The sequence below is a fragment of the Triticum urartu genome, chromosome 4 (assembly GCF_003073215.2).
Source record: "Triticum urartu cultivar G1812 chromosome 4, Tu2.1, whole genome shotgun sequence".
In the NCBI taxonomy this organism is placed as follows: domain Eukaryota; kingdom Viridiplantae; phylum Streptophyta; class Magnoliopsida; order Poales; family Poaceae; genus Triticum; species Triticum urartu.
In genome coordinates, this window is record NC_053025.1 from 142,047,721 (window position 1) to 142,119,809 (window position 72,089).

A 72,089-nucleotide genomic window follows, 5' to 3' on the forward strand; every position below is an offset into this window, starting at 1 on the left:
TGGGGTGTTCGGGATAAACCTGAGCACTCTTGTTCCCATTTTTGGGTCCTTCGAGGGAGGTGCTCAGCACAGCGAACAAGGCAACCGGACTAATAATGCTTTATCACTCTCAGTTAGCCATAGAATTCTATAATTTTAAATTTCGGCGAAGCCCCTGGTATTCGGAAGGCCGAATTCGGGGCGCGATACACGCCTTTAAGCCAGACAGGACCGACTCCTCGCTCTAAGCGGCATAAGTCTTTAGGGACTCGAAACCTCGCCGAACAGCGACTAGTCTCTCGCCTTATCATGACAGTCAGTTTTAACTTTCTCTACTGAGGTGCTTAGCCCAGCAGAACCGGGGCACAATCGCAGTAGTTCTCCTAGCGCTACCTTAGCCGATAGAGCGGAACATAAGGAACCAAAACATAGGAGCCGGGCAAACCCAACATTTGACCAAAGACATGATTCGGAGCTAATGCATATAATGCTATAAGTTCGGGGTGCCGCACTTGTGAAAGTGTTTGGACTTCTCACTCCGTATTGTGGGGTAATTAAGCCCCTAGTGTATTGGTCGTACCAAAGTGTATGGTTGCAAGGCGTAATTAATGAACACATATATATAGAAAGAAGAATGAAATAATAGTCTTAGTGTTATGCATTGTTTATTCAAAAAGATGCGTTAAGGCAGAATGATACAGATAGTGCGATAAGCAAAACGTAGGACTATGTCCCTTCCAAGGGCAAGCTGAGGAATAGTATTAAACAAATATTTCACCCGTTATCGTAATCCACCTGGGAGTTCCGTGGAGTGATGTAGCTTTCTGCCTCCTTGGTTGCTGCATCGTGTGTTCGGCAATCATGCTGCCAGACCGGGTTTCCAGAGATTAAAGTCCTGAAAGAGAAAAATAACAAAGCGGGAAGCCCCTAGTGCGGTTTAAGCCGCGTATTGGGGCGTGCCGTAGTTGTGTCCCCCTCCCCGCCTGTGCCCATGGTATTTTTAGTGCGTAATTATGTATGCGTGGCACCAATTTCGCCATTTGGCTGGGACTGGGGTGGGGGCCGCATTGCTACGCGAGCTCAGATCATGCCAGGCGGTCTAGTTGTCGATTACTCCGAGCGCGCTTGAGGGTGTCCGGGTCTTGAAACGCCGAACTGGTGGATTGCCTTGAGAGGCTTCTTTGCGCTTCTGCTGCGAAGGCCGCAGTGTGCTCCTCCGTACAGAGAGAGCGCTCTGTGTTTCCATTAACTGTGATGACCCCCCGAGGTCCTGGCATCTTGAGCTTGAGGTATGCATAATGCAGTACCGCATTGAATCTTGCAAATGCGGTTTGCCCGAGCAGTGCATGATAGCCACTGCGGAACGGCACTATATCGAAGATTAATTCTTCGCTTTGGAAGTTATCCGGGGATCCGAAGACCACTTCCAGTGTAATTGAGCCTGTGCAATGGGCCTCTACACCTGGAATGACGCCTTTAAAGGTCGTTTTTGTGGGTTTGATCCTTGAGGGGTCTATACCCATTTTGCGCACTGTGTCATGATAAAGCAGGTTCAGGCTGCTGCCGCCATCCATAAGGACTCGAGTGAGGTGAATTCCGTCAATGATTGGGTCTAGGACCAGTGCGGCAAATCCGCCATGACGGATACTAGTGGGGTGGTCCCTGCGATCGAACAATATCAGACAGGAGGACCATGGGTTGAACTTTGGGGCAACTGGCTCCAACGCATATACGTCCCTGAGCGCACGCTTCCACTCCCTCTTGGGGATGTGGGTTGCGTATATCATGTTCACCGTCCGCACTTGTGGGGGGAACCTCTTCTGTCCTCCGGTGTTCGGCTGCCGGGGCTCTTCCTCGTCATCGCTATGTGGCCCCTTATCTTTGTCTTCGGCAATTAACTTGCCGGCCTGCTTGAACACCCAACAATCCCTGTTGGTGTGGTTGGCTGGCTTGTCGGGGGTGCCGTGTATTTAACATGAGCGATCGAGTATACGGTCCAAACTGGACGGGCCCGGAGTGCTTCTTTTGAATGGCATTTTCCGCTGACCGGGTTTAGAGCCTTTGAATCCGGCATTGACTGCCGTATCTTCAGTATTATCGCTGTTAATGCGGCGCTTATGCTTGTTGCGACGTGACCTGCTATTGCCGTCCTTGGTATCCGAAGTACCATGGTTCTTTGACATATTGTTACTGCGAGCCAGCCAACTGTCTTCTCCCACACAAAAGCGGGTCATGAGTGTCGTGAGGGCTACCATAGATTTCGGCTTTTGCTGACCAAGGTGCCGGGCTAGCCACTCGTCGCGAATGTTATGTTTGAAAGTTGCTAAGGCCTCTGCATCCGGACAATCGACGATTTGATTTTTCTTTGTTAGGAACCGAGTCCAGAATTGCCTAGCCGATTCTTCTGGCTGCTGAATTATGTGGCTCAAGTCATCGGCATCTGGTGGTCGCACATAAGTGCCCTGAAAGTTGTCGAGGAATGCGGCTTCCAGATCTTCCCAACAGCTAATGGACTCTGCTGGCAAGCTATTAAGCCAATGCCGTGCTGGTCCTTTGAGCTTTAGTGGGAGGTATTTGATGGCATGTAAGTCATCGCCGCGGGCCATGTGGATGTGGAGGAGGAAATCCTCGATCCATACCGCAGGATCTGTTGTGCCGTCGTATGATTCAATATTTACGGGCTTGAAACCCTCTGGGATTTGATGATCCATTACTTTGTCTGTGAAGCATAGGGGGTGTGTGGAGCATCTGTATTGGGCTATATCGCGACGCAGCTCGAATGGGTCTTGCGCGCTGTGTTCGGCCCGGACGGATTTACTTTTACTGTATCTGGCGTGACGTTTATCGTCTCGCATACTGGCGCGCCCCCGTGATCCGTAGATCGATCTTGCATGTTTTTCTTTGTCCTCCAATACGTCTCGCAGGTCTGATGTATTTCCCCATGCTTTTTTATTTGAATGGCGTTGGGGTGCGGGCTGAGTTTTTGGCTGGAATGCCTCTCTATCACGGCCACGACGTGGCCGATCAGCCGCGTCATACGCTTCTTCCTCCAGTCAAGGTAGCAACCTGCATTTTGGGTAACTCTTGGAGGGGCGCTCGAGTTTATATTCCTCGGCCGCGAGAACTTCAGTCCATCTGTCAGCTAGCAGATCTTGATCAGCTTGAAGTTGCTGCCGCTTTTTCTTAAGGCTATTTGCCGTGGCCATAAGCCAGCGTTTGAAGCGCTCTTGTTCGACGGGATCCTCTTGCACGGCGAATTCGTCATCGCCGAGGCTTGCCTCGTCTTCGAAGGGGGGTATGTAATTATCATCCTCCGCTTCTCCATCTGCCGCTCTCTCAGGAGGGCTGGCTCTTCTATCCTCCTGCTCTAACTCTTGCTGGAGGGGGTTATTGTTGTCTTCGGCACTATCCGGAGTGTTATTACCTCCTGTGCCGGTATCACCACTTTTGCTTTGGCGGGACATCGAGCGGCGCCGCTGACGTCGGCGTTTGGGTTGCTTCTTGGAGGGGTTATCCTCTGCTGTCTAGTCGACATTGCCTTCTTTGGGTGTATCCACCATGTATATATCGTATGATGAGGTGGCTGTCCAGTGCCATGTGGGCAATGGTTCCTCTTCGTCTCCCGCATCGTCATCCATACCGCCGATGTCTTCAGAGTCGAAGTCGAGCATGTCAGTTAAGTCATCGACAGTGGCTACTAAGTGGTTGGTGGGCGGGCCATGAATTTCTTCGTCGTCCGCATCCCAATCCTGCCGGACATAGTTCGGCCAGGATCCTCCTGACAAGGCGAGAGACCTTAACGAGTTCAGTATGTCACCAGAGGGCGAGTGCTGAAAAATATCCGTGGAGGTAAACTCCATGATCGGAGCCCAATCGGATTCGCTAGGAACGGGGGCCGGCGGTTCGGAGTCTGTGGCCGGAGAGAGATTCGGTAGTTTGTCAACACGGCTCTCGTGTAGAGTAAGGTTGATGTTCGGCTCAATCGCCGATGAGGGTAAGGCCTCCGTGACGGGGTCCATCAACCCTTCCATGGACGGCGCAACTGGCTCCAAATTGAGGGTCAGAGCGGCTGCCGGTGCGATCTCCTGAACTCTGTCGGATGGTAGAGCTAAATCGTACTCATCATGACCGCGTGATGCACAAGGCAGAGGCTCGAATCCGTTGAAGATCAAGTCTCCGCGGACATCGGCCGTGTAGTTTAAGCTTCCAAACCTGACCTGATGGCCAGGGGCGTAGCTTTCAATCTGCTCCAGATGGCCAAGCAAATTGGCCCGCAGTGCAAATCCGCCGAATACAAAAATCTGTCTGGGGAGAAAAGTCTCACCCTGGACTGCATCTCTAACGATGATAGAAGGAGCCATCAAGCCTAACGGCGACGACACAGAGGAACTCTCAATGAAAGCACCAATGTCGGTGTCAAAACCGGCGGATCTCGGCCGGGTAGGGGGTCCCGAACTATGCGTCTAGGCGGATGGTAACAGGAGGCAGGGGACACGAAGTTTTACCCAGGTTCGGGCCCTCTTGATGGAGGTAAAACCCTACGTCCTGCTTGATTAATATTGATGATACGGGTAGTACAAGAGTAGATCTACCACGAGATCAGAGAGGCTAAACCCTAGAAGCTAGCCTATGGTATGATTGTATGTTGTAGTTGTTGTGTCCTATGGACTAAAACCCTCTGGTTTATATAGACATCGGAGAGGGTTAGGGTTACACAAGGTCGGTTACAAAGGAGGAAATATACATATCCGTATTGCCTAGCTTGCCTTCCACGCCAAGTAGAGTCCCATCCGAACACGAGACGAAGTCTTCAATCTTGTATCTTCATAGTCCAACAATCCGGCCAAAGGATATAATCCGGCTATCCGGAGACCCCCTAAACCAGGACTCCCTCAGTCGTACTCCCCTCCGTGTGGGAAACAACTGCCGAGTCTTCCCTGCCTCTGTGTCGTTCCCTTCCTAGGCCTCGCCGTCGTCCACCGCCCTAGTGCTCTCGGCGCGGCCTGGTCAACGTGGTCAACGACCGACATGCATCTGAAGTGGATTGTACATGGAGAGGCCGACAGCTGGGTACATGGCCGCACGCAAGGAAATGCCTCCTTATTACGAGCAAAATAATGATTCCTCCACCTGACATCAGGGACCCACCGAAAGGGCCTTTGTATTTCACGAAAAAACGTTACCGCCGCTGACAGCTCGGACCCACCAGCTATATCTTCGCACACAAGGAAGTGCCTCCTTATTACGCTCAAAAAAATGAATACCCCCTGCTAGCTGGGACCCACCTTGGTGGGAGGCTGACTTGTGGGCCTACTAAGTTGACGGGGACGGAGGGCTTTGTCAACTTAGTCAATATGCACAATTCTAGCTCCAGTGACCGTACGATGTCCATCCAACGGCCGTAGTGCTTCTTCAACCTCTGGTCTTCTTGCTCCAGCCGCCCAAACCAGCGCTGGTCGTGCCTCGTGCTCCTGCCTGCCGTGGCCGGCTGCGATGTGGCGGAGGCCTCACCGCCCCCTACTACTCCCACCGCTGGCCAGGCCATCCCTCTACTCACCCACACCCCCTGTTATTCTGCGGCGACGGTAGCCTCACACCGTAGCGAACAAGTGAACCCTCATACTCCTCTACGCGTGGGCATCCACTACAGCGTCTTCCCCGGCTCCGCGTCGTCCCCTTCCTAGGCCTCGCCGTCGTCCACCGCCCTGGTGCTCTCGGCGCGGCGTGGTCAAGGAACGGCTTCCATCGGACGTGGACTGTACGTGGAGAGGCTGACAGCTGGGTCCACGGCCGCAGCAAGCAAGTGCCTCCTTATTACGTGCAAAATAATTATTCCTCCACCTGACAGTGAGGACCCACCGGACGGACCATCGTATTTCGCCCCCCTGACTGCTAGGACCCACTAGCTACATCTTCGCACGCAAGGAAGTGCCTGACAGTCGGGACCCACCTGGTCGAAGCGTACGTAGCGTTGTCATTCTGGTCGCGAACGTGTACGTACATATATACTAGTCGATGTAGATGCGCGCATGTGTCATAGTAGAGGCGTGCACGTAGCATGTACACGTACGTACAGCGGCCAGGGTGCAAGAAAGAAAATACGGCCACGTATGTGTACATACGGGCGGGGTCTCAAACGCCTACTCGCGCATACGTACGGCCAGGGCTCATGTACATGGCTGGGTCGAAACGGAGAAACAGCATCGTCGTCGTGTTCATGGGGAGGCAACGGAATGCGTCGTGTTCATGGGGAGGCAACGGAATGCATCGTGTTCATGGGGAGGCAACGGAATGCGTCGTGTTCATCGGGAGGGCTTGGACGGAACAAGCGATGGAAACGAGGCCTGGCGTACCACAGAACGGAGGAAACGGCCTTGTGTTCGACCGGCCACGTTCGAAATGGGATCCTGTTCATCGGGAGAGGTCTGGCTTACCGCAAGACGGAGGAAACGGACCTCCTACGGTCGAAGCGGGGGTCTTGTTGATCGGGAGGGGTGTGGCGTACCGCAAAACGGATGAAACGGACTTGTGTTGGAGCACTACGGTCGAAACGGGGGTCCTGCTCATCGGGAGGGGTGTGGCGTACCCCAAAATGGGACTCCACGGGATACTGTTCATCTCCACCATCGACCCCCTCCAGCCTCCACGAGCTACTGTTCATCCACCGTCGACCTCCTCCAGCCTCCACCTGCGACTGTTCATCCACGGGCTCCTGTTCATCCAGCCTCCACCGCGCGCTACTCCACCGGCTACTGTTCAACCAGCCCTCTCCATGGGCTCCTGTTCAACCACCCCTCCACGGGCTACTGTTCATCCTGCCCTCCACCGTCTACTGTTTATCCTGCCCTCCACGGGGTGGTCATGTTCATCCAGCCCTCCACGGGGTCCTGTTCATCCAGCCCCAACCGGCTCGATCGATCGGGGTCCTGTTCATCTAGAGGCAACACCACGGGGTCCTGTTCATCCACCCCCACCGGGAACTTTTCACCCCCCCCCCCCCCCCCAACGCTCACTGTTCATCCAGAGGCAGCATCGATCGGCTTCAGTTAGCAGCAGTAGCAAAGGAATCGCTCGATCGGGTTCAGTTAACAGCCATCGATCGATCGATCGGGTTCAGTAATGCGTAGCCTGCAGTGCAATCGCTCGGGTTTAGTTAGAGCCCAACGCCTCGCTCGGGTTCAGTTAAAGCCAATGCCTCGCACACACGCGCATATGTGTACGAGAGAAGCGCGCATCGCTCAGCCCCCGACCTCCCACCGTAAACGGAACTCCCCGAAATTTTCCTCCCCCTCGCTTCTACCACGGTTTTTTCCGTCATGGACGACCCAAAGAATGTCATGCAGCTGCGTCTCCGGCCCGCCCAGGACGAAAAGCCCATTTTCTGTCATGATTTTTTGTCATAGAAGTAGGAGCCCACCACATCTATGATGATACCGGGTTTTGTCTCAATTATCATCATAGATGTGTCATATGTATGACAGAAAAAAAAATCGTTCGGCCCAAAATGTCACGGATGTGTCTTTTTTTTGTAGTGTCCTTTCCTAGTAGGAGTGGGAGAAGGGAAGGAAGGGAGAGAGGAAGAAAAGGAAAGGGGGTCGCCACCCCTCCCTCCTATTCCAATTTGGACTAGAAGGGGAGGGGGACTGCCCTTGGCCGCCCCTCCTCTTCTCCCACTAGGGCCCATTAGGCCCAATATACTCCCCGGGGGGTTTCGGTAACCCCCCGGTACTCCGATATATGCTCGAAACCTCCCGAAACACTTCCGGTGTCCGAACATAGTCGTCCGATATATCAATCTTTACATCTCGACCATTTCGAGACTCCTCGTCATGTCCGTGATCATATCCGGGACTCCGAACTACCTTCGGTACATCAAAACAAAAAACTCATAATACCAATCGTCACAGAACTTTAAGCGTGCGGACCCTACGGGTTTGAGAACTATGTAGACATGACCGAGACACGTCTCCGGTCAATAACCAATAGCGGAACCTGGATGCTCATATTGGTTCCTACATATTCTACAAAGATCTTTATCGGACAAACCGCATAACAATATACGTTGTTCCCTTTGTCATTGGTAAGTTACTTGCCTGAGATTCGATCGTTGGTATCTTAATACCTAGCTCAATCTCGTTACCGGCAAGTATCTTTACTCATTCCGTAGTGCATCATCCCATAACTAACTCATTAGTCACATTGCTTGCAAGGCTTATGGTGATGTGCATTACCGAGAGGGCCCAGAGATACCTCTCCGACAATCAGAGTGACAAATCCTATTCTTGATCTATGCCAACTCAACAAGCACCATCGGAGACACCTGTAGAGCACCTTTATAATCACCCAGTTACGTTGTGACATTTGGTAGCACACAAAGTGTTCTTCTAGTATTCAGGAGTTTCATAATCTCATAGTCATAGGAACATGTATAAGTCATGGAGAAAGCAATAGTAGTAAACTAAAACGATCAAGTGCTAAGCTAACGAAATGGGTCAAGTCAATCACATCATTCTCCTAATGATGTGATCCCATTAATCAAATGACTACTCATGTCTATGGCTAGGAAACTCAACCATCTTTGATCAACGAGCTAGTCAAGTAGAGGCATACTAGTGACACTGTGTTTGTCTATGTATTCACACATGTATTATGTTTCCGGTTAATACAATTCTAGCCTGAATAATAAACATTTATCATGATATGTGGAAATAAATAATAACTTTATTATTGCCTCTAGGGCATATTTCCTTCAGTCTCCCACTTGCACTAGAGTCAATAATCTAGATTACACAGTAATGATTCTAACACCCATGGAGTCTTGGTGTTGATCATGTTTTGCTCATGGAAGAGGCTTAGTCAGCGGGTCTGCAACATTCAGATCCGTATGTATCTTGCAAATATCAATGTCTCCCACCTGGACTTGATCCCGGATGGAATTGAAGCATCTCTTGATGTGCTTGGTTCTCTTGTGAAATCTGGATTCCTTTGCCAAGGCAATTGCACTAGTATTGTCACAAAAGATTTTCATTGGACCCGATGCACTAGGTATGACACCTAGATCGGATATGAACTCCTTCATCCAGACTCCTTCATTTGCTGCTTCCGAAGAAGCTATGTACTCCGCTTCACACGTAGATCCCACCATGACGCATTGTTTAGAACTGCACCAACTGACAGCGCCACCGTTCAATATAAACACGTATCCGGTTTGCGATTTAGAATCGTCCGGATCAGTGTCAAAGCTTGCATCGACGTAACCATTTACGACGAGCTCTTTGTCACCTCCATAAACAAGAAACATATCCTTAGTCCTCTTTAGGTACTTCAGGATGTTCTTGACCGCTGTCCAGTGATCCACTCCAGGATTACTTTGGTACCTCCCTGCTAAACTAATAGCAAGGCACACATCAGGTCTGGTACACAGCATTGCATACATGATAGAGCCTATGGCTGAAGCATAGGGAACACTTTTCATTTTATCTCTATCTTCTGCAGTGGTTGGGCATTGAGTCTGACTCAACTTCACACCTTGTGACACAGGCAAGAACCCATTCTTTGCTTGATCCATTTTGAACTTTTTCAAAACTTTGTCAAAGTATGTGCTTTGTGAAAGTCCAATTAAGCGTCTTGATCTATCTCTATAGATCTTGATGCCCAATATGTAAGCAGCTTCACCGAGGTCTTTCATTGAAAAACTCTTATTCAAGTATCCTTTTATGCTATCCAGAAATTCTATATCATTTCCAATCAACAATATGTCATCCACATATAATATTAGAAATGCTACAGAGCTCCCACTCACTTTCTTGTAAATACAGGCTTCTCCAAAAGTCTGTAAAAAACCATATGCTTTGATCACACTATCAAAATGTTTATTCCAACTCCGAGAGGCTTGCACCAGTCCATAAATGGATTGTTGGACATTGCACACTTTGTTAGCTCCCTTTGGATCGACAAAACCTTCTGGTTGCATCATATACAACTCTTCTTCCAGAAATCCATTCAGGAATGCAGTTTTGACATCCATTTGCCAAATTTCATAATCATAAAATGCGGCAATTGCTAACATGATTCAGACAGACTTAAGCATCGCTATGGGTGAGAAAGTCTCATCATAGTCAACCCCTTAAACTTGTCGAAATCCCTTCGCAACAAGTCGAGCTTTGTAGACAATAGCATTACCGTTAGCGTCAGTCTTCTTCTTGAAGATCCATTTATTTTCTATGGCTTGCCGATCATCGGGCAAGTCAACCAAAGTCCACACTTTGTTCTCATACATGGATCCCATCTCAGATTTCATGGCTTCAAGCCATTTTGCGGAATCTGGGCTCACCATCGCTTCTTCATAGTTCGTAGGTTCGCCTTGGTCAAGTAACATGACCTCCAGAATACGATTATTGTACCACTCTGGTGCGGATCTTACTCTGGTTAACCTATGAGGTTCAGTAGTAACTTGATCTGAAGTTTCATGATCAATATCATTAGCTTCCTCACTAATTGGTGTAGGCATCACAGGAACCGGTTTCTGTGATGAACTACTTTCCAATAAGGGAGCAGGTACAGTTACCTCATCAAGTTCTAATTTCCTTCCACTCACTTCCTTCGGAAGAAACTCCTTCTCTAGAAAGGATCAAGTATTAGCAACAAATGTCTTGCCTTCGGATCTGTGATAGAAGGTGTACCCAACAGTTTCCTTTGGGTATCCTATGAAGACACATTTATTCGATTTGGGTTCGAGCTTATCAGGTTGAAGCCTTTTCACATAAGCATCACAGCCCCAAACTTTAAGAAACGACAACTTTCGTTTCTTGCCAAACCATAGTTCATAAGGCGTCATCTCAACGGATTTCGGTGGTGCCCTATTTAACGTGAATGCAGCCGTCTCTAAAGCATAACCCCAAAACGATAGCGGTAAACCAGTAAGAGACATCATAGATCGCACCATATCTAGTAAAGTACGATTACGATGTCCGGATACACCATTACGATGTGGTGTTCCGGGTGGCGTGAGTTGCGAAACTATTCCGCATTGTTTCAAATGTAGACCAAACTCATAACTCAAATATTCTCCTCCATGATCGGGTCGTAGAAACTTTATTTTCTTGTTATGATGATTTCCCACTTCACTCTAAAATTCTTTGAACTTTTCAAATGTTTCAGATTTATGCTTCATTAAGTAGATATACCCATATCTGCTCAAATCATCTATGAAGGTGAGAAAATAATGATACCTGTCGCGAGCCTCAATATTCATTGGACCACATACATCAGTATGTATGATTTCCAATAAAGCTGTTGCTCGCTCCATTGTTCCGGAGAACGGCGTTTTAGTCATCTTGCCCATGAGGCATGGTTCGTAAGTACCAAGTGATTCATAATCAAGTGATTCCAGAAGTCCATCAGTATGGAGTTTCTTCATGCGCTTTACACCAATATGACCCAAACGGTAGTGCCACAAATAAGTTGCACTATCATTATCAACTCTTCATATTTTGGCTTCAACATTATGAATATGTGTATCACTACTATCGAGATTCAACACAAATAGACCACTCTTCAAGGGTGCATGACCATAAAAGATATTACTCATATAAATAGAACAACCATTATTCTCAGATTTAAATGAATAACCGTCTCGCATCAAACAAGATCCAGATATAATGTTCATGCTTAACGCTGGCACCAAATAACAATTATTCAGGTCTAAAACTAATCCCAAAGGTAGATGTAGAGGTAGCGTGCCGACGACGATCACATCGACTTTGGAACCATTTCCCAAGCGCATCGTCACCTCGTCCTTAGCCAGTCTTCGCTTAATCCATAGTCCCTGTTTCGAGTTGCAAATATTAGCAACAGAACCAGTATCAAATACCAAGGTGCTACTGCGTGCTCTAGTAAGGTATACATCAATAACATGTAAATCATATATACCTTTGTTCACCTTGCCATCCTTCTTATCGGCCAAATACTTGGGGCAGTTCCGCTTCCAGTGACCAGTATGTTTGCAGTAGAAGCACTCAGTCTCAGTCTTAGGTCCAGACTTAGGTTTCCTCTCTTGAGCAGCAACTTGTTTGTCGTTATTCTCGAAGTTCCCCTTCTTCTTCCCTTTACCCTTTTTCTTGAAACTGGTGGTCTTGTTGGCCATCAACACTTGATGATCCTTCTTGATTTCTACCTCCGCGGCCTTTAGCATTGCGAAGAGCTCGGGAATTGTCTTATCCATCCCTTGCATATTATAGTTCATCACGAAACTCTTGTAGCTTGGTGGCAGTGATTGAAGAATTCTGTCAATGACACTATCATCCGGAAAATTAACTCCTAGTTGAATCAAGTGATTTTATACCCAGACATTTTGAGTATATGTTCACTGACAGAACTATTCTCCTCCATCTTGCGGCTGTAGAACTTACTGGAAACTTCATATCTCTCAATCCGGGCATTTGCTTGAAATATTAACTTCAACTCTTGGAACATCTCATATGCTCCATGACGTTCAAAACATCGTTGAAGTCCCGGTTCTAAGTCATAGAGCATGGCACACTAAACTATCGAGTAGTCATCAGCTTTGCTCTGCCAGACGTTCTTAACGTCGTTAGTAGCATCTGCAGCGGGCCCGGCACCCAGTGGTGCTTCCGGGACATAATTCTTTTGTGCGGCAATGAGGATAATCCTCAAGTTACGGACCCAGTCCGTGTAATTGCTACCATCATCTTTCAACTTTGCTTTCTCAAGGAACGCATTAAAATTCAACGGAACAACAGCACGAGCCATCTATCTACAATAACATAGACAAGCAAAATACTACCAGGTACTAAGTTCATGATAAATTTAAGTTCAATTAATCATATTACATAAAAACTCCCACTTAGATAGACATCCCTCTAATCATCTAAGGGATCACGTGATCCATATCAACTAAACCATAACCGATCATCACGTGAGATGGAGTAGTTTTCAATGGTGAACATCTCTGTGTTGATCATATCTACTATATGATTCACACTCGACCTTTCAGTCTTAGTGTTCCAAGGCCATATCTACATATGCTAGGCTCGTCAAGTTTAACCCGAGTATTCTGCATGTGCAAAACTGTCTTACACCCATTGTAGATGAACGTTGAGCTTATCACACCCGATCATCACGTGGTGTCTCGACACGACGAACTTTGGCAACGGTGCATACTTAGGGAGAACACTTTTACCTTGAAATTTAGTGAGAGATCATCTTATAATGCTACCGTCAAACAAAGCAAAATAAGATGCATAAAGGGTAAACATCACATGCAATCAATATAAGTGATATGATATGGCCATCATCATCTTGTGCCTTTGATCTCCATCTCCAAAGCACCGTCATGATCACCATCGTTACCAGTGCGACACCTTGATCTCCATCGTAGCATCGTTGTCATCTCGCCAACTATTGCTTCTACGACTATCGCTACCGCTTAGTGATAAAGTAAAGCAATTACAGGGCGATTGCATTGCATACAATAAAGCGACAACCATATGGCTCCTGCTAGTTGTCGATAACTCTGTTACAAAACATGATCATCTCATACAATAAATATAGCATCATGTCTTGACCACATCACATCACAACATGCCTTGCAAAAACAAGTTAGACATCCTCTACTTTGTTGTTGCAAGTTTTACGTGGCTGCTACGGGCTAAGCAAGAACCGATCTTACCTACGCATAAAAACCACAACGATATTTCATCAAGTTAGTGTTGTTTTAACCTTCACAAGGATCGGGCGTAGCCACACTCGGTTCAACTAAAGTTGGAGAAACCGACACCCGACAGCCACCTGTGTGCAAAGCACGTCGGTAGAACCAGACTCGCGTAAGCGTACGCGTAATGTCGGTCCGGGCCGCTTCATCCAACAATACCGCCAAACCAAAGTATGACATGCTGGTAAGCAGTATGACTTGTATCACCCACAACTCACTTGTGTTCTACTCGTGCATATAACATTTACGCATAAACCTGGCTCAGATGCCACTTTTGGAGAACGTAGTAATTTCAAAAAAAATCCTACGCACACGCAAGATCATGGTGATGCATAGCAATGAGAGGGGAGAGTGTTGTCTACGTACCCTCGTAGACCGTAAGCGAAAGCGTTATAACAACGCGGTTGATGTAGTCGTACGTCTTCACGATCGATCGATCCTCAGCACCGAACGTACGGCACCTCCGCGTTCAGCACACGTTCAGCCCGGTGATGTCCCGCGAGCTCACGATCCAGTAGAGCTCCCGGAAGAGCTTCATCAGCACGACGGCGTGGTGACGGTGATGATGATGCTACCGATGCAGGGCTTTGCCTAAGCACCGCTACGATATGACCAAGGTGGATTATGGTGGAGGGGGGCACCGCACACGGCTAAGAGATCAATGATCAATTGTTGTGTCCATGGGGTGCCCCCTGCCCCCGTATATAAAGGAGCTAGGGGGAGGCGGCCGGCCAAGGAGGAGGGCGCGCCAAGGGGGGAGTCCTACTCTTAGGAGTGGGAGAAGGGAAGGAAGGGAGAGAGGAAGAGAAGGAAAGGGGGGCGTCGCCCCTCCCTCCTTGTCCAATTCAGACTAGAGGGGGAGGGGGGTGCGGCTGCCCTTGGACGCCCCTCCTCTTCTCCCACTAGGGCCCATTAGGCCCAATATACTCCCCGTGGGGTTCCGGTAACCCCCGGTACTCCGGTATATGCCCAAAACCTCCCGAAACACTTCTGTTGTTCGAACATAGTCGTCCGATATATCAATCTTTACGTCTCGGCCATTTCGAGACTCCTCGTCATGTCCGTGATCATATCCGGGACTCCGAACTGTAGATCACCTTTATAATCACCCAGTTACGTTGTGACATTTGGTGGCACACAAAGTGTTCTTCTGGTATTCGGGATTTGCATAATCTCATAGTCATAGGAACATGTATAAGTCATGGAGAAAGCAATAACAGTAAACTAAAACGATCAAGTGCTAAGCTAACGAAATGGGTCAAGTCAATCACATCATTCTCCTAATGATGTGATCCCATTAATCAAATGACAACTCATGTCTATGGCTAGGAAACTCAACCATCTTTGATCAATGAGCTAGTCAAGTAGAGGCATACTAGTGACACTATGTTTGTCTATGTGTTCACACATGTATTATGTTTCCGGTTAATACAATTCTAGCATGAATAATAAACATTTATCATGATATGAGGAAATAAATAATAACTTTATTATTGCCTCTAGGGCATATTTCCTTCAAACTTGAGGGTTGGTTTTACTCGTAGCTTGACCTATCCAGTGTGCCTTGAGAACAAGATATGTGTTGCTCCTATAGGGATTTGTTGGCACAGTCGGGTGGCTTTGCTGCTCTTGTTTTACCATTGTCGAAATGTCTTGTAACCGGGATTCCGAGACTGATCGGGTCTTTCCGGGAGAAGGAATATCCTTCGTTGACCATGAGAGCTTGTGATGGGCTAAGTTGGGACACCCCTGCAGGGTATAAACTTTCGAGAGTCATGCCCGCGGTTATGTGGCAGATGGGAATTTTTTAATATCCGGTTGTAGAGAACTTGACATTTGACTTAACTAAAATGAATCAACCACGTGTGTAGCCGTGATGGTCTCTCTTCGGCGGAGTCCGGGAAGTGAACACGGTCTTGGGTTATGTTCGAATGTCAGTAGTTTCAGGGTCACTTCTTGATCACTTATAGCTTTTCGACCGTTGTGTAGCTTCTCATCTTACTCTTATTTGTGTATGTTAGCCACCGTATTTGCTTAGTGCTTGCTACAGCTCCACCTCATTGCCTTATCCTACTCATAAGCTTAAATAGTCTTGATCTCGCGGGTGTGAGATTGCTGAGTCCTCATGACTCACAGATACTTCCAAACAGTTGCAGGTGTCGATGATACCAGTGCAGGTGACGCAACCAAGCTCAAGTGGGAGCTCGATGAATATCTTGATCATTGTTCTGTGTCTTTTCCGGTTGATCGGTAGTGGTGCCCAGTTGGGACGATCAGCGATCTAGCATTTGGGGTTGTCTTCTTTTATTTTGGTTCCGTAGTCGGACCTTGATTGTACTCTGGATGATGTATGTTTAACTTGTTATATGTGTGAAGTGGCGATTGTAAGCCAACCCTTTATCCCTTTCTTATTCAGTACATTGGATTGTGTGAAGATTACCCCTCTTGCGACAAAACCACCATGCGATTATGCTTCTAAGTCGTGCCTCAACACGTGGGAGATATAGCCGCATCATGGGTGTTACAATCACACATAAACCTTATTATATATTCCTCAAAACAGCCACCATACCTACCTATTATGGCTTTTCCATGGCCATTCCGAGATATATTGCCATGCAACTTCCACCGCTCCCGTTTGATGACATGAGCATTCGTTGTCATATTGCTTTGCATGATCATATAACTGACATAATAGTTGTGGCTCAGCCACCATTTATCATTTTTCATACATGTTACGCTAGATCGTTGCACATCCTGGTACATGCCAGAGGCATTCATATAGAGTCATACTTTGTCATAGGTATCGAGTTGTAATTTTTATTTCTTTTGAGTTATAAGTAAATAGAAATGTGATGATCATCATTATTCATTTTTAGAGCAGTGCCCCAGTGAAGAAAGGTTGATGGAGACTATGATTCCCCCACAAGTCGGGATGAAACTCCGGACAATAAAAGAAAAGGAAAAAGGAAAAAAGAAAGAAAAAGAAAAGAAAGAAAAAAGAAAAAAAAAGAAAAAAGAAAAAAGAAAAAAAGAAAAACAAAGAGAGAAGGGGCATTGTTGGTATCCTTTACCACACTTGTGCTTCAAAGTAGCACCATGTTTTTCATATGGAGAGTCTCCTATGTTGTCACTTTCATATACTAGTGGGAATTTTTCATCATAGGATTAGATGCACACCCACTTAGTTTTCATATTGAGCTTTCATACACTTATAGTTCTTAGTGCATTCGTTGCATGGCAATCCCTACTCCTCGCATTGATATCAATTGATGGGCATCTCCATAGCCCCGTTGGTTAGCCGCGTCGATGCGAGACTTTCTTACTTTTTGTCTTCTCTATATTTACCCCTATCATTATACTCTATTCCACCCATAGTGCTATATCCATGGCTTGTGCTCATGTATAGCGTGAGGGTTGAAAAAGCTGAAGCACGTTAAAAAGTATGAACCAATTGCTCGGCTTATCATCGGGGTTGTGCATGATAAATACTTTGTGTTAAGAAGACAGAGCATGACAAGATTATATGATTTTGTAGGGATAGCTTTCTTTAGTGTTGATATTTTGAAAGACATGATTGTTTGTTGGGATGCCTGAGTATTGATGTCTTTATGTTAAATTATAGACTATTGCTTTGAATCACTTATGTCTTAATATTCATGCCATGATTAGATATATGATCAAGTTTATGCTAGGTAGCATTCCACATCAAAAATTATCTTTTTTATCATTTACCTACTCGAGGACGAGCAGGAATTAAGCTTGGGGATGTTGATACGTCTCCGTCATATCTATAATTTTTTATAGTTTCATGCCAATATTATACAACTTTCACATATTTTTGGCAACTTTTTATATGATTTATTGGACTAACCTATTGATCCAGTGCCTAGTGCCAGTTCCTGTTTTTTGCATGTTTTTGTATCGCAGAAAATCCATATCAAACGAAGTCCAAATGCAATAAAATTTTACGGATAATTATTTTGGAATATATGTGATTTTTGGGAGTTGGAATCACCGCAAACAGAGGCCCACACAGCCCACAAGACACCAGGGCGCGCCAGAGGCCTCTGGCGCATGGTGGTGGGTTGTGCCCTCCTCGAACGTCGGTTCGAGCTCTACTTCAGGCGCAAGGAAGCTTATATCCGGAAAACTATCGTGTTAAAATCTCAGCGCAATCAGAGTTATGGATCTCCCGGAATATAAGAAATAGTTTTCAGCTAGATCTAGGGAACGCAAAACAGAAGAGAACAGAGAGGGAGATCCAATCTCGAAGGGGCTCCCGCCCCTCTGCTGCCATGGAGACCATGGACCAAAGGGGGAACTCTCCTCCCATCTAGGGGGAGGCCAATGAAGAAGAAGGAGGGGGGCTCTCTCCCAGTGGCGCCAGAGTGCCGCCGGGGCAAGGATCGTGACGACGATCTACATCTACAATCTTGCTACCGTTAACACCAACTTTCTCCCCCTCTATGCAGTAGTGTAACACCACTTCTCCCCGCTTTAATCTCTACTTAAACATGGTGCTCAACTCCATATATTATTTCCCAATGATCTATGGTTATCCTATGATGTTTGAGTAGATCTGTTTTGTCCTGTGGGTAAATCATGATCTTGGTTGGTATGATTGTATATTTTATTTATGGTGCTGCCCTACGGTGCTCTCCGTCTCGCGCAAACTTGAGGGGCCCCTGCTATAGGGTGTTGCAATATGTTCATGGTTTGCTTATTGTCGGTGTTGCGGGGGTGACAACAGCCTAAACGCAGATAAGTGGGTTATGGCGTATGGGAGTAAATAGGACTTGATACTTAATGCTATTGTTGGGTTTCACGGCCTTAATGATCTTTAGTAGTTGCGGATGGTTGCTAGGGGTCCAAGCATAAGTGCATATGTTCCAAGTAGAGAAAGTATGCTAGCACATGCCTCTCCCTAATATAAAACTACAAGAGTGATTACCGGTACTTGTTATTGATTACCTAGGGACAAATGACTTTCTTGTTGAAAAAAGCTATCCACTTTTATTACCTTGCAATTTATTCGTAGTTTTATTCTCGCAAAGTATTCATAGTTTTATTCTTGCCAAACAGTTTCATACTTGTTTTAGTTAAAGCAAATGTCAAGTGCGCGTAGAGTTGTATCGGTGGTCGATAGAACTTGAGGGAATATTTGTTCTGCCTTTAGCTCCTCGTTAGGTTCGACACTCTTATTTATCGAAGAAGGCTACAAACGATCCCCTACACTTGTGGGTTATTAGGTAACTAAGGATAACTTTGACCGTTGTCCAATGATCCACTCCTGGATCACTATCGTACCCTTGCCGAACTCATTGCAAGGTACACAATAGGTCTGGTATACAGCATAACATACTTTATAGAACCTATGGCTGAGGCATAGGGAATGACTTTCATTCTCTTTCTATTTTGTGTCGTGGTCGGGTTTTGAGTCCTACTCAAATTTACACCTTGCAACACAGGCAAGAACTCCTTCTTTGACTGTTCCATTTTGAACTACTTCAAAATCTTGTCAAGGTATGTACTCATTGAAAAATCTTATCAAGCGTCTTGATCTATCTCTATAGATCTTGATGCCCAATATGTAAGCAGCTTCACCGAGGTTTTTCATTGAAAAATTCTTATTCAAGTATCCTTTTATGCTATCCAGAAATTCTATATCATTCCAATCAGCAATATGTCATCCACATATAATATCAGAAATGCTACAGAGCTCCAACTCACTTTCTTGTAAATACATGCTTCACCATAAGTCTGCATAAAACCATATGCTTTGATCACCTCATCAAAGCATATATTCCTACTCCGAGATGCTTGCACCAGTCCATAGAAGGATTGTTGGAGCTTGCACACTTTGTTAGCACCTTTAGGATTGACAAAACCTTCTGGTTGTATCATATATAACTCTTCTTTGAGATATCCATTAAGGAATGCAGTTTTGACATCCATTTGCCAGAATTCATAAAATATGGCAATTGCTAACATGATTTGGACAGACTTAAGCACCGCTACGAGTGAGAAAATCTCATCGTAGTCAACACCTTGAACTTGTCGAAAAACCTTTTGCGACAAGTCGAGCTTTGTAGATAGTAACACTACCATCAGCGTCCATCTTCCTCTTGAAGATCCATTTATTCTCAATGGCTTGCCGATCATCAGGCAAGTCCACCAAAGTCCACACTTTGTTCTCATACATGGATCATATCTCAGATTTTATGGCTTTAAGCTATCTGCCGGAATCTGGGATCATCATAGCTTCTTCATAGTTCGTAGGTTCGTCATGGTCTAGTAACATGACTTCCAGAACAGGATTACCATACCACTCTGGTGCGGAACGTGCTTTGTTCGACCTACGAGGTCTAGTAGTTACTCGATATGAAGTTTCATGATCATCATCATTAGCTTCCTCTGTAGTTGGTGTAGACATCACGGGAACGGATTTCTCTGGTGAGCTACTTCCCAATTCGAGAAAAGGTACAATTACCTCATCAAGTTCTACTTTCCTCCCACTCACTTCTTTTGAGAGAAACTCCTTCTCTAGAAAGGATCCATTCTAAGAAACTAAGATCTTGCCTTTGGATCTGTGGTAGAAGGTGTACCCAATTGTTTCTTTAGGGTATCCTATGAAGACGCACTTCTCCGATTTGGATTCGAGCTTATCAGGCTGAAGCCTTTTGACATAAGTGTCGCAACCCCAAACTTTAAGAAACGACAGCTTAGGTTTCTTGCCAAACCATAGTTCATACTGTGTTGTCTCAACGGATTTAGACGGTGCCCTATTTAACGTGAATGCAGCTATCTCTAGTGCATAACCCCAAAACGATAGTGGTAAATCGGTAAGAGACATCATAGATCGCACCATATCTAATAAAGAACGGTACGACATTCGGAAACACCATTATGCTATGGTGTTCTAGGTGGCGTGAGTTGTGAAACTATTCCACGTTGTTATAAATAAAGGCAAAACTCGTAACTCAAATTTTCGCCTCTGTGATCAGATCGTATAAACTTTATTTTCTTGTTACGATGATTCTCCACTTCACTCTGTAATTCTTTGAACTTTTCAAATGTTTCAGACTTGTGTTTTATTAAGTAGATATACCTATATCTGCTCAAATCATCTGTGAAGGTCAAAAAATAACGATACCTGCCGCGAGCCTCAACACTCATCGGACTGCATACATCGGCATGTATTATTTCCAATAAGTCATTAGCTCATCCCATTGTTCCGGAGAACGGAGTTTTAGTCATCTTGCCCATGAGGCATGGTTCGCAAGTATCAAATGATTCATAATCAAGTGACTCCAAAAGTCCATCTGCATGAAGTTTCTTCATGCGCTTTACACCAATATGACCTAAACGGCAGTGCCACAAATATGTTGCACTATCATTATCAACTTTGCATCTTTTGGCATCAATATTAAATTTGTCTATCACTACGATCGAGATTCAATAAACCTTGGAATCACTTGAATGAATAAACAGAACAACAATTATTCATATAAATAGAACAACAATTATTCTCTGACTTAAATGAATAACTGTATTGCAATAAACATGATCTAATCATATTATGCTCAACGCAAACACCAAATAACATTTATTTAGGTTCAATACTAATCCCAAAGGTAGAGGGAGTGTGCGATGGTGATCGTCTCAACCTTGGAATTACTTCCAACACACATCGTCACCTCATCCGTAACTAGTCTTTGTTTATTTTGCAACTCCTGTTTCGAGTTACTACTCTCAGCAATTGAACCAGTATCAAATACCGAGGGGTTGATATAAACACTAGTAAAGTACACATCAATAACATGTATATCAAATATACCTTTGTTCACTTTGCCATCCTTATTATCCGCCAAGTATCTAGGGCAGTTCCACTTCTAGTGACCATTTCCTTTGCAGTAGAAGCACTCAATTTCAAGCTTGGGTCTAGCTTTGCGCTTCTTCATGGGAGTGGCAACTTTCTTTCCATTCCTTTTTGAAGTTTCCCTTTCTTTCCCTTGCCCTTTTTCTTGAAAATATGGTCTTGTTAATCATCAACACTTGATGCTATTTCTTAATTTCTACCTTTGCTGATTTCAGCATCGCAAAGATCTTGGGAATCATTTTTGTCATCCCTTGCATATTATAGTTCATCACGAAGTTCTAGTAACTTGGTGATAGTGACTAGAGAACTCTGTCAATCACTATCTTATCTAGAAGATTAACTCCCACTTGATTCAAGCGATTGTAGTACCCAGACATTCTGAGCACATGCTCACTAGCTGAGCTATTCTCCTCCATCTCGTTAGGCAAAGTACTTGTCAGAGATCTCATACCTCTTAACACGGGCATGAGTCTGGAATATCATTTTCAGCTTCTTGGAACATCTCATATGCTCTATGGCATTCAAAACATTTTTGAAGTCCCGGTTCTAAGCTATAAAGCATGGTGCACTAAACTATCAAGTAGTCATCATACCAAGCTTGCAAAACGTTCATAATGTCTGCATCTGCTCCTGCAACAGGTTCGTCACCTAGTCGTCCATCAAGGACATAATTCTTCTGTGCAGCAATGAGGATAATCCTCGGATCACAGACCCAGTCTGCATCATTGTTAGTATCATCTATCAACTTAGTTTTCTCTAGGAACATATCAAAAACAACTGGGAGCTACACGCAAGCTATTGATCTACAACATAATTTTAAAATACTATCAGGACTAAGTTCATGATAAATTAAGTTCAATTAAAAAAATTACTTAAGAACTTCCACTTAAATAGACATCCCTCAAGTCATCTAAGTGATACGTGATCCAAATCAACTAAACCTTGTCCGATCGTCACGTGAGATGGAGTAGTCATCAATGGTGAACATATCTATGTTGATCATATCTACTATATGATTCATGTTCGACCTTTCGGTCTCCAGTGTCCTGAGGAAATGTCTCTACATGCCAGGCTCGTTAAGTTTAACCCGAGTATTCCACATGTGCAAAATTTTCTTGCACTCGTTGTATATGAACGTAGAGTCTATCACACCTGATCATCACGTGGTGTCTCAACATGACAAACTGTCGCAACGGTGCATACTCGGGGAGAACACTTATACCTTGTAATTTTGTTAAGGGATCATCTTATAATGCTACTGCCGTACTAAGCAAAATAAGATGCATAAAAGATAAACATCACATGCAATCAAAATATGTGACATGATATGGCCATCATCTCTTGTGCTTTTGATCTCAATCTCCAAAGCATCGTCATGATCTCCATCGTCACCGGCTCGACACCTTGATCTCCATCATAGTGTCGCGGTCGTCTCGCCAACTATTGCTTCGACAACTATTGCTAACGCATAGTGATAAAGTAAAGCAATTACATGTCGTTTGCATTTCATAATAAAGAGACAACCATAAGGCTCCTACCGGTTGTCAGATATCTTACAAAATATGATCATCTCATGCAATAAAGTTTATCACATCATGTCTTGACCATATCACATCACAACATTCCCTGCAAAAACAAGTTAGACGTTCTCTACTTTGTTGTTGCAAGTTTTATGTGGCTGCTACGGGCTTCTAGCAAGAACCGTTCTTGCCTACGCATCAAAACCACAATGGTGATCTATCAAGTTTGCTATTTTAACCTTCAACAAGGGCGGGCCGCAGTCAAATTTGATTCAACTAAAGTAGGAGAAACAGACACCCACCAGCCACCTTTATGCAAAACTAGTTGATGTCTGTCGGTGGAACCGATCTCATGAACATAGTCATGTAAGGTTGGTACGGGCCGCTTCATCCAACAATACCGCCGAATCAAAATAATACATTGGTGGTAAGCAGTATGACAATCACCGCCCACAACTCTTTGTGTTCTACTCATGCATATCATCTATGCATAGACCTAGCTCTGATACTACTGTTGGGAAACATAGCATGTAATTTCAAAAAAATAATCCTACGCCCATGCAAGATCTATCTAGGAGATGCATAGCAAAGAGAGGGGGAGAGTGTGTCCATGTACCCTCGTAGACCGAAAGCGGAAGCATTTGACAATGTGGTTGATGTAGTCAAACTTTTTCTCGTTTCGACCGATCAAGCATCGAACGTACGACACCTCCGAGTTCAGCACACGTTCAGCTCGATGACGTCCCTCGAACTCTTGATCTAGCAAAGTGTCGAGGGAGAGTTCCATCAGCATGACAGCGTGGTGGCGGTGATGGTGAAGTAATCTGTGTAGGGCTTCACCTAAGCACTACGTGAATATGACCGAAGGCGTAAACTGTGGAGGGGGGCGCCGCACACGGCTAACAACTGTTGATGTGTGTTCTAGCAGTGCCCCAACCCATATATATATAGGTTGGAGGGGAGGAGAGGCAGCTAAGGGGGCGCCCCAAGTAGGAGGAATCCTACTTGGGCGGCTCCCAATTCGGCCTCCCCCTTTCATATTTTTTTTGAACCTTTCCCCCCTTTCATATTCATCCGGAGGAGGAAGGAGGGGGGAGCAGAGAAGGAAGGGGAAGGCCGAATTTCTCCCCTTGATTTCTCTCTTCCCCTCTTTCCTTCGCCCTTATTTCGGCGCCTACATGTGGTGCACCAGCCCCCTTGGGGCTAGTGTGTCCCCTTCTTGGCCCATTAAGCCCATCTAGTTGCCGGGGGATGCCCGGAACCCCTTCCGGTGACCCGATATGTACCTGATACACCCAGAACACTTTCGGTGTCCAAATATCATCGTCCCATATATGAATATTACCTCTCGACCATTTTGAGACTCCTCCTCATGTCCGTGATCTCATCCGAGACTCTGAACAACATTCAGTCACCAAATCACATAACTCATATAATACAAAATCGTCATCGAACATTAAGCGTGCGGACCCTACGGGTTTGAGAACTATGTAGACATGACTGAGACACCCCTCCGGTCAATAACCAACAACGGAACCTGGATGCTCATATTGGTTCCCACATATTCTATGAAGATCTTTATCGGTCGTACCGTAATGACAACATACGTTATTCCCTTTGTCATCGGTATGTTACTTGCCCGAGATTCGATCATCGGTATCTTCATACCTAGTTCAATATCGTTACTCGCAAGTCTCTTTACTCATTCCTTAATACATCATTGCTACCTCTTGAGCATGCGTTGGTTTTCCCTTGAAGAGAAAAGGGTGATGCAGCAAAGTAGCGTAAGTATTTCCCTCGGTTTTTGACAACCAAGGTATCAATCCAGTAGGAGACTACACACAAGTCGCCTAGTACCTGCACAAACAAATAAGAACCTTGCAACCAACGCGATAAAGGGGTTGTCAATCCCTTCATGTCCACTTGCAAAAGTGAGATCTGATAAAGATAACAATATAAATATTTTTGGTATTTTTGTTGTATAGATTGAAAAGTAAAGATTGCAAAATAAATAGTAAACTAGAATTGTAGATCGGAAACTTATATGATGTAAAGTAGACTCGGGGGCCATAGGTTTCACAAGTGGCTTGTCTCAAGATAGCATATATTACGGTGGGTGAACAAATTACTACCAAGCAATTGATAGAAAAGTGCATACTTATGAGAATATCTAGGCATGATCATAAACATAGGCATCACGTCCGTGTCAAGTAGACCGAAACGATTCTGCATATACTACTATTACTCCACACATCGACCTCTATCCAGCATGCATCTAGAGTATTAAGTTCATAAGAACAGAGTAATGCATTAGGCAAGATGACATGATGTAGAGGGATAAACTCAAGCAATATGATATAAACCCCATCTTTTTATCCTCGATGGCAACAATACAATACGCGTTGGTTCCCTTTCTGTCACTGGGATCGAGCACCGCAAGATTGAACCCAAAGCTAAGCACTTCTCCCATTGCAAGAAAGATCAATCTAGTAGGCCAAACCAAACTGATAATTCGAAGAGACTTGCAAAGATATCAAATCATGCATATAAGAATTCAGAGAAGAATCAAATATTGTTCATAGATAAACTTGATCATAAACCCACAATTCATCAGATCTCGGCAAACACACCGCAAAAAGTATTACATCGAATAGATCTCCAAGAACATCGAGGAGAACTTTGTATTGAGAACCAAAGAGAGAGAAGAAGCCATCTAGCTAATAACTATGGACCCGAAGGTCTATGGTAAACTACTCACACATCATCGGAGAGGCTATGGTGTTGATATAGAAGCCCTCCGTAATCGAATCCCCCTCCGGCAGATCACCGAAAAAGGTCCCCAGATGGGATCTCATGGGTACAGAAGGTTGCGGCGGTGGAAAAGTGGTTTCGTGGCTCCCCTTGATGTTTTCAGATAAGATTATATATAGGCGAAAGAAGTAGGTCGGTGGAGCTCTGTGGGGCCCACGAGGGTGGGGGCGCGCCGCCATACCTCGTGGCCGCCTTGTTGCTTCCTTAACCTCCACTCCAAGTCTCTTGGATTGCATTTGTTCCAAAAAAGATCCTTGCGAAGGTTTCGTTCCGTTTGGATTCCATTTGATATTCCTTTTCTGCTAAACACTGAAATAGGCAAAAAAAAACAGCAATTTGCACTGGGACTTCGGTTAATAGGTTAGTCCCAAAAATAATATAAAAGTGCATAAATAAAGCCCATTAAACATCCAAAACAGATAATATAATAGCATGGAACAATCAAAAATTATAATTACGTTGGAGATGTATCAAGCATCCCCAAGCTTAATTCCTGCTCGTCCTCGAGTAGGTAAATGATAGAAACAGAATTTTTGATGTGGAATGCTACCTAACAAAATTTTCAATGTAATTCTCTTTATTGCGGCATGAATGTTTAGATCCAAAAGAATCTAGACAAAAGTTAAATATTGACATAAAAATAATAATACTTCAAGCATGCTAACCAAGCAATTACATCTTATCAAAATAACATAGCCAAAGAAAGCTTATCCCTACAAAATCATATAGTTTGGCCATGCTTCATTTTCGTCACACAAAATGCTCCCATCATGCACAACCCCGATGACAAGCCAAGCAATTGTTTCATACTTAGCCTTTTCAAACTCTTTCAACTTTCACGCAAAATATGAGCGCGAGCCATGGACATAGCACTATGGGTGGAATAGAATATGATGATGGGGGTTGTGTGAGAAGACAAAAAGGAGAAAGACTCACATTGACGCGGCTAATCAACGGGCTATGGAGATGCCCATCAATTGATGTCAACGCAAGGAGTAGGGATTGTCATGCAACGGATGCACTAGAGCTATAAATATATGAAAGCTCAACGAAAGAAACTAAGTGGGTGTGCATCCAACTTGCTTGCTCACGAAGACCTAGGGCATTTTGAGGAAGCCCATTATTGCAATATACAAGCCAATTTATATAATGAAAAATTCCCACTAGTATATGAAAGTGACAAAATAGGAGACTCTCTATCATGAAGATCATGGTGCTACTTTGAAGCACAAGTGTGGAAAAGGGATAATAACATTGCCCCTTCTCTCTTTTTCTCTCTTTTTTCTCTTTTTTTTATTTGGGCCTTTTCCTTTTTTATGGCCTATCTTTTTTCCTCTGGAATCTCATCCCGACTTGTGGGGGAATCATAGTCTCCATCATCCTTTCCTCACATGGGACAATGCTCTAATAATGAAAATCATCACACTTTTATTTACTTACAACTCAAGAATTACAACCCGATACTTAGAACAATATATGAATCTATGTGAATGCCTCTGGCAGTGTACCAAGATATGCAATGAATCAAGAGTGACATGCATGAAAGAATTATGAAGGTGGCTTTGCCACAAATACAATGTCAACTACATGATCATGCAAAGCAATATGACAATGATGGAGCATGTCATAATAAACGGAACGGTGGAAAGTTGCATGGCAATATATCTTGGAATGGCTATGGAAATGCCATAATAGGTAAGTATGGTGACAGTTTTGAGGAAGATATAAGGAGGCTTATGTGTGATAGAGCGTATCATATCACGGGGTTTGGATGCACCGGCGAAGTTTGCACCAACTCTCGAGGTGAGAAAGGGCAATGCACGGTACCGAAGAGGCTAGCAATGATATGGAAGGGTGAGAGTGCGTATAATCCATGGACTCAACATTAGTCGTAAAGAACTCACATACTTATTGCAAAAATCTAAGTCATCAAAACAAAGCACTACGCGCATGCTCCTAGGGGGGTAGATTGGTAGGAAAAGACCATCGCTCGTCCCCGACCGCCACTCATAAGGAAAGCAATCAAAGAACACCTCATGCTTCAAATTTGTCACACAATGTTTACCATACGTGCATGCTATGGGACTTGCCAACTTAAACACAAGTATTTCTGAATTCCACAATTACTCAACTAGCACGACTCTAATATTACCATCTTTATATCTCAAAACAACTATCAAGTATCAAACTTCTCATAATATTTAATGCACTCTATATGAAAGTTTTTATTATACCCATCATGGATGCCTATCATATTAGGACTAATTTTATAGCCAAAGCAAATTACCATGTTGTTCTAAAAGACTCTCAACATAATTTAAGTGAAGCATGAGAGATCAATAATTTCTATAAAATAAAACCACCACCGTGCTCTAAAAAGATATAAGTGAAGCACTATATCAAAATGTATCTAGCTCAAAAGATATAAGTGAAGCACATAGAGTATTCTAATTAATTCCGATTCATGTGTGTCTCTCCAAAAGGTGTGTACAGCAAGGATGATTGTGGTAAACTAAAAAGCAAAGAATCAAATCAAAAAAGATGGTCCAAGAAAAACACATATCATGTGGTGAATAAAAATATAGCCTCAAGTAAAGTTACCGATAGATGAAGACGAAAGAGGGGATGCCTTCCGGGGAATCCCGATGTCTATTACACAACCTTCTTCTTGTAGACGTTGTTGGGCCTCCAAGTGCATAGGTTTGTAGGACAGTAGCAAATTTCCCTCAAGTGGATGACCTAAGGTTTATCAATCCGTGGAGGCGTAGGATGAAGATGGTCTCTCTCAAACAACCCTACAACCAAATAATAAAGAGTCTCTTGTGTCCCCAACACACCCAATACAATGGTAAATTGTATAGGTGCACTAGTTCAGTGAAGAGATGGTGATACAAGTGCAATATGGATGGTAGAAATAGGTTTTTGTAATCTTAAAATATAAAAATATCAATGTAACTAATGATAAAAGTGAGCGAAAACGGTATTGCAATGCATTGAAACAAGACCTAGGGTTCATACTTTCACTAGTGCAAGTTCTCTCAACAATAATAACATAATCGGATCATATATAGCAATCCCTCAACATGCAACAAAGAGTCACTCCAAATTCACTAATAGCGGAGAACAAACGAAGAGATTATTGTAGGGTACGAAACCACCTCAAAGTTATTCTTTCCGATTAATCCATTGGGCTATTCCTATAAGTGTCACAAACAGCCCTAGAGTTCATAGTAAAATAACACCTTAAGACACAAATCAACCAAAACCCTAATGTCACCTAGATACTCCATTGTCACCTCAAGTATCCGTGGGTTTGATTATACGATATGCATCACACAATCTCGGATTCATCTATTCAACCAACACAAAGAACTTCAAAGACTGGCCCAAAGTTTCTATCAGAGAGTCAAGACGAAAACGTGTGCCAACCCCTATGCGTAAGTTCACGAGGTCATAGAACTCGCAAGTTGATCACAAAAACATACGTCAAGTGGATCACGTGTGTCGGATTTTGGGTTCCGGCAGACCCTTGAGGTTCGAACACTCGGGTGCGCGCGGAGATTTTGCCTCCTACCTACCTGCACCCCTCCGCCATGCTAGGATCTGAACCAAGGAAAGAACAACACAAGAGACACAGGATTTATACTGGTTCGGGCCACCGTTGTGGTGTAATACCCTACTCCAGTGTGTGGTGTGTGGATTGCTCTTGGGCAGATGAAGATGAACAATACAAGGAAGAACAGCCTCGCGAGGGTCTGTTCTTGGCTGAGGCGATGAACTGCTGGGAGGAGTTCAGCCACCTCTCTCTCTCTCTCTCTCTGCTCTGACCGACCGACCGACCCACCGACTTGTTGTGTGGGTGGCTGGTCCTATTTATAGAGGCCCTGGTCCTCTTCCCAAATATTGAGCGGGAAGGGAGCCAACAATGGCGGGCTAATTTGAAGGGGGACAGCAAGTATCAGCTATCCTGACAAAAGTAGTCTTCGCCTGCGCAAAGCTCTGGTGATGACGCCGTCTTGGGCTCCACGGTGACCTCCGTCTCGTAGTCCTCCTGGTCTTGGTCTCGTTGCACCGAAATGGCAACCTTTGCCTGATGCCTCGGTACTCCGCGGCTGCGCTTGCCCCCTTTGCACCAAAGAGGAAAGGAGGACGCTGCGCGGGCTGGCACCCGCCTGGCGCCCTGAGTTGTCATGGCTTGCGTCATGGGCACCTCGTGAGGTACCCCGCCTTGATCTCTCCGCCTCCTCGTGAGCCAGCCTGACGAGGCCGCGCCTGAGGAAGCTTCGCGTCGTCCGCCTCGCGAGGCTTGGCTCCTCGCGAGGGTCTTGGGTTTGTGTTGGTGAAGATGGGCCGTGCTGGGCCCCCCTTTGAGCCATGCCGCAGGCCGCGGGCAGGCAAGTCTGGGGACCCCCGTTCCCAGAGCACCGAAAGTAGCCCCCGGGCCCAAGGCGCGCCCGGACTTGGCCGTGCAGGGAGGCGGAAGGGCAAGAGTGAAGCGCCGCGGGCCCTAACAGCCTGCGGCCTTGGGCGCCGTGTGGCGGTTGACTGGACGTGGGCGCCTCCACTTCCCCACGACGCCTCGGCAACTGCACGGATGGGACAAGTCCCTGCATGCAAAAACGGGTCATGATTACCTGCGATCATGGAGGCCGGCGGTTGGCCTTCGCCGGCCATAAGTACGGAACGGCACGCGCCCTTCCAGTCCACCCCTCATTGCTTCTCCTTCTTCCCGATCCTTGCTCCGTCTTGCCACGATGGCTCCGATCCGCCGGTTCTCGACGGCAGAGAAGGAAAAGGCTCCCCGAGAGGGGCCAGACCCCCTCCCGCCGAAGAAACGGCTCATCCCCCATGGCCCAGACGAAGGGGCCCTTCAGGTGGTGCCGAGGCCTTGGGGCGAGCGGGCGCCGCCGGGGTTCCCGCTTCCATTGTACGCCCACGTCGAGGGCCCCGAAGGAGCTGATGCTGACCGCCACAGGCGGCACCGTCGTCGGCGCCGACGGGTCAAGAAGGTGTGGGTCGTCCCCCCTGGGGTCCACACCGAGGGCTCCTCCCAAGAGTTCGTGCTCCACGTCGCCATTCCTCTTCAGTCTTGGATTCTCCTGCCTCCCTTCTTCGCCTCTATCATCCCGCAGGGGGAGCCCCTGGAGCTCTGGCTGCAGCACGCCGGCTGCAGCACCCTCGCGACCGAGGCAGAGGTCGCGGTCGTCGCCCCAGGCGAGGTCTACATGACCCGGGGCTGGAGGGAGATCGCCCGGGTTTGTAGGACAAGGGGAGTCTTCGCGATCCACTTGGACTACGACGGTGCTTCGGTGATGCTCTTCAAGGTCTTCGATGCGAGCGGGCGCCAGCTGGAGTGCTGCCCCGGGGAAGGTGGCCAGGGCCCTGCTGCGACGAGGACTAGGCACGCCACACACTCCCTTGGAGGCTCCTCGGGCGGTGGAGGCATCGGAGGTTCCAGCGACTCCGGCGAGCTCTTCGCGACTCCGGAGACGAGCGACGACAGCTACGAGCCCCCGCACCGGCGCCGCTCCTGGAGCAGGGCGGGCTCGTCAGGCCGCCGCCGACTCTGATCTGGATGGGATTGGCGTCGGTGCTTGACGGCCCACTGTTGATGATGGCGTCTTTTGCAGGGACACGCGTGGTTTGTGTCCCTTTAGGACCCTGCGAGGAATCAAAAACGCGTCCCGTAGGGGCTTGTAAGGTGCATGTGATCCTGTCTTGTATATATAACCCTCATCGTAGAATTGCGCGAGTTGCTCATTCCATCTTAGCTCAGTCCTCCCTTTCAAACCTCACGAGGGCTTGGTGCTCTGCGCCGACAGGTCCCAGTCCCAAGGCGGCTTCAGCCGTCGCTGGTATGCCAGGTCGCGATGCCGTGGTCAAGGCCAGGAGGTGAGCGACCCAGAGTCTGGTAAGAGCCCCTGAGTCGCGATGCTCAGGAGGTCCCCTTTGGCGCCCAAGCAGCCGTCGTTTGGTGAGAAAGGGGAGCGGCGTCGCTAACAAGGGATAGCATTAGGTGCGGGGATGGTGCCACGGTAGCTGGCGCTTCCGGGCGATAACTTATCTCAAGGATCAGGGGCCGCTCTTTGGTGTGTGGCCGGGTTCGTGCGTTGGCAGGAGCGGGGTTGCTTGGCGAGGTCCTCGTGTGTCTCCTCCCTCTCGCCTTAGCTCCCCTTTCTGCTCTACGTCCTCGGGTCCCGGCCCTCGAGCGAATCTCATCCGTGGCTGGTATGCTAAGTCGCGATGCCATGGTCAAGGCCAGAGGGTGAGGGCTGGAGAGCCAGTAGGAGCCCTGAGTCGCGATGCTCAGGCACCCCCCCTTTAACGTGCAAGTGGTTCGCGCGGACGAGAGCAAAGGAGGCACAACAAGAGCCTCGCCTGACGCAGCTCCTTCAGGAGGTCCTGCAGGTCCATCATAGAAAAAGCAAGGGGTTGCTATACAATTGACGGTCAGCCGTTGGTTGCTTCCGAGGGGTAGTCAGGCACTGAAGGCTTGACGAGGTGATGCTATGTGGGGCTGCCGCAGCCAGAGCTTAGCCATCCAGGTTTGTCGGCGTTGCAGGGATGGACCCATGCGCAAGCGTCGTGCCGTTCGGGAGAAGCTCCGTTAGTTGGCGTCAGCTGAGTAGGCAACTAGGTAAAACATGTTAGCCGTGAAGGAGTGGATTCGTTCAAATAGATGCTGGGAATGCGGAGATCACTGGGTCAGGCCCGAGCGACTTGGGGGTGATGCAGCCTGAGGGGCGCCCCCAACAAGGTAAGCTAATCGACGCGAAATAAAAGGGATACACGCCGCAGGGACGGACCCACGCGGCCTGGGAATAATGCAGCCCTGGGGGCGCTCCCAGCTGGAAGTAAAACTCGAAAGATGTCACCTGATGATGTTGAGGACGAAGGGGTGTTGGTGTAGCAGGCTCGGGGGGCTGCGGGAGCCGATCCTCACGAGCCCCCAGGCCCAGGGGCCTTGGGAGGCTCCGGAGGCGCTGGCGGCTCCTCGTGGGCCATCTCCATCTCTGCCAGGGCTGCGGAACGCCTGGCCTCTCGTGCCTCCGTGATGCCCCTCATGAGGCGCTGGTACGCGTTAGCCGCGTTCGGCAAGCCGTAAGGCGTGCGAACGTAGCTGTGGGGTGGACCTCCGCAGCGCCCCACTCGCGAGGGCCAGAGGCGCTCCAGAGAGACGACTCGGTTGAGCCCTGGTATGTCGATGCAGACGCGCAGCCCACCATCCTCGCCTGGATGGGGGGCCACTGCTGGTAGGCGGCGGGCGCCTCTCATGACTCTTGACTCCTGTAGCTCCTGAATGGCCTTGCTGACGAACTCCTGTGGGTCTGGATCTCCTTGCCTTGCTCCTTCTTGAGGGAAACGTGCCTCAAAACACGCCTCCATGTGGTGCCCAAGCGCCTCCCTCATGACCCTAGCTAGGTCAGTGGCCCTCCAGGGGAGAGCCCTCGAGCCCTGCCTGAGGAGGGCGCCAGGCGCGCTTTCCTATGCGATGGAGGGAGGCTCCCCCTGGGCAGGCGCAGGCCCAGAGGGGCCTGCCTCCTGAGTGGTCAAGCCGGACGATGTCTTCTTCTTCTTGGGGGTGGTCTCGGGAGGCCTCCTACTTCCACGACCCGGGTCTTCCAGTGACGCGGCCTGAAAGGCTCGTTCCAGGGAACACACCGCGTCCTTCTCTTCACAGGGCACCGTGATGACTCCGCCACTTCCTGGCATCTTGAGGACGTTGTAGCCGTGGTGAGTTACGGCCATGAACTTGGCCAGCGCTGGGTACCCAAGGATGGCGTTGTAGGGCAGGCGAATGTGAGCGACGTCGAAGTCAATGAGCTCGGTGCGGTAGTTGTCGCGTGCCCCGAAGGTGACAGGGAGGCGGACCTGCCCAATCGGGACCGTGGAGCTGTCAGTGATACCGGAGAAGGGCTTGGTTGGCTGAAGCTGGCTGTAGGGCACTTGGAGGTTGTTGAACGTCTCCATGGACAGGACGTTGAGCCCTGCCCCGCCATCGATGAGGGTCTTGGTGACCACCACGTTGCTGATGATTGGGGACCAAAGCATCGGGAGGACTCCGGCTGTTGCCGCACACTTGAGCTGATCTGCTGAGCTGAACGTGATGGCGCACGCCGACCACCTGAGAGGGCGTGTGGCTTCGAGTCTGGGGAGTACTGCGTTCACTTTGCGGGCGAACTGCTTGAAGATGCGCTGAGAGGCTGGGGCTTGAGCTCCGCCCAGGATGCAGGCGATCGCGCGCGGCTCCTGGAAGCCCCCAGCCTCCTCGTCCTGATGGCGGTCCTCGTTTCTCCTTGGTTGCGGCGGCAGCGGTGGGAGGCCTGCGTTGCCTAGCGGGCGATCCTCGCGAGGCTAATCCCTCCAGTCTCCCTCGCGAGGCTGATCCCTCCATCCTCTCTCGCGAGGCGGGTCTTGCCAGCGATCCTCGCGAGGTTGGTCGCGCCACCCTTGGCGCGGCCCACGGTCTTCCCAGCGTCCTGCGTTTCTTCCTCCTCCTCGACCGTAGCCCCGGTCACCGTGGTCGGGGCGACGGCCGATCCTTCCTTCACGCACGGCTCGGAGTTCTTGGCATTCGTTGGTGTTGTGGGTGTGGAGGTCGTGGTACACGCAGTACCGGCTACCCTTGGGAGGTTCGGGCTGATCTCTGCCCCGCTTGGTGTCTGGTTCTGCCGCGAGCACTGCAGCCCCCTTGCGCTTCACATCCTTGGCCTTGAGCTTCTTCTCTTCTGGGTCTGCGGCAGGCAGCTCGAGGAGGGAGAGACGCCCCTCCTCAGCCCTGGCGCAGTTGTTTGCCAAGTTGAACAGCTCCAAGGAAGTGCACAGGTCTTCATGCATCGCCAGCTCCTCCTTCATCTTGACGTCGCGCACGCCGTCGGAGAAAGCTGAGATGATGGCCTCCTCAGTCACCTTGGGGATCTTGAGGCGTGCGTTGTTGAAGCGCAGGATGTACTTCTGCAGGGTTTCCCCGGGTTGTTGCTTGATGCGGCGCATGTCGCTCACGGCGGGTGGCCGGTCGCGAGTACCTTGGAAGTTGGCGATGAAGCGGGTGTGCATCTCTTCCCAGGAGGAGATTGTGCCTGGAGCCAGGTTCAGGAGCCAGGTGCGGGCCCCGTCCTTGAGCGCCATGGGAAACCAGTTCGCCATGACCTTCTCGTCTTCATTGGCAGCTTCGATGCCCATCTCATAGAGCTGGAGGAACTCCGCAGGGTCGGCCGTGCCGTCGTAGCGAGGAGGCAGGTCTGGTTTGAACTTGCCGGGCCACGCGACGCTGCGTAGTTCGGTGGTGTAGGCGCGGCAAGCCTGCTGTGGCCATGGGAGGCCTTGGGTGATGGAGAGCCTGGTCTTGCATGTCCCCACGCGCTAGAGCAGGGGGATGGTCGCGACGTGCTGGAGCAGGGAGCGCCCGGGCAGCTTCTGGCGGGCGAGGGACTTCTTGGCAGCTCTGTTCTTGCTACGCTGGCACCTGACGGAGCGGGTTCCGCCTAGGGGCCATGCGCCTTGGAGCCATGGCGTCTTCTTGAGGAGGAGGAGGCCGGGGCGCCGCTGGAGCCTCTTCGCCCGCGCGGGGCGGGGTGCGGTGCAGCGGAACGGACGGCGCGGAAGAGCCCCCTGCAGCGCAGACGAGCTCGGCGGCGCGGTCGAGCCATTCTTCGTAGACGTCGTCGACGGGACGGTAGCGCAGGAGCTCGTTTGCCGCGATGAGTGCAGCCCGAGCCTCCATGGGCGTGTGGAGCGTGCGGGGCGAAGATCCAGTTGGGGCGAGCGAGGGAGTTGCGGTGCGGCCGTCTTGCCGCACGGACGGATGCTGGGACGATGCTTGCCGCTCATCCCCCGCCGGGCCGGTGGCGGCGTTGACGGCAGGTGACGGGGAACGGCGTGGATGCCCGCCGACAGGGGCCGTCTGGGCGACGCGGGAAGCGAGTGCGGCCCGGCGCTCGGCGCGGGCCCGACGAGCGTCAGACATGGGCGTGACAGTCGGAGGAGAACGGGGCGGTGGAAGACGAATTCCGGCGCACCCCCTACCTGGCGCGCCAAATGTCGGATTTCGGGTTCCGGCAGACCCTTGAGGTTCGAACGCTGGGGTGCGCGCGGATATTTCGCCTCCTACCTACCTGCACCCCTCCGCCATGCTAGGATCTGAACTAAGGAAAGAACAACACAAGAGACACAGGATTTATACTGGTTCGGGCCACCGTTGTGGTGTAATACCCTACTCCAGTGTGTGGTGTGTGGATTGCCTCTTGGGCTGACGATGATGAACAATACAAGGAAGAACAGCCTCGCGAGGGTCTATTCTTGGCTGAGGCGATGAACTGCTGGGAGGAGTTCAGCCACCTTTCTCTCTCTCTCTCTCTCTCTCTCTCTCTCTGCTCTGACTGACCGACCGACCGACTGACTTGCTGTGTGGGTGGCTGGTCCTATTTATAGAGGCCCTGGTCCTCTTCCCAAATATTGAGCGGGAAGGGAGCCAACAATGGCGGGTTAATTTGAAGGGGGACAGCAAGTATCAGCTATCCTAACAAAAGTAGTCTTCGCCTGCGCAAAGCTCTGGTGATGACGCCGTCTTGGGCTCCACGGTGACCTCCGTCTCGTAGTCCTCCTGGTCTTGGTCTCGTTGCACCGAAATGGCAACCTTTGCCTGATGCCTCGGTACTCCGCGGCTGCGCTTGCCTCCTTTGCACCAAAGAGGAAAGGAGGACGCTGCGCGGGCTGGCACCCGCCTGGCGCCCTGAGTTGTCATGGCTTGCGTCATGGGCACCTCGTGAGGTACCCCGCCTTGATCTCTCCGCCTCCTCGTGAGCCAGCCTGACGAGGCCGTGCCTGAGGAAGCTTCGCGTCGTCCGCCTCGTGAGGCTTGGCCCCTCGCGAGGGTCTTGGGTTTGTGTTGGTGAAGATGGGCCGTGCTGGGCCCCCTTTGAGCCACGCCGCAGGCCGCAGGTAGGCAAGTCTAGGGACCCCCATTCCCAGAGCGCCGACAACGTGAATATCCCATTGTCACCACAGATAAGCACATGCAAGACATACATCAAGTGTTCTCAAATCCTTAAATACTCAATCCGATAAGATAACCTCAAAGGGAAAACTCAATCCATTACAAGAGAGTTGAGGGGGAGAAACATCATAAGATCCAACTATAATAGCAAATCTCACGATACATCAAGATCGTTCTAAATCAAGAACACGATAGAGAGAGAGAGAGAGAGAGATCAAACACATAACTACTGGTACATACCCTCAACCCCGAGGGTGAACTACTCCCTCCTTGTCATGGAGAGCGTCGGGATGATGAAGATGGCCACCGGAGAGGGATTCCCCCCACCGGCGGGGTGCTGGAACAGGTCTAGATTGGTTTTCAGTGGCTACAGAGGCTTGCGGCGGTGGAACTCCCGATCTAGGTTATTTTCTGGAGGTTTTAGTATTTATGGGAATTTTTGGCGTCGGGAATAAGTCAGGGAGGTGCCCGAGTCGTCCACGGGATAGGGCGGCGCGCCCGGGGGGATGGGCGCGCCCCCACCCTCGTGGACGGCCCGGGACTCTTTTGTCCCAACTCTTTTACTCCGGGGTCTTCTTTTGGTCCATAAAAAATCGTCGAAAGTTGGCACGTCCATTGAACTCCGTTTGGTATTCCTTTTCTGTAAAACTCAAAAACAAGGAAAAAAACAGAAACTGGCACTGGGCTCTAGGTTAATAGGTTAGTCCCAAAAATCATATAAAATAGCATATAAATGCATATAAAACATCCTAGATGGATAATATAAGAGCATGGAACAATCAAAAATTATAGATACGTTGGAGATGTATCAAGCATCCCCAAGCTTAATTCCTACTCGTCCTCGAGTAGGTAAATGATAAAAACAGAATTTTTGATGTGGAATGCTACCTAACATAATTTTCAATGTAATTTTCTTTATTCTGGCATGAATGTGCAGATCAAAAGGATTAAAGATAAAAGTTTAATATTGACATAAAAAATAGTAATACTTCAAGCATGCTAACCAAGCAATTATGTCTTATCAAAATAACATAGCCAAAGAAAGCTTATCCCTACAAAATCATATAGTTTGGCCATGCTTCATTTTTGTCACACAAAATGCTCCCATCATGCATAACCCCGATGACAAGCTGAGCAATTGGTTCATACTTTTTAACGCGCTTCAGCCTTTTCAACCCTTATGCAATACATGAGCGCAAGCCATGGATATAGCACTATAGGTGGAATAGCATATGATGATGGGGCTTATATGAGAAGACAAAAAAGATAATGTCTCACGTTGACGTGGCTAATCAACGGGCTATGGAGATGCCCATCAATTGATGTCAATGCGAGGAGTAGGGATTGCCATGCAACGGATGCACTAGAGCTATAAGTGTATGAAAGCTCATCAAAAGAAACTAAGTGGGTGTGCACCCAACTTGATTGCTCACGAAGACCTAGGGCATTTTGAGAAAGCCCATCATTGGATTATACAAGCCAAGTTCTATAATGAAAAAATCCCACTAGTATATGCAAGTGACAAAATAAGAAACTCGCTATCATGAAGACCATGGTACTATTTTGAAGCACAAGTGTGGAAAAAGGATAGTAACATTGTCCCTTCTCTCTTTTTCTCTTGTTTGGGCTTCTTTGGCCTCCTTTTTTTTATTTGGGCTTCTTTGGCCTGTTTTTTTATTTCACTTTCCTCACATGGGACAATGCTCTAGTAATGATGAACATCACACTTTTATTTACTCATAACTCGATGTTACAACTCGATACTAGAACAAAAATATGACTCTATGTGAATGCCTCCGGTGGTGTACTGGGATATGCGATCAATCAAGAGCGACATGTATGAAAGAATTATGAAAGTGGCTTTTCCACAAATACTATGTCAACTACATGATCATGCAAAGCAATATGACAATGATGGAGCGTGTCATAATAAACAGAACGGTGGAAAGTTGCATGGCAATATATCTCGGAATGGCTATGGAAATGCCATAATAGGTAGGTATGGTAGCTGTTTTGAGGAAGATATAAGGAGGCTTATGTGTGATAGAGCGTATCGTATCACGGGGTTTGGATGCACCTATGAAGTTTGCAACACGTCTCGATGTGAGAAAGGGCAATGCACGGTACCGTAGAGGCTAGCAAATTGCGGAAAGGTGAGAGTGTGTATGATCCACGGACTCACATTAGTCATAAAGAACTCATATACTTATTGCAAAATTTTATTAGCCCTTGAAGCAAAGTACTACTACGCATGCCCCTAAAGGGATAGATTGGTAGGAAAAGACCATCGCTCGTCCCCGACCGCCACTCATAAGGAAAGCACTCAAAGAACACCCCATGCTTCATATTTGTCACACAGCGTTTACCATACGTGCATGCTACGGGACTTGCCAACTTTAACACAAGTATTTCTCAATTTCACAATTGCCCAACTAGCATGACTCTAACATTACCACCTTTATATCTCAAAACATCTATCAAGAATCATAGTATTCAATGCACTCTATATGAAAGTTTTTATCATACCCATCTTGAATGCCTATCATATTAGGACTAGTTTTATAGACAAAGCAAATTACCATGCTATTCTAAAAGACTCTCAAAATAATATAAGTGAAGCATGAGAGATCAATAATTTATAAAAATAAAACCACCACCGTGCTCTAAAAAATATAAGTGAAGCACTAGAGGAAAATTATCAAGCTCAAAAGATATAAGTGAAGCACATAGAGTATTCTAATAAATTATGATTCATGTGTGTATCTCCCAAAAGGTGTGTAAAGCAAGGATGATTGTGGTAAACTAAAAATCAAAGACTCAAATCATACAAGACGCTCCAAGCAAAACACATATCATGTGGTGAATAAAAATATAGCCTCAAGTAAAGTTACCGATAAACGAAGACGAAAGAGGGGATGCCTTCCGGGGCATCCCCAAGCTTAGGCTCTTGGTTGTCCTTGAATATTAACTTGGGGCCTTGGGCATCCCCAAGCTTAGGCTCTTTCCACTCCTTATTCCATAGTCCATCGAATCTTTACCCAAACCTTGAAAACTTCACAACACAAAACTCAATAGAAAACTCGTAAGCTCCATTAGTATAAGAAAATAAAATCACCACTTTTGGTACTGTTGTGAACTCATTCTTTATTTATATTGGTGTAATATCTACTGTATTACAACTTCTCTATGTTTCATACCCTCCGATACTACTCATAGATTCATCAAAATAAGCAAACAAGACAATGAAAACAGAATCTGTCAAAAACAGAACAGTCTGTAGTAATCTGGAGATTTTGAATACATATGTAACTCCAAAAATCCTGAGAAATTAGGAAGTCCTAGGAAATTTGTTTATTAATCTACTTCAAGTGGAATTGGTATTTTATTGCTCTCTGGTAAAAAATGAAAATTATTCTCGTGAGCGCATACTTTCTGTTTTTTACAGCAATGTCAAATAACAATCACCCAAGAAGATCCTAAAGGCTTTAATTGGCACAAACACTAATTAAAAGATTAAAACACAATCATAACAGGGGATAGATGATTTATTTATTACTAAACAGGAACAAAAAGCAAGAAACAAAAATAAAATTGGGTTGCCTCCCAACAAGCGCTATCGTTTAACGCCCCTAGCTAGGCATGATGATTTCAATGATGCTCACATAAAAGATAAGAATTGAAACATAAAGAGAGAATCATGAAGAATATAACTAGCACATTTAAGCAAACAACTTGTGTAAACAAGAATCAACTTGCATAGGAAGGTAAAACAAGGATAACTTCAGGATTTTCAACACATAGAGAGGAAACTTGATATTATTGCAACTCCTACAAGCATATATTCCTTCCTCATAATAATTTTCAGTAGCATCATGAATGAATTCAACAATATAACTACACATAAAGCATTCTTTTCATGATCTACAAGCATAGAAAATTTACTACTCTCCACATAAGCAAAATTCTTCTCATTCGGAATAGTGGGAATATCATAAGAAACTCGGATACTATAAATTTTCCACATTAAAAGAGCAATGTTCAGAAAAGGGGTAATCATAATTATTACAAGTTTTGTAAATATAATCATCACTACTTTTTATAACATAAGTATCATCACAATAATCATCATAAGTAGCAACTTTGTTCTCGTCATAATCAATTAAAACCTCTTCCAGGATAGTGGAATCATTACTAAATAAAGTCATGACCTCTCCAAATCCACTTTCATAATTGTCAAAATAAGATTCAACACCCTCCAAAATAGTGGGATCATTACTTCCTAAAGTCGACACTCTTCCAAACCCATTTTCCTCAATATAACCATCATAAATAGGAGTCATGCTATCATCATAATAAATTTGCTCATCAAAACTGGGGAGACTAAAAATATCATATTAATTAAACATAGCATCCCCAAGCTTGGGACAAACATTAATTGCAGCAAATAAATTCTCAAACATGTCATTCTCATCAAACATAGCATCCCCAAGCTTGGGCCTTTGCATATCATAAGCATAATCACTCTCATCATTAATAGTATGGATAGCACCAATAGTATAGCAATTATCATCATCATAATGAGTAATAGGAGCAACATCATTTGGGAGGGATACCTTTTTACCTTTGCTTCTCCGTCTTTTCTTTTTCTTCTTCACATTAAGTATGGGTTTAATCCTCTTTTTGGAGCTCCTTATTAATGATATTGGTTGAATAGAAGGCTCCTCCTCGTTACCTGATTCATCATAAGAAAGAATAGGAGGATATTGGGAAGTCTCTTCCCTTTCATTAGTATTCTCTTCATCTTCCATTTGTTTTCTTGTCTTTATGTAATTGGCAATATAAGGATTTTCAATGCAGTTCACCACACAATACATATAAATATCCTCTAGATCAAAATCAAGAACTTTATCAAGGACAAATTCTGGCATATCCTTAGTTATAGGTTTCATTTCTTAATAACCCACAAGCAAACTAAGTTCATTATGATGCACAAGGGAAATCAAGTCATCACAATTTTTGGACATGATACGATCATGAAACAATTTGCATTGGATATTTAAATGACCACGTTCATTGCAAAGTTCATAAGGATGGCTACGAAAATTTAAATTTTTAGCACAAACATCTAGCCTTTCTTGCAACCATTTAGTTTCTAAATACTTATGCTTCTTGCAAAATCTATCTCCCCTATTTGGTGTGTACTTGCAAACCCTATGCACTCCACAAAAATTGACATGCTTATAAGAGACATTTTCATCATGACTAGTGCAATCATCATTAGTACTATGGATATTCAAAGAGTTCATACTAACAACATTGCAATCATGCTCATCATTCAAATATTTAGTGCCAAACATTTTAATGCATTCTTCTTCTAACACTTTGGCAAAATTATCGGAATCCTTATTTTCACGAAAGACATTAAAAAGATGAAGCATATGAGGCAATCTTACTTCCATTTTTTGTAGTTTTCTTTCATAGAGTAAACTAGTGATAAAACAAGAAACTAAAAGATTCGATTGCAAGATCTAAAGATATACCTTCAAGCACTAACCTCCCCGGCAATGGCACCAGAAAAGAGCTTGATGTCTACTACACAACCTTCTTCTTGTAGACGTTGTTGGGCCTCCAAGTGCAGAGGTTTGTAGGACAGTACAAATTTCCCTCAAGTGGATGACCTAAGGTTTATCAATCTATGGGAGGCGTAGGATGAAGATGGTCTCTCTCAAACAACCCTGCAATGTCGGTGTTCTGGGAACGGGGGTCCCCAGACTTGCCTGCCTGCGGCCCACGGCGTGGCTTTGCTAGCAGGCCTGTATGGCCCATCTTCATCAACAAGGCATTCAAGACCCTCGCGAGGGACCAAGCCTCGCGAGGCGGACGTAGCAAGACCTCCTTAGGAGCGGCCTCGCCAGGATGGCTCATGAGGGGCGGAGAGTTCAAGGCCAGGCAAACCTCGCAAGGTTCTCGTGACGTGAGCCATGACGATCGAGACCAGGCGGGCGCCAGCGCACGCAGCGTCCTTGTTTCATCTTTGGTGCCAAGGGGGCAAGCGCAGGCGCAGAGTACCGAGGCATCAAGCAAAGGTTTCCATATTGGTGCAACGAGACCAAGACCAGAAGGACAGCAAGACGGAGGTCACCGTGGAGCCCAAGATGGCGTCACCACCAGAGCTTTTGGCAAACGAAGACAGCTTTTGTCAGGATAGCTTGCACTATCTGTCCCCCTTTGAATTGGTCATTGTTGGCTCCCTTCCCGCTCAATATTTGGGGAGAGGACCAAGGCCACTATTAATAGGACTAGCCACCACCATAGCTGGGGGGAGACGGGGTCTTAGATTGGAGACACACACAAGTTCACCAAGCACAAGAACACCTCAACCTCAGGAGGTTGTTCTTCCCCTTTGTACTGTTCATCCTCAGCCCAAGAAGCAATCCACCACCACCACATTGGAGTAGGGTATTACACCACAACGATGGCCCGAACCAGTATAAATCTTGTGTCCTTTGTGTTGCGAGTTCGTCGAGTTAGTTCGTAAGATCTTAGCAAAGTTAGGATGTGGATCGGCAGGGGGGAGTCTTCGCGCGCACCCGGTGTTTGAACCTTAAGGGTTATGCCGGAACCCGTGATCCGACATTTGGCGCGCCAGGTAGGGGTGCGACGGAGTCTTCCTTCCGTCGACTCGCGCTCCACCATCTCCACGCCCGCTCCCCATGGCGGGCACCCCTCCAGTTGGATCTACCGGTGCCCACGGTAGCGCTCGGGGGCTCCGAGCCCTTGCCCCCTCCTTGCGGCAGGTGCAGTGGCCTCCCAAGTTCAAGCCGGAGATGCCGCCGCGCTACGACGGTGCGGCGGACCCGTCGGCTTTCCTGCTAGCGTACGAGGAGGCCGTCCTGGAAGCCGGGGGCGACGACAAGGTCATGGCCAACTGGTTCCCAATGGCCCTTGTAGGCGCGCCACGCGCCTGGCTCCTCCATTTGCCGGAGTCTTCTGTCGCCACCTGGGAGGAGCTGCGCAACCTCTTCATCACTCGCTTAGGGGAACCGGCGGCCCCCATCATTGCAGCCCTTCTCGACGGTTCACAAGCACCACCCTCAGATCGGCATGTCAAGCCGTACTTTTGCTAGATCGGCACCGCTTCCAAGCGCCCGGGGGCTCCGCCCGGCTGGGCCGCGCCTGAGGCCAACCTCACCTTCGACTCAGAGGATCATCCCGCCTCCACCGTCGGCTCGGGTGCGCTCCTGATGCTGTGCGCACCCACCATCTGCCACGTAACCATCACCAAGACACTTGTCGACGATGGCGCCGGCCTCAATGTGCTCTCCGTCAAGGCCTTCAGCCTCCTCCACGTACCGTTCGAGCGGCTCCGCCCCAGCAAGCCCTTTTCGGGGGTTGGCGGAGGCCCCGCCCGCTCCCTGGGGAAGATCCGCCTCCCCGTGACCTTCGGCACACGCGACAACTACCGCACCGAGCTCATCGACTTCGACATCGCCCGCATTGGCCTCCCGTACAACGCCATCCTCGGGTACCCTGCTCTGGCCCAGTTCATGGCAGCAACCCATCCTGCTTACAACCTCCTGAAGATGCCGGGGAGCCAGGGTGTCCTCACCATCAAGGGGGACACCAAGGAGGCCCAGGCTGCGCTCAAGCTTGCCATCAAGGCCGCCGCAACAGCACGACCCGCCGACGCGGATACCTCCAAGGCCAAGGGAGCCGCACCCACCAAGAAGAAGCAGTTCTTCACTCAGGACAAGGCAGAAACCAAGCAAGTGTTGGTCGAGGAGGACGGGTCCTCAGGGGCAACCTTTACCATAAGCGACAACCTCGAGCCTGCTCAGGAGGAGGCGCTAGTGAAGTTTTTGCATGCAAACAAGGGAGTTTTCGCCTGGGAGCCCGATCAGCTGGTAGGGGTCCCATGAGAGGTAATAGAGCACCACGTGAAGGTGTGCCCCAACGTACGCCCCGTGAAGCAGAAGGCAAGGCGGCAGTCCACGGAGAAGCAAGCTTTCATCGTCCAAGAAACCCGCAAGTTGGAGGTTGCGGGTGTCATTCGCAAGGTTCGGTACCTTGAATGGCTGGCGAACCCCGTCGTCGTCCCCAAGGAAGGCGGGAAGGAGCAGATGTGCATCGACTTCACCAACCTCAACAAGGCTTGCCCCCAAGATCCGTTCCTGCTTCCACGCATCGACCAGATCGTCGACTCCACCGCCGAGTGCGACTTTCTATGCTTCTTGGATGCGTTCTCAGGATATCACCAGATTAAGATGGCGGTAGAAGATGTGGAGAAGACAGCCTTCCTGACCCCGTGTGGGGCGTACTGCTACACTTGCATGTTGTTCGGGCTATGCAACACGGGCGCAACCTTCCAGCGGCTCATGCACATCGCCTTAGGGCGGAAGCTCGGGAGAAACACTAAAGCCTACGTCGACGACATCATGGTGAAGTCTCGGGAGGTGGGGACCTTGATCCAAGACCTGGAGGAGACCTTCTAAATCCTTCACCAGGTGGACTTGTGGCTCAACCCGGAGAAATGCGTGTTTGGCGTCCCTTCCGGCAGGCTGTTGGGTTTCCTAGTGTCCCACAGGGGGATCGAGGCCAACTCAGAGAAGGTTAAGGACATTGAAGACATGAGTCCACCGCAGACCCTCAAGGAAATGCAGAAGTTGGCTGGTCGGATGACTGCGTTGGGGCGCTTTATCTCTAAGCTGGGGGAGCGTGCCCTACCCTTCTTCAAGCTAATGAAAAAGAAGGGCCCGTTCGAGTGGACCCTAGAGGCCGACCAAGCTTTTCAAGACCTCAAGAGATACCTGACCAGCCCTCCAGTGATGGTGGCGCCACGACCTCGCGAGCCCCTAGTGCTCTATCTTGCCGCCACCCCGTACTCAGCCAGCGCGACTCTGGTGGCGGTTTGTGAAGAACACCAAGCCAAGGGCGCATCGCGCCGTGCCACGCCTCCAGCAGAGACGGTGCAAGACCACAAGGGCGCCACAAGGGCCGCAGTAGCAGCGGCAGAGGATCAGGCTCGGCAGGACGACGCCCCCAAACTCGCGAAGACTTCGGCAAGCAATCAAGCATCGGGGGCTCTACCTCCTAAGGAGGCACCCTAGCTTCCGAAAGACGCAAACCTTATCAACACGCCTACCCTCGTCAAGCACCCGGTATACTTCGTCAGCACGGTGTTGCGGGGCGCAATACCCCATGCCTCAGAAGCTCCTACTCGCGCTCCTAGTGGCCTCGCGAAACTTGCGGCACTACTTCCAGGGCCACCCCATCAAGGTCGTCTTAGCTTACCCATTGGAGAGAGTGCTCAGGAGCCCCAACTCTGCCGGAAGAGTCACTGAATGGAACATCGAGCTGCAAGCATTCGAGTTGGAGTTCAGTACTACTAGGGTCATCAAGGGAGCCGCGCTCGCTGATTTCGTGGCAGAATGGATAGACGCCCCAGCACTTGAAGAAGGCGAAGACCGGTCCCTCTCGCCGGGAAGCGAGGCACCTGACGGCTGGGTCATGTATTTCGATGGTGCCTTCGCGCGCTAGGGTGCGGGGGCCGGAGCAATACTCATCTCGCCCACTCAGGACAAGCTCTACTACGCCGTGCAGCTCTGCTTCCAGCAGGGCGAGAAGGTCTCCAACAACATTGCAGAATACGAAGGCCTCATAGCCGGCCTGAAGGCTGCGGCGGCGATGGGGGTGAAGCATCTCACTATCAGGGGCGACTCACAACTCCCCATCAACTTCTCCAACAAGGTATACGAGACGAAGGACGAGCACATGGAAGCATACCTCGCGGAGGTGCGCGAGATGGAGAAGCAATTTCTGGGCCTGGAGTTGCAGCACGTGCCTTGTGGCACCAACAAGGAAGTTGACGACATCACCAGAAGAGCATCCAAGCGACAGCCCCAAGAGCCTGGCGTCTTCGAGGAGCGACTCTTCAAGCCATCAGCAACGCCACCACTTTCAAGAACAGCTCAGCCTCGGGAGGCACTCCCACAGCCGCCTGCCACAGGAGCCCCAGCCCGTGGCCCGACCTCAGGAGAGTGCCTACTCCTGGCGCTCGAGCCCCAGAAGGGATGTTGGATCAAGGAATTCAAGGAATACCTGATGCAAGGGGCGTTGCCGGAGAAGTAGGAGGACGCGGAGCGCGTCGCCCGTCAGGCCACAACATACTGCATCCAGGACGGTGAGTTATACAGGAAGCGACCAAATGACGTTTCACTGCATTGTATCTCTAGGGAACAGGGGAAAGAGCTGATAGCTGACATACACGGCGGGGACTGCGGGCACCACTCGTCATCGTGAACCCTCGCTGGCAAGGCATTCTGAAGTGGATTCTACTAGCCTACGACGCTCAACGACGCGGCAGAGCTGGTGAAGTCCTGCGAGGCCTGCCAATTCCATGCCAAGCAGGTACATCAGCCAGCTTAGGGCCTCCAGACCATCCCACTCTCATGGTTCTTCGTGGTCTGGGGGCTGGATATTCTGGGCCCGTTCCCTCGGGCGCCTGGGGGCTATCGATACCTCTACGTCGCCATCGACAAGTTCACTAAGTGGTCGGAGGTTGAAGTCGTCTGCACCATCCCAGCTCATCAAGGGCCTCGTGAGCCGTTTCAGGGTCCCCAACCGCATCATCACCGACAACGACTCGCAGTTCACTAGTACTGTCTTCAAGTCATATTGTGCTAACCTTGGAACGCAGATCTGCTACACCTCAGTAGCACACCCCAGGAGCAATGGCCAGGCCGAACGCGCCAACGCGGAGGTCCTGAGGGGCCTCAAGACCAGGACCTTCAAGAAGAAGCTTGAAACCTGCGGCAGGGGCTGGCACGACGAGCTCCAGTCTGTACTATGGTCGATCCGCACCACCGCCACCAAGCCAACGAGCGAAACCCCGTTCTTCCTTGTTTATGGAGCAGAAGCAGTCCTCCCTCACAAGGTCGAGCATCGCTCCGCACGGGATCCTGGCGTTTGATGAGACGCAGCAGGACGCCACGCGGGGGATGGACCTCGTGCTGGGGGAGGAACGTCGCCGCGAAGCTGCACTACAGGCGGCAAGATACCAGCAGGCGCTGCAGGGGTACCACTGTTGCAGCGTCCGCTCCAGGACTCTTGAGGTGGGTGACCTTGTCCTGAGGCGGGTGCTCTCCAGGGAGGGGCTGCATAATCTCTCACCCGTGTGGGAGGGCCCGTTCAAGGTCGTCCACGTCTCCAGGCCTGGCGCCACGTGCCTGGAGATGCAGGACGGGGTACCCACCCAAAACGCCTGGAACATCCAACACCTCCGGAAGTTCTAGCCATGAAGAAAGGCCCAGTGCCTGTGAAGAAGGCCCGGTGCCTGTGGAGAAGGCCCAATGCCTGTGGAGAAGGCCCGGTGCCTGTGAAGAAGGCCCGGTGCCTGTGAAGAAAGGCCCCAGTGCCTGTGAAGAAGGCCCAGTGCCTGTGAAGAAGGCCCAGTGCCTATGAAGAAAGGCCACATGCTTGTGAAGAATCACTGCCCGTGACACTCTCACATAATAATGTGTGGGGATGTACACACTTTGGAACCTCAGGAGAGCCGCCCTTGGGTCTCGAGGGCTCCCTCCCACACTGAGTGGCAGCACTTAGCTCCGCGCTAGTGAGAAGACGTCGAAGACTACACTAGGTGCCGAACGCAGCTTTTCATTTGCTTTTCGAAGTTGGCTCACCCCTCTTTTAATTGAAATTTGCTTTTTGGTGTTTATTGCTGGCCCCGTTTTATCGCTTTCTGCCTCTGTTTCTGCCTTCGCCTCTTTGGTCGACCTGTACTCTCCCTCACGTCACTCACGAGGGGGCTAAACAGGTACCTTCGTGAGCTTCCTCCTTCTATCTTTTCGCGAGGCACCCTCATTCGAGCCCATAGGCTGGCGCACCTCTCGTAATCCGTGCCCCACAGGTATCGCGACGCGAAGCGCCGAGTCAAGGCCAGCGGCACCTATGACCAAGCCCCGGGTGAGCGATAAACCTCTTCATGATTTTTTTGCAGTTCCTAAGCGCATATCAGGTCAAGGAGGCCTCGACAGGTACTAGGAAGCAAGCGCCTCGTGAGGAGGAGGCCACTCAAAACAAGCCGAGCTAAGTTATCCCTACATAAAATGACGATGTTGCAACACAGCACAGGAACGGCAAACATAACATAACGATTGAGATCAGTTCGATACACGCCCCTCTGGGGCCCATTCTGGTTTCTTTCTGATGCAGGAAGGAAAAGAAGAACAAAATAGAAGCGGTGCCTACAGCGGTCCACGAGGGCAAGTCCCAGCACCCTCCTGAGCTCAGCCGGACCCCTCCTCGCGCTTCATGGAGGCGCGGCGACGAGACGACCCGCCACCATCTTCGAAGCGGGCATGGCGGTGTGGCGGCTGGTCATAGCCACCACTGCTGGAGCTATCACTGGGGGAAGAGCTGCCATAGTCGGACGAGACGCGGTCGGCACCAAGGGCGGGTTCGCCCTCATCCTCTTCGCGGTCATCGCCAAGGCCGAGCACCTCCTCGTCGTCGTTCACCTCGGGCAGCACCCGGCGCGGCGACCATCTTCCCCAAACACCCTCACATAGAGGGTCGCATCACCGTCGTACTTGAAGTGAAGGGTGCACCGCCTGCCCAGGCCGCGCGCGCGAGCAAAAATCTGCCAACCGTGGGCCAGACCTGCATTGCCCGCGGCGGAGACCTCGACCGCGACCCAGGAATCCCTACTGCAGCAGCTGTCTGCCTGTAGCCAAAGCCCGCCTGGACCTGAGGCCGGCAACTCGTCGATGAAGAAGCGCGGGAGCTGAAGCCAGTTGTCGGCCAGGTTCTCCGACCAGACGACGAACTCCGGCAGCATGAAAGGATCGAGAAGAGGTGTCTAGAGGGGGTGATTAGACACTAAGTGCTAAAAGTTGCAGTTTTTAATTTCCTTAGGTTGAAGTGGAGTTTTGGCACAAGTTTAACAACCACAATACATATCAAGCAAGCATGCAAAGAGTATGTGAGTAGTGGAAAGTAAATCATGCAACATGCAAGAATTTAAAGAGATGGGATTGGAGTGTGCAAACGCAATTTGGAGACATGGGGAATTTTTGAGACGTGGTTCCGATAGGTGGTGCTATCGTACATCCACGTTGACGGAGACTTCAACCCACGAAGGGTAACGGCTGCGCGAGTCCATGGAGGGCTCCACCCACGAAGGGTCCACGAAGAAGCAACCTTGTCTATCTGATACGTCTCCAACGTAAATATAATTTTTGATTGCTCCATGCTATATTATCTACTGTTTTGGACATTATTGGGCTTTATTTTCCACTTTTATATTATTTTTTGGGACTAACCTATTAACCGGAGGCCCAGCCCAGAATTGCTGTTTTTTTTGCCTATTTTAGGGTTTCGAAGAAAAGGAATATCAAACGGAGTCCAAACGGAATGAAACCTTCGGGAACGTGATTTTCTCGCCGAACATGATCCAGGAGACTTGGACCCTACGTCAAGAAACAAAGGAGGAGGCCACGAGGTAGGGGGCGCGCCTACCCCCCCAAGCGCGCCCTCCACCCTCGTGGGCCCCCTGTTGCTCCACCGACGTACTCCTTCCTCCTATATATACCTACATACCCCCAAACGATCAGATACGGAGCCAAAACCCTAATTCCACCGCTGTAACTTCCTGTATCCACGAGATCCCATCTTGGGGCCTGTTCCAGAGCTCCGCCGGAGGGGGCATCCATCATGGAGGGCTTCTACATCAACCACATAGCCTCTCCGATGAAGTGTGAGTAGTTTACCTCAGACCTTCGGGTCCATAGTTATTAGCTAGATGGCTTCTTCTCTCTTTTTGGATCTCAATACAATGATCTCCCCCTCTCTTGTGGAGATCTATTCGATGTAATCTTCTTTTTGTGGTGTATTTGTTGAGACCGATGAATTGTGGGTTTATGATCAAGTTTATCTATGAACAATATTTGAATCTTCTCTGAATTCTTTTATGTATGATTGGTTATCTTTGCAAGTCTCTTCGAATTATCAGTTTGGGTTGGCCTACTAGATTGATCTTTCTTGCAATGGGAGAAGTGCTTAGCTTTGGGTTCAATCATGCGGTGTCCTTTCCCAGTGACAGTAGGGGCAGCAAGGCACGTATTGTATTGTTGCCATCGAGGATAACAAGATGGTTTTTTATCATATTGCATGAATCTATCCCTCTACATCATGTCATCTTGCTTAAGGCGTTACTCTGTTTTCATGAACTTAATACTCTAGATGCATGCTGGATAGCGGTCGATGAGTGGAGTAATAGTAGTAGATGCAGGCAGGAGTCGGTCTACTTGTCTTGGACGTGATGCCTATATACATGATCATACCTAGATATTCTCATAACTATGCTCAATTATGTCAATTACTCAATAGTAATTCATTCACCCACCGTAAAATACTTATGCTCTTGAGAGAAGCCACTAGTGAAACCTATGGCCCCCGAGTCTATCTTCATCATATTAATCTTCCAATACTTAGTTATTTCCTTTGCTTTTATTTTACTTTGCATCTTTACCACAAAAATACCAAAAATATTATCTTATCATATCTATCAGATCTCACTCTCGTAAGTGACCGTGAAGCGATTGACAACCCCTTATCGCGTTGGTTGTGAGGAGTTATTTGCTTTGTGCAGGTACTAGGGGACGCGCGCGCAACCTCCTACTGGATTGATACCATGGTTCTCAAAAACTGAGGGAAATACTTAGGCTACTTTGCTGCATCATCCCTTCCACTTCGGGGAAATCCAACGCAGTGCTCAAGAGGTAGCAAGAAGAATTTCTGGCGCCGTTGCCGGGGTGGTTCGCGCAAGTCAAGATTTGACTTCCAACAACGAGCCATTTCTAGCGTCTATGCAAAAGTCAACATACCAGGTACCCATCACAATCCTTATCTCCTGCATTACATTATTTGCCATTTGCCTCTCGTTTTCCTCTCCCCCACTTCACCCTTGCCGTTTTATTCGCCCTCTCTCTCTATCCTCCCTCTCTTTTCCGTTCGCCTCTTTTTCGTTTGCTTGTCGTTATGGCTAGTCCCTTATCTTCTCCGTTGTCTCCTGAAAATGAAGTTCTAAATTTTAAGCAAAGTGAGGAAGAAAATCTAAAAGACGCTTTGTATAGAATTTGCAATGCTCAAAATAGATCTACCAGGAAGCAATCTACTTCCGTTCTTCTTTGCAATTTTTATGTAGGCATCACTCCTTGGCATAGATATATCCTTGATACTATTTCCGGAGGGAACTTCTTGGGTAGCCATACTTTTGATTCTTACAATGCTATGATAGATTTATTTGGCTCACCACCTCTTTTGGTTAATGGAACTATGTTAACTTTGGAACATGTAATGCAAAGACTTGAAATTATTGAAAATAAGTTTGCAACTGTAGAATTAATTGAAAATTTGGATAAAAAGATCCACAATCAAATCACTCAATATGGATCTAAAGTAGGAGTCACTTTGAAAAATATTAAAGAAAAGGAACCAATAGTTAATGAGAAAACAAATCAGAATTCCACTAGAATTGATAAACTTGAGGGTATTATTACCAACTTGGGAACCGATTTTTCTTCCGTAAAGAATACTCCGAGTCCTCCTACTAAAATTTCCAAGCTTATGTATGTTCCTAAAAATAAGGGTGAATCCTCTAGTAAGGAAACTGCGGATCTCAAATTATAAGTATTCATCCCAATCTTTTTGCTATCATTAAGGAACCATTTGTTACAAATGATTTTTTCGATCTTGTGCCTAAAAGTTTGATAATCAATAAAAAGAAAGAAATTTCTAAGGATGGTAGATGCCTCATTGAATAATTGCCAACCAAAGATGGCAATGCCTAGATCTATCCTTGCTTTTTATGCCTAGCTAGGGGCGTTAAACGATAGATCTTGTTGGGAGGCAACCCAATTTTATTTTTATTCCTTGCTTTTTGCTCCTGTTTAGTAATAAATAATTTACCTAGCCTCTGTTTTGGTTGTGTTTTTTGTGTTTAATTATTGTTTGTGCCAAGTAGAACCGTTGGGAAGACTTGGGGAAAGTCTTGATATCTTGCTGTAAAAAACAGAAACTTTAGCGCTCACAAGAACTGCTGCCATTTTTATTTGGAAAGCTATATTTAGTTAATTCTTTTTGCAGACGATTAATAGATAAATTCCTCACGTCCAGCAATTTATTTTAGAATTTTTGGGGTTCCAGATCTTGCGCTAGCTATGGATTACTACAGACTGTTATGTTTTTGACAGATTCTGTTTTTCGTTTGTTGTTTGCTTGTTTTGATGAATCTATGGCTAGTAAAATAGTTTATAAACCATCGAGAAGTTGGAATACAGTAGGTTTAACACCAATATAAATAAATAATGAGTTCATTACAGTACCTTGAAGTGGTCTTTTGTTTTCTTTCACTAACGGAGCTCACGAGATTTTCTACTTTGAGTTTTGTGTTGTGAAGTTTTCAAGTTTTGGGTAAAGATTTGATGGATTATGGAACAAGTAGTTGCAAGAGCCTAAGCTTGGGGATTCCCATGGCACCCACAATATAATCTAAGGACACCTAAAATCCAAAGCTTGGGGATTCCCCGGAAGGCATCCCCTCTTTCGTCTACTTCTATCGGTAACTTTACTTGGAGCTATATTTTTATTCACCACATGATATGTGTTTTGCTTGGAGCGTCTTGTATGATTTGAGTCTATGCCTTTTAGTTTACCACAATCATCCTTGCTGTACACACCTTTTTAGAGAGCCATATATAATTTGGAATTTGTTAGAATACTCTATGTGCTTCGCTTATATCTTTTGAGTTATATAGTTTTGCTCTAGTACTTCACTTATATCTTTTAGAGCACGGTGGTGGATTTGTTTTATAGAAACTATTGATCTATCATGCTTCACTTAGATCATTTTGAGAGTCTTAAATAGCATGGTAATTTTATTAAATAATCCTAGTATGCTAGGTATTCAAGATTAGTAAAAAAATTCCTATGAGTGTTTTGAATAATAAGAGAAGTTTGATGCTTGATGATTGTTTTGAGATATGGAGGTAATAATATCAAAGTCGTGCTAGTTGAGTAGTTGTGAATTTGAGAAGTGCTTGTGTTGAAGTTTGCAAGTCCCGTAGCATGCACGTATGGTAAACGTTATGTAACAAATTTGAAACATGGGGTGTTCTTTGATTACCTTCCTTATGAGTGGCGGTCGGGGACGAGCGATGGTCTTTTCCTACCAATCTATCCCCCTAGGAGCATGCGCGTAGTGCTTTGGTTTTTGATGACTTGTAGATTTTTGCAATAAGTATGTGAGTTCTTTATGACTAATGTTGAGTCCATGGATTATACGCACTCTCACCCTTCCATCATTGCTAGCCTCTTAGGTACCGTGCATTGCCCTTTCTCACATTGAGAGTTGGTGCAAACTTCGCCGGTGCATCCAAACCCCGTGATATGATACGCTCTTTCACACATAAACCTCCTTATATCTTCCTCAAAACAGCCACCATACCTACCTATTATGGCATTTCCATAGCCATTCCGAGATATATTGCCATGCAACTTTCCACCATTCTGTTTATCATGACACATTCATCATTGTCATATTGCTTAGCATGATCATGTAGTTGACATAGTATTTGTGGCAAAGCCACCGTTCATAATTCTTTCATACATGTCACTCTTGATTCATTGCATATCCCGGTACACCGCGGGAGGCATTCATATAGAGTCATCTTTTGTTCTAGTATCGAGTTGTAATCATTGAGTTGTAAATAAATAGAAGTGTGATGATCATCATTTTCTAGAGCATTGTCCCAAGTGAGGAATATATGTATAAAAAGAAGGCCATAAAAAAGGCCCAAAAAATGAGAGAGAAAGAGAGAAGGGACAATGCTACTATCCTTTGCCACACCTGTGCTTCAAAGTAGCACCATAATCTTCATGATAGAGAGTCTTTTGTTTTGTCACATTCATATACTAGTGGGAATTTTTCATTATAGAACTTGGCTTGTATATTCCAACAATGGGCCTCCTCAAGTGCCCTAGGTCTTCGTGAGCAAGCAAGTTGGATGCACACCCACTTAGTTTCTTTTGTTGAGCTTTCATACATTTATAGCTCTACTGCATCCGTTGCATGGCAATCCCTACTCCTTGCATTAACATCAATCGACGGGCATTAGCCCATTGATTAGCCTCGTTGATGTGAGACTTTCTCCCTTTTGTCTTCTCCACATAACCCCCATCATCATATTCTATTCCACCCATAGTGCTATGTCCATGGCTCGCGCTCATATATTGTGTGAAATTTTATAGGTTTGAGATTGCTAAAGTATGAAACAATTTCTTGGCTTGTCATCGGGGTTGTGCATGATGAGAGTATTCTTGTGTGACGAAAATGGAGCATGACTAAACTACATGATTTTGTAGGGATGAACTTGCTTTGTCCATGTTATTTTGAGAAGACATAATTGCTTAGTTAGTATGCTTGAAGTACTATTATTTTTATGTCAATATGAACTTTTATCTTGAATCTTTCAGATCTGAATATTCATGCCACAATTAAGAAGGATTACATTGAAATTATGCCTAGTAGCACTCCGCATCAAAAATTCTGTTTTTATCATTTACCTACTCGAGGACGAGCAGGAATTAAGCTTGGGGATGCTTGATACGTCTCCAACGTATCTATAATTTTTGATTGCTCCATGCTATATTATCTACTGTTTAGGACATTATTGGGCTTTATTTTCCAGTTTTATATTATTTTTGGGACTAACCTATTAACCGGAGGCCCAGCCCAGAATTGTTGTTTTTTGCCTATTTTAGGGTTTCGAAGAAAAGGAATATCAAACAAAGTCCAAACGGAATGAAACCTTCGGGAACGTGATTTTCTCCCCGAACATGATCCAGGAGACTTGGACCCTACGTCAAGAAACAAAGGAGGAGTCCACGAGGTAGGGGGCGCGCCTACCCCCCCCCCCAGGCGTGCCCTCCACCCTCGCGGGCCCCCTGTTGCTCCACCGACGTACTCCTTCCTCCTATATATACCTATGTACCCCCAAACGATCAGATACGGAGCCAAAACCCTAATTCCACCGCCGTAACTTCCTGTATCCACGAGATCCCATCTTGGGGCCTGTTCCAGAGCTCCGCCGGAGGGGGCATCCATCAAGGAGGGCTTCTACATCAACCACATAGCCTCTCCGATGAAGTGTGAGTAGTTTACCTCAGACCTTCGGGTCCATAGTTATTAGCTAGATGGCTTCTTCTCTCTTTTTGGATCTCAATACAATGATCTCCCCCTCTCTTGTGGAGATCTATTCGATGTAATCTTCTTTTTGCGGTGTGTTTATTGAGACCGATGAATTGTGGGTTTATAATCAAGTTTATCTATGAACAATATTTGAATCTTCTCTGAATTCTTTTATGTATGATTGGTTATCTTTGCAAGTCTCTTTGAATTATCAGTTTGGTTTGGCCTACTAGATTGATATTTCTTGCAATGGGAGAAGTGCTTAGCTTTGGGTTCAATCTTGCGGTGTCCTTTCCCAGTGACAGTAGGGGCAGCAAGGCACGTATTGTATTGTTGCCATCGAGGATAACAAGATGTTTTTTTATCATATTACATGAATTTATCCCTCTACATCATGTCATCTTGCTTAAGGCGTTACTCTGTTTTCATGAACTTAATACTCTAGATGCATGCTGGATAGCGGTCGATGAGTGGAGTAATAGTAGTAGATGCAGGCAGGAGTTGGTCTACTTGTCTTGGACGTGATGCCTATATACATGATCATACCTAGATATTCTCATAACTATGCTCAATTCTGTCAATTGCTCAACAGTAATTCGTTCACCCACCGTAAAATACTTATGCTCTTGAGAGAAGCCACTAGTGAAACCTATGGCCCCTGGGTCTATCTTCATCATATTAATTTTCCAATACTTAGTTATTTCCTTTGCTTTTATTTTACTTTGCATCTTTACCACAAAAATACCAAAAATAGTATCTTATCATATCTATCAGATCTCACTCTCATAAGTGACCGTGAAGGGATTGACAACCCCTTATCGCGTTGGTTGCGAGGAGTTATTTGCTTTGTGCAGGTACTAGGGGACGCGCCGCAACCTCCTACTGGATTGATATCTTGGTTCTCAAAAACTGAGGGAAATACTTATGCTACTTTGCTGCATCATCCCTTCCTCTTCGGGGAAATCCAACGCAGTGCTCAAGAGGTAGCACTATCCCACCATGGCCGTCGCCCATGAAGGACTTGCCTCACTAGCGGTATATCTTCACAAAGTAGGCGATCTCCTTGCCCTTACAAACTCCTTGGTTCAACTCCACAATCTTGTCGGAGGCTCCCAAGTGACACCTAGCCAATCTAGGAGACACCACTCTCCAAGAAGTAACAAATGGTGTGTTGATGATGAACTCCTTGCTCTTGTGCTTCAAATGATAGTCTCCCCAACACTCAACTCTCTCTCACAGGATATGGATTTGTTGGATAGAAGATTTGAGTGGAAAGCAACTTGGGGAAGGCTAGAGATCAAGATTCATATGGTAAGAATGGAATTTCTTGGCCTCAACACAAGTGTAGGTGGTTCTCTCTCAGAAAAAGTAAGTTGGAAGTGTAGGTTTGTTCTGATGGCTCTCTCCTCGAATGAAGAGGTGGTGGAGGGGTATATATAGCCTCCACACAAAATCTAACGGTTACACACAACTTGCCAATCTCGGTGGGACCGAATTGATAAACTCGGTCGGACCGATTCAGCAAATCTAGTGACTGTTAGGGTTTTCGTGGGACCGATGTGCTAGGGTTAGGGTAAATCCAAAACTCGGTTTGACCGATTACTCAAACTCGGTGGGACCAATTTGGGTAATAAGTGTAACAGAGAGTTGGCCAAGGAAACTCGGTGGGGCCGATTGCATATCTCGATGGGACCGAAAATATTGCAATAGGTAACAGAGAGTTTTGAAGCCCATCTCGGTGAGACCGAGATCCAATCAGTGAGACCGAACTGATTAGGGTTTCTGGCAGTGGCTATGTCAACTGAACTCGATGGCTCCGGATAGAAAGAATCGGTGGGGCCGAGTTGGATATTTGCTGTGGGACATATTTGGAAGTGAGAAAGAGGTTGAGGGCTTTGGAGCATATCACTAAGCACTTTGAGCAAGCAAGCCATTAAGCAACACCTCATCCCTTCTTAATAGTATTGGCTTTTCCTGTAGACTCAATGTGATCTTGGATCACTAAAATAGAAAATGTAGAGTCTTGAGCTTGGAGCTTGAGCCAATCCTTTGTCCTTAGCATTTTGAAGGGGCTCCACATCCTCTAGTCCATGACACTTCATTGTTGAACTTATATGAAACATACTAGGTAAAAGTGTTAGTCCAACAAGAGATATCTTGACATTAATTACCAAAACCACCTAGGGAGCACTTGTGCTTTCAATCTTCCCCTTTTTGGTAAGTGATGACAACATACATCAAAGCTTTAGATAAAGATATAGAGAATAGTAAGTAAAGCTTTGGAAAGACATGTAACATGCATAGTCTCCCCCTACATGTATGCAATCAAGTGAATACGGAATATAGGAGCATGTGAATGCATAAACATGACAGAGTAAGCAATGTGTTACATGTATCTTGGCTATATGCATCAGAGCAAATGATGTGAATATGAGAAATGTACCTTCATGCTCATGAGTCCTTCTTGCAAACAGTATGTACATCAGCAAGAGTTTCTCATACACATGACTGTGATGCATATACTTACCTTGTGGTCTTGAGTTGGCTTAGGATGGGATGAACCTGCGTAAACAAGGTTAGATAACACAGATACACCTACTGGCCAGAGCAAACAAAAGAAACCACGAGAGTACCAAGACTGGGATGACATGTAGAGTGAGTACTAAGTACCACATTGAATAGAGACATGTCCCCAAAGGTAAAGATGTGCAATAAATCAAGGATTTCCTTCCCTTAGATGTCTTGCTCCCCCTGAATCTAGCATGGGATGCTGGGAGAAGATAGGGAACAGAAAATCAGAGCTCAAAGGAAATAAACAGAGCTAATGCAAATGAGCAAATATGAACATGTCTTTCCCCTCTTGAAGGCATGTGACTTCTCTCCTCTTGAACACCAAGCATCAGGGGTCCTTGATGATTACTCTTTCTTCCCTTGAGTATTCTCTCCCCCTATAGATATGATTAAGCTTTGATGTGATTTCTCTCTCCCCCTTTGACATCAATTTCCAAGAAGGGTTCTTCTGGGTTTTTTGTCATGATGGGTTTGGTCCTTGAGTCACAGAACAAAGTAGCAAGTTGAATGGGATGTTGGTCGAGGACAAGATTCATTGAGTGAAGCTGGATCAAAAAGAATGCAAAAACAAGTGGAAGATGTCTTTCCTGTAGTGAAATCGGTGACACCGAGTTGTATGGTTCAGTTGTACCGAGAGCATTCGGTTGGACCGAAAGTATCAAACCGGTGAGACCGAGTTCAATGTAGAGAAAACACTTGTCACCTCAGCTCACTAGACAAGTAAGATCTCACAAGGATTTGCAAGGAATTAACTGAAAGATTTGCAATGAATTTGATGCAAGGAATGCAGAACAGAAAATAAAAGAGAAGAAACTAAAAGGAAGTCTAGATGAAGTTGGAAACAAATATGAATGAGACAAATGCAAGAGCACAAAAAGAACACAAGAGAACTTCATCTAGAATTGGTCGGCGACAGAGTCACCTATGTTAGAGTATATTGACTTAGGAGTCAAGTGAGATCACTTGATCATAGGTCATACTCATTGTTTAAGCTTTTTTTGTTTAAGATTTTTGATGTATTCACATCTTGTCGAGGTGCTTTAACTCGTGATTTGGAGTAAAAGCTTCTCTAAGATGGAATAACATACCTTGGGTGGTGGCGTTGATCATGATCATGCAGTTGAACTTGTGTGGGTTGCTCAAGGTTGATGTAGCTCATCAAGAGTTGGGAGCACCACTTGGAGTTTGAGTTCATCTACCTACATGGGTTAGTTCTTGCACGGAACAGCACCTGTATATCCAAAATGACAATCATGAAACTCAACATAAAATTTGTCAAAGGATATGTTTGAATGGTTGAGTGCTTCCTTGTCTTCATCCACCATTGTGTAGAGACTTGGTGATATGAAGACTGCTCAAGATGTGAGTGATTTGCAATCTCATAGATTTAGATTCATCCAAGTACCTACACGGGTTAGATAACATGCAAGGTGCAAATATATCCAAGACATAAGATAGTCAACATAAGAGAAATATCAAGGATGAGTCATAGGCTCACGCCTTGCATGTATCAAATGGAGTTCCTACTCCAGGTTTGAAGCATCAATGATGTTCAATTCACCTCTTAACTTGCAAAACACTTCTCATCAAGTGGTTTCGTGAATATGTTAGCTAACTGCTTTTTGGTGCAAACATGCTTAAGACTAATGTCCCCTTTGGTAACATGATCTCGAATGAAATGATGACGAACTTCAATATGCTTAGTTCGAGAATGTTGCACGGGATTGTGAGTAGTCTTAATAGCACTCTCATTGTCACAAAGTAATGGAACATGTTTCACATATATCCCATAATCTTTAAGAGTTTGGGTCATCCAAAGTAATTGAGCACAACATGATCTAGCGGCAATGTATTCCGCTTCGGCGGTGGATAAGGATACCGAGTTATATGGGCCTAAGTGGGCCTTAGTGGAAAAGAGAAGGGGCAGCCCAAGATGGGCCGCGCGCCCCTCCCCTCCCTTGGTCCGAATAGGACAAGGAGAGGGGGCCGGCCCCCTCTCTCTTTTCCCCCCTCCGCGAATCCTATTCCAACTAGGATTGGGGGGGGATCCTACTCCCAGAGGGAGTAGGACTCCTCCTGGCGCGCCTCTCCTAGGCCGGCCGCACCCCCCCCCCCCTTGAGCCTTTATATAAGGAGGCAGGGGCACCCCAGAGAAACACAAGTTGATCCATGTGATCATATTCTTAGCTGTGTGCGGTGCCCCCTTCCACCATAGTCCTCGATAATATTGTAGCAGTGCTTAGGCGAAGCCCTGCTGCAGTAGTTCATCAAGATCGTCACCACGCCGTCATGCTGACGGAACTCTTCCCCGACACTTTGCTGGATCGGAGTCCGGGGATCGTCATCGAGCTGAACGTGTGCTAGAACTCGGAGGTGTCGTAGTTTCGGTGCTTGATCGGTCGGGCCATGGAGACGTACGACTACATCAACCAAACGCTTCCGTTGTCGATCTACAAGGGTACGTAGATCATACTCTCCCCTCTTGTTGCTATGCATCACCATGATCTTGCGTGAGCGTAGGAAATTTTTTTGAAATTACTACGAAACCCAACACTGGCATCCGAGCCTAGGTTTTATATGTTGATGTTATATGCACGAGTAGAACACAAGTGAGTTGTGGGCGATATAAGTCATACTGCTTACCAGCATGTCATACTTTGGTTCGGCGGTATTGTTGGACGAAGCGGCCCGGACCGACATTACGCGTACACTTACGCGATACCGGTTCTCCCGACATGCTTTGCACATCGGTGGCTTGCGGGTGACAGTTTCTCCAACTTTAGTTGAACCGAGTGTGGCTACGCCCGATCCTTGCGAAGGTTAAAACAGCACCAACTTGACAAACTATCGTTGTGGTTTTTGATGCGTAGGTAAGATTGGTTCTTGCTTAAGCCCGTAGCAGCCACGTAAAACATGCAACAACAAAGTAGAGGACGTCTAACTTGTTTTTGCAGGGCATGTTGTGATGTGATATGGTCAAGACATGATGCTAAATTTTATTGTATGAGATGATCATGTTTTGTAACCGAGTTATCGGCAACCGGCAGGAGCCATATGGTTGTCGCTTTATTGTATGCAATGCAATCGCGCTGTAATGCTTTACTTTATCACTAAGCAGTAGCGATAGTCATGGAAGCATAAAATTGGCTAGACGACAACGATGCTACGATGGAGATCAAGGTGTCGCGCCGGTGACGATGGTGATCATGACGGTGCTTCAAAGATGGAGATCACAAGCACAAGATGATGATGGCCATATCATATCACTTATATTGATTGCATGTGATGTTTATCTTTTATGCATCTTATCTTGCTTTGATTGACGGTAGCATTATAAGATGATCTCTCACTAAATTATCAAGAAGTGTTCTCCCTGAGTATGCACCGTTGCGAAAGTTCTTCGTGCTGAGACACCACGTGATGATCGGGTGTGATAGGCTCTACGTTCAAATACAACGGGTGCAAAACAGTTGCACACGCGGAATACTCAGGTTATACTTGACGAGCCAAGCATATACAGATATGGCCTCGGAACACGGAGACCGAAAGGTCGAGCGTGAATCATATAGTGGATATGATCAACATAGTGATGTTCACCAATGAAACTACTCCATCTCACGTGATGATCGGACATGGTTTAGTTGATTTGGATCACGTAATCACTTAGATGATTGGAGGGATATCTATCTAAGTGGGAGTTCTTTAAGTAATATGATTAATTGAACCTAAATTTATCATGAACTTAGTACCTGATAGTATCTTGCTTGTTTATGTATGATTGTAGATAAATGGCCCGTGCTGTTGTTCCGTTGAATTTTAATGCGTTCCTTGAGAAAGCAAAGTTGAAAGATGATGGTAGCAATTACACGGACTGGGTCCGTAACTTGAGGATTATCCTCATTGCTGCACAGAAGAATTACGTCCTGGAAGCACCGCTGGGTGCCAGGCCTGCTGCTGGAGCAACACCAGATGTTGTGAACGTCTGGCAAAGCAAAGCTAATGACTACTCGATAGTTCAGTGTGCCATGCTTTACGGCTTAGAACCGGGACTTCAACGACGTTTTGAACGTCATGGAGCATATGAGATGTTCCAGGAGTTGAAGTTAATATTTCAAGCAAATGCCCGGATTGAGAGATATGAAGTCTCCAATAAGTTCTATAGTTGCAAGATGAAGGAGAACAGTTCTGTCAGTGAGCATATACTCAAAATGTCTGGGTATAATAATTACTTGATTCAAATGGGAGTTAATCTTCCAGATGATTGCGTCATTGACAGAATTCTCCAATCACTGCCACCAAGCTACAAGAGCTTCGTGATGAACTATAATATGCAAGGGATGAATAAGACTATTCCTGAGCTCTTCGCAATGCTGAAAGCTGCAGAGGTAGAAATCAAAAAGGAGCATCAAGTGTTGATGGTCAACAAGACCACTAGTTTCAAGAAAAAGGGAAAAGGGAAGAAGAAGGGGAACTTCAAGAAGAACAGCAAGCAAGTTGCTGCTCAAGAGAAGAAACCCAAGTCTGGACCTAAGCCTGAAACTGAGTGCTTCTACTGCAAGCAGACTGGTCACTGGAAGCGGAACTGCCCCAAGTATTTGGCGGATAAGAAGGATGGCAAGGTGAACAAAGGTATATGTGATATACATGTTATTGATGTGTACCTTACTAATGCTCGCAGTAGTATCTGGGTATTTGATACTGGTTCTGTTGCTAATATTTGCAACTCGAAACAGGGACTACGGATTAAGCGAAGATTGGCTAAGGACGAGGTGACGATGCGCGTGGGAAATGGTTCCAAAGTCGATGTGATCGCAGTCGGCACGCTACCTCACATCTACCTTCGGGATTAATATTAGACCTAAATAATTGTTATTTGGTGCCAACGTTAAGCATGAACATTATATCTGGATCTTGTTTGATGCGAGACGGTTATTCATTTAAATCAGAGAATAATGGTTGTTCTATTTATATGAGTAATATCTTTTATGGTCATGCACCCTTGAAGAGTGGTCTATTCTTATTGAATCTCGATAGTAGTAACACACATATTCATAATGTTGAAACCAAAAGATGCAGAGTTGATAATGATAGTGCAACTTATTTGTGGCACTGCCGTTTAGGTCATATCGGTGTAAAGCGCATGAAGAAACTCCATATTGATGGACTTTTGGAACCACTTGATTATGAATCACTTGGTACTTGCGAACCGTGCCTCATGGGCAAGATGACTAAAACACCGTTCTCCAGTACTATGGAGAGAGCAACAGATTTGTTGGAAATCATACATACAGATGTATGTGGTCCGATGAATATTGAGGCTCGTGGCGGATATCGTTATTTTCTCACCTTCACAGATGACTTAAGCAGATATGGGTATATCTACTTAATGAAACATAAGTCTGAGACATTTGAAAAGTTCAAAGAATTTCATAGTGAAGTTGAAAATCATCGTAACAAGAAAATAAAGTTTCTACGATCTGATCGTGGAGGAGAATATTTGAGTTACGAGTTTGGTGTACATTTGAAACAATGCGGAATAGTTTCGCAACTCACGCCACCCGGAACACCACAGCGTAATGGTGTGTCCGAACGTCGTAATCGTACTTTACTAGATATGGTGCGATCTATGATGTCTCTTACTGACTTACCGCTATCATTTTGGGGTTATGCTTTGGAGACGGCCGCATTCACGTTAAATAGGGGACCATCAAAATCCGTTGAGACGACGCCTTATGAACTATGGTTTGGCAAGAAACCAAAGTTGTCATTTCTGAAAGTTTGGGGCTGCGATGCTTATGTGAAAAAGCTTCAACCTGATAAGCTCGAACCCAAATTGGAGAAATGTGTCTTCATAGGATATCCAAAGGAGACTATTGGATACACCTTCTATCACAGATCCGAAGGCAAGACTTTTGTTGCTAAGTTCGGAAACTTTCTAGAGAAGGAGTTTCTCTCGAAAGAAGTGAGTGGGAGGAAAGTACAACTTGACGAGGTAACTGTACCTGCTCCCTTATTGGAAAGTAGTGCATCACAAAAAACAGTTTCTGTGACACCTACACCAATTAGTGAGGAAGCTAATGATAATGATCATGAAACTTCAGAACAAGATACTACTGAACCGCGTAGATCAACCAGAGTGAGATCCGCACCAGAGTGGTACGGTAATCCTGTTCTGGAAGTCATGCTACTAGATCATGATGAACCTACGAACTATGAAGAAGCGATGGTGAGCCCAGATTCCGCAAAATGGCTTGAAGCCATGAAATCTGAGATGGGATCCATGTATGAGAACAAAGTGTGGACTTTGGTTGACTTGCCCAATGATCGGCAAGCAATTGAGAATAAATGGATCTTCAAGAAGAAGACTGACGCCGACGGTAATATTACTATCTACAAAGCTCGACTTGTCGCAAAAGGGTTTCGACAAGTTCAAGGGATTGACTACGATGAGACCTTCTCACCCGTAGCGATGCTTAAGTCTGTCCGAATCATGTTAGCAATTGCCGCATTTTATGATTATGAAATTTGGCAGATGGATGTCAAAACTGCATTCCTGAATGGATTTCTGGAAGAAGAGTTGTATATGATGCAACCAGAGGGTTTTGTCGATCCAAAGGGAGCTAACAAAGTGTGCAAGCTCCAGCGATCCATTTATGGACTGGTGCAAGCCTCTCGGAGTTGGAATAAACGCTTTGATAGTGTGATCAAAGCATTTGGTTTTATACAGACTTTTGGAGAAGCCTGTATTTACAAGAAAGTGAGTGGGAGCTCTATAGCATTTCTGATATTATATGTGGATGACATATTACTGATCGAAAATGATATAGAATTTCTGGATAGCATAAAGGGATACTTGAATAAAAGTTTTTCAATGAAAGACCTCGGTGAAGCTGCTTACATATTAGGCATAAAGATCTATAGAGATAGATCAAGACGCTTAATTGGACTTTCACAAAGCACATACCTTGACAAGATTTTGAAGAAGTTCAAAATGGATCAAGCAAAGAAAGGGTTCTTGCCTGTGTTACAAGGTGTGAAGTTGAGTCGGACTCAATGCCCGACCACTGCAGAAGATAGAGAGAAGATGAAAGATGTTCCCTATGCTTCAGCCATAGGCTCTATCATGTATGCAATGCTGTGTACCAGACCTGATGTGTGCCTTGCTATAAGTCTAGCAGGGAGGTACCAAAGTAATCCAGGAGTGGATCACTGGACAGCGGTCAAGAACATCCTGAAGTACCTGAAAAGGACTAAGGATATGTTTCTCGTATATGGAGGTGACAAAGAGCTCATCATAAATGGTTACGTTGATGCAAGCTTTGACACTGATCCAGACGATTCTAAATCGCAAACCGGATACGTATTTACATTAAACGGTGGAGCTGTCAGTTGGTGCAGTTCTAAACAAAGCGTCGTGGCGGGATCTACGTGTGAAGCGGAATACATAGCTGCTTCGGAAGCAGCAAATGAAGGAGTCTGGATGAAGGAGTTCATATCCGATCTAGGTGTCGTACCTAGTGCATCGGGTCCAATGAAAATCTTTTGTGACAATACTGGTGCAATTGCCTTGGCGAAGGAATCCAGATTTCACAAGAGAACCAAGCACATCAAGAGACGCTTCAATTCCATCCGGGATCTAGTCCAGGTGGGAGACCTAGAGATTTGCAAGATACATACGGATCTGAATGTTGCAGACCCGTTGACTAAGCCTCTTCCACGAGCAAAACATGATCAGCACCAAGGCTCCATGGGTGTTAGAATCATAACTGTGTAATCTAGATTATTGACTCTAGTGCAAGTGGGAGACTGAAGGAAATATGCCCTAGAGGCAATAATAAAGTTATTATTTATTTCCTTATATATCATGATAAAAGTTTATTATTCATGCTAGAATTGTATTAAACCGGAAACATGATACATGTGTGAATACATAGACAAACAGAGTGTCACTAGTATGCCTCTACTAGACTAGCTTGTTAATCAAAGATGGTTATGTTTCCTAACCATGGACAAAGAGTTTTCATTTGATTAACAGGATCACATCATTAGTTGAATGATCTGATTGACATGACCCATTCCATTAGCTTAGCACCCGATCGTTTAGTATGTTGCTATTGCTTTCTTCATGACTTATACATGTTCCTATGACTATGAGATTATGCAACTCCCGTTTGCCAGAGGAACACTTTATGTGCTACCAAACGTCACAACGTAACTGGGTGATTATAAAGGAGCTCTACAGGTGTCTCCAAAGGTACATGTTGGGTTGGCATATTTTGAGATTAGGATTTGTCACTCCGATTGTCGGAGAGGTATATCTGGGCCCTCTCGGTAATGCACATCACTTAAGCCTTGCAAGCATTGCAAATAATGAATTAGTTGCGGGATGATGTATTACAGAACGAGTAAAGAGACTTGCCAGTAACGAGATTGAACTAGGTATGGGATACCGACGATCGAATCTCGGGCAAGTAACATACCGATGACAAAGGGAACAACGTATGTTGTTATGCGGTCTGACCGATAAAAGATCTTTGTAGAATATGTAGGAGCCAATATGAGCATCCAGGTTCCGCTATTGGTTATTGACCGGAGACGTGTCTCGGTCATGTCTACATTGTTCTCGAACCCGTAGGGTCCGCACGCTTAAGGTTACGATGACAGTTATATTATGAGTTTATACATTTTGATGTACTGAAGGTTGTTCGGAGTCCCGGATGTGATCACGGACATGACGAGAAGTCTCGAAATGGTCGAGACATAAAGATTGATATATTGGAAGCCTATGTTTGGATATCGGAAGTGTTTCGGGTGAAATCGGGATTTTACCGGAGTACCAGGAGGTTACCGGAACCCCCCGGGAGCTATATGGGCCTAAGTGGGCCTTAGTGGAAAAGAGAAGGGGCAGCCCAAGATGGGTGTCGCGCCCCTCCCCTCCCTTGGTCCGAATAGGACAAGGAGAGGGGGCCGGCCCCCCTCTCTCTTTTTCCCCCTCCGCGAATCCTATTCCAACTAGGATTGGGGGGGAATCCTACTCCCAGAGGGAGTAGGACTCCTCCTGGCGCGCCTCTCCTAGGCCGGCCGCACCCCCCCCCCTTGAGCCTTTATATACGGAGGCAGGGGCACCCCAGAGAAACACAAGTTGATCCACGTGATCATATTCTTAGCCGTGTGCGGTGCCCCCTTCCACCATAGTCCTCGATAATATTGTAGCGGTGCTTAGGCGAAGCCCTGCTGCAGTAGTTCATCAAGATCGTCACCACGCCGTCGTGCTGATGGAACTCTTCCCCGACACTTTGCTGGATCGGAGTCCGGGGATCGTCATCGAGCTGAACGTGTGCTAGAACTCGGAGGTGCCGTAGTTTCGGTGCTTGATCGGTCGGGCCGTGGAGACGTACGACTACATCAACCAAACGCTTCCGTTGTCGATCTACAAGGGTACGTAGATCATACTCTCCCCTCTCGTTGCTATGCATCACCATGATCTTGCGTGAGCGTAGGATTTTTTTTGAAATTACTACGAAACCCAACAGCAATCATGCACTCCGATGCACACGCGCCATAGAGCCTGTCACCCCTAGGTTCAACCACTGGTTGGCATGTCCGATCACTTTTGATCGTCGGGATCACGTTACAAATATCCGGCGTGAAGGACTGATGGCCTTGGTGCTAGACCCAATAGTAAATGGGTACCATTTCACACGGGTCCTCATGGACGGCGACAGTGACCTAAATTTGATATATCAGGACACAGTACGCAAAATGGGGATAGACCCGACACAAATAAGCCACAGTAATAGTACCTTCAAGGGAGTAATACCAGGCCAAGAGGCCCGCTGTACGGGCTCTCTACCACTAGAGGTGGTATTCGGTTCTCCCGATAACTTCCGAAGCGAAATGTTAACTTTTCACATCGCTCCATTCCGAAGTGATTATCAAGCACTACTCGGAAGGGCGGCTTTCGCTCGCTTTAACGCAGTACCGCATTATGCTTTTCTCAAGCTCAAGATGCCCGGTCCACGTGGCATCATCACAGTTAGCGGAAATACCGAACATTTTTTACGTACGGAAGAGGATGCGGCGGCTCTAGCAGCCGCAAACTAAGACGGCCTCACCAACCAGAAAAATGGCAGGTCGTCAAGACCACGGACACGGTTAGACGAATCCGGCGTTCCATCATATCTACATGAGATTGGTTTTCAAACCCTCATAAAATGACACCAGGGGCTTCCTGCTTGTAATTAGGGCCAGGCCGGCTCAACTTGGTTTCTCTTGAATTTCGATAGTTCATTGATAATAACCAACTCTTCTCTTTTTTGGCATGGCAACCTTCACCTAAGTTCTTTCCTTTTGCAGATTACAATCGTGCTGCACCCGTCCAGGACACGGCACAACGGAGACACAGGTGCAGACGTGCAGTAGGGACCCGCCCAAAGGTTTCTTTTTAGATTAAGACCCTACGTAAACCTTTTTTACTGTCTCTTGTTGCTCACATCCTCCGGATACTCCACACAACCGAGAAGGATGCTGGCGTTATTGGCATGTGGCCATGTCAGGATTTTGCACGTACCTGGACACGTGGGGTTTCTTATTAAGGGCATTTTTTAGCCCGGTATATGTTATAAAGACCGAACACCTTAGGGAGTGTTCGGCGTCGCGAGTTTGGCCCTATATGCATCAGCTCCGAATCATATCTTTGGTAAAATGTTGGGTTTGCCCGGCTCCTACATTTTGGTACCTTACGTTCCGTTATGTTGGCTAAGGTAGCACTGGGAGAACTATTGCGATTGTGCCCTGGTTCATCCGGATGAGCACCTCAGTAGAGAAAGCCGAAAACTGACTGCCATGATATAGCGAGAGACTGGTCAACACTCGATGACTCATCGAAATCTTCGGGATTCCTCCGCATTAACGAAGGGTCGTTTCCCGGTCACGTACGTACGCGCCTCGTATTCGGACGAGCGCAGAAGTACCAGGGGCTACATAGTAGTAGCCCCACTGTCAAACTCCTATGGCTAAGTGAAAGTGTTAAAGCAATATAGTCTGATTGCCTAGTTCACTACGCTATCACCTCCTTAACGGACCAAGACGATGGATCAAGTGTGAATATGCATCTTTTGCGAACACCCCCGCATTATATGTGTGGGGACGGAAGCCGACGACTGCAAACTTTCAGGTTATACACATATATACATAAACGGCCGCACAGGAGGCACCATAGTACTTTCATGCAAAAGTATAAATATAGCCTTGACAATTCAATAAAACATTGTTTTTACAATGGGAATACATATCACTTGAACATAACATTCTTCGAACACTGAGCCTCTATCGAACGAGCGCCTTCAAGAACTTCTTCAAAGTAGTGCTCGGCAGCCACTCGGCCAACCCTGTGTCGCAACAGTGGTGGCCTCCATCTCCGCCCAGTATGTCTTGACACGGGCAAAGGCCATCCGCGCACCCTCTATGCACGCCGATCTCTTTACAGCATCGATGCGTGGCACAACACCAAGGAATTGTTGCACTAAGCTAAAGTAGCTATTTGGCCTTGGCCCTCCCGGCCACAGGTGATCCACAACAGACTTCATGGCAAGTCTGGACAGCCTATGGAGCTCGGCCCACTCGGCCAATCGCTCATTCAACAGCAGCAGACGGACTGGAGCGTGGAACTATGACCAAAACAACTTTTCCACTTCGGGACCTTTCTGATCCTTGAAATACTCGGGCGCATCAGCAGCACTTGCAGCCAAATCCATGTACACGTCCGCAGAACTCCATAGTCGGTCCAGAGGAGCATACTTTAGATCTCCGAACTTAGTCTGCAACAAGAAGGGCTTCCCAGACATGATATCTACAGCTTGGTTCAGCTCCTCCTTCGTCGCTCTAATTTTGGAGCGGGCTTCCTTGGCAGCCACCCGGGCCTTCTCCAGGTCCGTCGCCTTCGCCCGGTTCTCTTCTTCAAGAAGCCGGTAACGGTCGGCGGCATCTTTTAACTCTACAGCCATCTTGGCTATTTTTTCCTTGCTCTCGCAATGCGTGGCCTGTTCGGTCCTCAATTCTTCGGACGCCTTTAAAGCGGCCGCATTGCTACTCCTTGCTTGCTCCTTGGCTTGAGCAAGCTCCGCCCGAAGGGTCTCCACGGTGGCAGCTCCATCTGCAGTCACAACACATTAAAGATACTGGCATCATGCTACTCTTATTATGTGATGACCACCAGAAAAATCACTCACCCTGTGCCTCGTCAAGCCGCTTGTTGACAAGCACGATGTCGGCATCTGCCGCATCTAGTTGCCGCTTTAGCTCGGCAAACCCATTAGTCCGGCTCGCCACCGGAGCTTCGGCCACCTGCACATAAAGGCGGTCTAGTTGTTACCTGGGACTATGATCCTCTGTTTGCCGCCGTTTTCGATGACAACCAGAGTCTCAGGGGCTACTATCTGCATAGGGCATACCTAACATATGCGGTACTATTAAAAACATACACTAGTTCACGTACCTCGAAGCCTTTTAGCAGACTCATAAAGGCTTCATGCAAACCGCTTTCAGCGGATGAAATCCTTTCAATTACCGTACCCATTAGCGTACGATGCGCTTCCGAGACAGCAGCTTACCCCAGAAGATCCTTCAGCGCGTCCGACCGCACACTGTACGGACCCTTGCTGTCGCTCTCCTTAGGAGCCGAATACTGGGGACTCCGGGTAGTCAAAGGGTTATCCTCTGGCCCTAGTGGATCTGGAGATACCCTTCGCGACGACACTTCAAGGTCGCCCGCTTCTTGAGCCAGGGTCCTGTGTCCGGGGGAGGCGTTTTTCTCTCCAGCATCTCCGGAAGAAGATCCCCCGAAGATGAGCTCTGTTGAGAAGGGCTGCGATCCGGACTACAATTTATAAGCATCAGTTATTGTCTTCGGAAGTAAGGTAGGATGTTTTCACTATTAAGTACTTTTTGATTACTTACAGCTCGGTAGAGGGCTGATCCCCGCGCGGACATTGTGCAGAAAGAATACCCTCCGAGGCAGGACCCTCTGTCAGAGATTTCTTCTCCCGTTTGGAAACCTTAGTTTCCGGATCTTCAGAGGTAGTCCTCTTCCTTCCCCGGGGAGAGAGAATGTCAGATTCTTCCCCTTGGTTATCCTCCCTCGCGGAGGCGCTCATTCCCTCGGTTGGAATAAATAGCGAGGGAGGCCCGCTTTCACCCTCCCCCCCTTCATCTTCCTTTGAGGGCACCAGATAAGGTGTTGGCTCAAGCATCTTTTCCACACCGGATTGTCCAAGCCCTCGGGAAGGGGGGCCAAACACCGGATCATCTTCGCCTTTGTTATCCAGTCCTGGTCAAAGAGCGATTCTTCA